Below are 72,089 nucleotides of genomic sequence, written 5' to 3'. Positions count from 1 at the left end.
ATTATTATTATTATTATTATACAGGAGAAGCAGCATGTGGGGTCCTGTTGTTATTATTATTATTATTATTATACAGGAGAAGCAGCATGTGGGGTCCTGTTGTTATTATTATTATTATTATACAGGAGAAGCAGCATGTGGGGTCCTGTTATTATTATTATTATTATTATTATTATTATTATTATACAGGAGGAGCAGCCTGTGGGGTCCTGTTATTATTATTATACAGGAGAAGCAGCATGTGGGGTCCTGTTGTTATTATTATTATTATTATTATTATTATTATTATACAGGAGAAGCAGCATGTGGTGTCCTGTTATTATTATTATTATTATTATTATTATACAGGAGGAGCAGCCTGTGGAATCCAGTCATTATTATTAAACAGGAGGAGCAGCCTGTGGGGTCCTGTTGTTATTATTATTATACAGGAGAAGCAGCATGTGGGGTCCTGTTATTATTATTATTATTATTATTATTATTATTATTATTATTATTATACAGGAGGAGCAGCATGTGGGGTCCTGTTGTTGTTATTATTATTATTATTATTATACAGGAGAAGCAGCATGTGGGGTCCTGTTATTATTATTATTATTATTATTATACAGGAGAAGCAGCATGTGGGGTCCTGTTGTTATTATTATTATTATTATACAGGAGAAGCAGCATGTGGGGTCCTGTTATTATTATTATTATTATTATTATACAGGAGAAGCAGCATGTGGGGTCCTGTTATTATTATTATTATTATTATTATTATTATTATTATACAGGAGGAGCAGCATGTGGGGTCCTGTTGTTGTTATTATTATTATTATACAGGAGAAGCAGCATGTGGGGTCCTGTTATTATTATTATTATTATTATACAGGAGAAGCAGCATGTGGGGTCCTGTTGTTATTATTATTATTATTATACAGGAGAAGCAGCATGTGGGGTCCTGTTGTTATTATTATTATTATTATTATTATTATTATTATACAGGAGAAGCAGCCTGTGGGGTCCTGTTGTTGTTATTATTATTATTATTATTATTATTATTATTAAACAGGAGGAGCAGCCTGTGGGGTCCTGTTATTATTATTATACAGGAGAAGCAGCATGTGGGGTCCTGTTATTATTATTATACAGGAGAAGCAGCATGTGGGGTCCTGTTGTTATTATTATTATTATTATTATTATTATTATTATTATTATTATTATACAGGAGAAGCAGCATGTGGTGTCCTGTTATTATTATTATTATTATTATTATTATTATTATTATTATTATTATTATTATACAGGAGGAGCAGCCTGTGGAATCCAGTCATTATTATTAAACAGGAGGAGCAGCCTGTGGGGTCCTGTTGTTATTATTATTATTATACAGGAGAAGCAGCATGTGGGGTCCTGTTATTATTATTATTATACAGGAGGAGCAGCATGTGGGGTCCTGTTGTTGTTATTATTATTATTATACAGGAGAAGCAGCATGTGGGGTCCTGTTATTATTATTATTATTATTATTATACAGGAGAAGCAGCATGTGGGGTCCTGTTATTATTATTATTATTATTATTATTATACAGGAGAAGCAGCATGTGGGGTCCTGTTATTATTATTATTATTATTATTATTATACAGGAGAAGAAGCATGTGGTGTCCTGTTATTATTATTATTATTATTATTATTATACAGGAGAAGCAGCATGTGGGGTCCTGTTGTTGTTATTATTATTATTATACAGGAGAAGCAGCATGTGGGGTCCTGTTATTATTATTATTATTATTATTATTATTATACAGGAGAAGCAGCATGTGGGGTCCTGTTATTATTATTATTATTATTATTATTATACAGGAGAAGCAGCATGTGGGGTCCTGTTATTATTATTATTATTATACAGGAGAAGCAGCATGTGGGGTCCTGTTATTATTATTATTATTATTATTATTATACAGGAGAAGCAGCATGTGGGGTCCTGTTATTATTATTATTATTATTATTATTATTATTATTATACAGGAGAAGCAGCATGTGGGGTCCTGTTATTATTATTATTATTATTATTATTATTATACAGGAGAAGCAGCATGTGGGGTCCTGTTGTTGTTATTATTATTATTATACAGGAGAAGCAGCATGTGGGGTCCTGTTATTATTATTATTATTATTATTATTATTATTATTATTATTATACAGGAGGAGCAGCATGTGGGGTCCTGTTGTTATTATTATTATTATTATTATACAGGAGAAGCAGCATGTGGGGTCCTGTTATTATTATTATTATTATTATTATTATTATTATTATACAGGAGGAGCAGCATGTGGGGTCCTGTTGTTATTATTATTATTATTATTATTATACAGGAGAAGCAGCATGTGGGGTCCTGTTATTATTATTATTATACAGGAGAAGCAGCATGTGGGGTCCTGTTATTATTATTATTATTATACAGGAGGAGCAGCATGTGGGGTCCTGTTGTTGTTATTATTATTATTATTATACAGGAGAAGCAGCATGTGGGGTCCTGTTATTATTATTATTATTATTATTATTATTATACAGGAGGAGCAGCATGTGGGGTCCTGTTGTTGTTATTATTATTATTATTATTATTATTATTATACAGGAGAAGCAGCATGTGGGGTCCTGTTGTTATTATTATTATTATTATTATACAGGAGAAGCAGCATGTGGGGTCCTGTTGTTATTATTATTATTATTATTATTATACAGGAGAAGCAGCATGTGGGGTCCTGTTGTTATTATTATTATTATTATACAGGAGAAGCAGCCTGTGGGGTCCTGTTATTATTATTATTATACAGGAGAAGCAGCATGTGGGGTCCTGTTATTATTATTATTATTATTATACAGGAGAAGCAGCATGTGGGGTCCTGTTATTATTATTATTATTATTATTATTATTATTATTATACAGGAGAAGCAGCATGTGGGGTCCTGTTGTTATTATTATTATTATTATTATTATTATTATTATTAAACAGGCTGAGCAGCCTGTGGGGTCCTGTTGTTATTATTATTATACAGGAGAAGCAGCATGTGGGGTCCTGTTATTATTATACAGGAGAAGCAGCATGTGGGGTCCTGTTGTTATTATTATTATTATTATTATTATTATTATACAGGAGAAGCAGCATGTGGTGTCCTGTTGTTATTATTATTATTATTATACAGGAGGAGCAGCCTGTGGAATCCAGTCATTATTATTAAACAGGAGGAGCAGCCTGTGGGGTCCTGTTGTTATTATTATTATACAGGAGAAGCAGCATGTGGGGTCCTGTTATTATTATTATTATTATTATTATTATTATTATTATACAGGAGAAGCAGCATGTGGGGTCCTGTTGTTATTATTATTATTATTATTATTATACAGGAGAAGCAGCATGTGGGGTCCTGTTATTATTATTATTATTATTATTATTATTATTATACAGGAGAAGCAGCATGTGGGGTCCTGTTATTATTATTATTATTATTATTATTATTATACAGGAGAAGCAGCATGTGGGGTCCTGTTATTATTATTATTATTATTATTATACAGGAGAAGCAGCATGTGGGGTCCTGTTATTATTATTATTATTATACAGGAGAAGCAGCATGTGGGGTCCTGTTGTTATTATTATTATTATTATTATTATTATACAGGAGGAGCAGCATGTGGGGTCCTGTTGTTGTTATTATTATTATTATACAGGAGAAGCAGCATGTGGGGTCCTGTTATTATTATTATTATTATTATACAGGAGAAGCAGCATGTGGGGTCCTGTTGTTATTATTATTATTATTATACAGGAGAAGCAGCATGTGGGGTCCTGTTGTTATTATTATTATTATTATTATACAGGAGAAGCAGCATGTGGGGTCCTGTTGTTATTATTATTATTATTATTATACAGGAGAAGCAGCCTGTGGGGTCCTGTTATTATTATTATTATTATTATTATTAAACAGGAGGAGCAGCCTGTGGGGTCCTGTTTTTATTATTATTATACAGGAGAAGCAGCATGTGGGGTCCTGTTATTATTATTATACAGGAGAAGCAGCATGTGGGGTCCTGTTGTTATTATTATTATTATTATTATTATTATTATTATTATACAGGAGAAGCAGCATGTGGTGTCCTGTTATTATTATTATTATTATTATTATTATTATTATTATTAAACAGGAGGAGCAGCCTGTGGGGTCCTGTTGTTATTATTATTATACAGGAGAAGCAGCATGTGGGGTCCTGTTATTATTATTATTATTATTATTATACAGGAGGAGCAGCATGTGGGGTCCTGTTGTTGTTATTATTATTATTATACAGGAGAAGCAGCATGTGGGGTCCTGTTATTATTATTATTATTATACAGGAGAAGCAGCATGTGGGGTCCTGTTATTATTATTATTATTATTATACAGGAGAAGCAGCATGTGGGGTCCTGTTATTATTATTATTAGTATTATTATTATTATTATTATTATTATACAGGAGAAGCAGCATGTGGGGTCCTGTTATTATTATTATTATTATTATTATTATTATACAGGAGGAGCAGCATGTGGGGTCCTGTTGTTGTTGTTATTATTATTATTATTATTATACAGGAGAAGCAGCATGTGGGGTCCTGTTGTTATTATTATTATTATTATACAGGAGGAGCAGCCTGTGGGGTCCTGTTATTATTATTATACAGGAGAAGCAGCATGTGGGGTCCTGTTATTATTATTATACAGGAGAAGCAGCATGTGGGGTCCTGTTGTTATTATTATTATTATTATTATTATTATTATTATACAGGAGAAGCAGCATGTGGTGTCCTGTTATTATTATTATTATTATTATTATTATTATTATACAGGAGGAGCAGCCTGTGGAATCCAGTCATTATTATTAAACAGGAGGAGCAGCCTGTGGGGTCCTGTTGTTATTATTATTATACAGGAGAAGCAGCATGTGGGGTCCTGTTATTATTATTATTATACAGGAGGAGCAGCATGTGGGGTCCTGTTGTTGTTATTATTATTATTATACAGGAGAAGCAGCATGTGGGGTCCTGTTATTATTATTATTATTATTATTATTATTATTATACAGGAGAAGCAGCATGTGGGGTCCTGTTATTATTATTATTATTATTATACAGGAGAAGCAGCATGTGGGGTCCTGTTGTTATTATTATTATTATTATTATTATTATTATTATACAGGAGAAGAAGCATGTGGTGTCCTGTTATTATTATTATTATTATTATTATTATTATTATTATTATTATACAGGAGAAGCAGCATGTGGGGTCCTGTTGTTGTTGTTATTATTATTATTATACAGGAGAAGCAGCATGTGGGGTCCTGTTATTATTATTATTATTATACAGGAGAAGCAGCATGTGGGGTCCTGTTATTATTATTATTATTATTATTATTATTATTATACAGGAGAAGCAGCATGTGGGGTCCTGTTATTATTATTATTATTATTATTATTATTATTATACAGGAGAAGCAGCATGTGGGGTCCTGTTATTATTATTATTATTATTATTATTATTATTATTATTATACAGGAGAAGCAGCATGTGGGGTCCTGTTATTATTATTATTATTATTATACAGGAGAAGCAGCATGTGGGGTCCTGTTATTATTATTATTATTATTATTATTATTATTATTATTATTATTATTATTATACAGGAGAAGCAGCATGTGGGGTCCTGTTGTTGTTATTATTATTATTATACAGGAGAAGCAGCATGTGGGGTCCTGTTATTATTATTATTATTATTATTATTATTATTATACAGGAGGAGCAGCATGTGGGGTCCTGTTGTTATTATTATTATTATTATTATTATTATTATACAGGAGAAGCAGCATGTGGGGTCCTGTTATTATTATTATTATTATTATACAGGAGGAGCAGCATGTGGGGTCCTGTTGTTATTATTATTATTATTATACAGGAGAAGCAGCATGTGGGGTCCTGTTATTATTATTATTATTATTATACAGGAGAAGCAGCATGTGGGGTCCTGTTATTATTATTATTATTATTATACAGGAGGAGCAGCATGTGGGGTCCTGTTGTTGTTATTATTATTATTATACAGGAGAAGCAGCATGTGGGGTCCTGTTATTATTATTATTATTATTATACAGGAGGAGCAGCATGTGGGGTCCTGTTGTTATTATTATTATTATTATACAGGAGAAGCAGCATGTGGGGTCCTGTTGTTATTATTATTATTATTATACAGGAGAAGCAGCATGTGGGGTCCTGTTGTTATTATTATTATTATTATTATTATTATTATTATACAGGAGAAGCAGCATGTGGGGTCCTGTTGTTGTTATTATTATTATTATTATACAGGAGAAGCAGCCTGTGGGGTCCTGTTATTATTATTATTATACAGGAGAAGCAGCATGTGGGGTCCTGTTATTATTATTATTATTATTATACAGGAGAAGCAGCATGTGGGGTCCTGTTATTATTATTATTATTATTATTATTATTATTATTATTATTATACAGGAGAAGCAGCATGTGGGGTCCTGTTATTATTATTATTATTATTATTATTATTATTATTATTATACAGGAGAAGCAGCATGTGGGGTCCTGTTATTATTATTATTATACAGGAGAAGCAGCATGTGGGGTCCTGTTATTATTATTATTATTATTATACAGGAGAAGCAGCATGTGGGGTCCTGTTATTATTATTATTATTATTATTATACAGGAGAAGCAGCATGTGGGGTCCTGTTATTATTATTATTATTATACAGGAGAAGCAGCATGTGGGGTCCTGTTATTATTATTATTATTATTATTATTATACAGGAGGAGCAGCATGTGGGGTCCTGTTGTTATTGTTATTATTATTATTATTATTATTATTATACAGGAGAAGCAGCATGTGGGGTCCTGTTATTATTATTATTATTATTATACAGGAGGAGCAGCATGTGGGGTCCTGTTGTTATTATTATTATTATTATACAGGAGAAGCAGCATGTGGGGTCCTGTTATTATTATTATTATTATTATACAGGAGAAGCAGCATGTGGGGTCCTGTTATTATTATTATTATTATTATTATTATACAGGAGAAGCAGCATGTGGGGTCCTGTTATTATTATTATTATTATTATTATTATACAGGAGAAGCAGCATGTGGGGTCCTGTTATTATTATTATTATTATTATTATTATTATACAGGAGAAGCAGCATGTGGGGTCCTGTTATTATTATTATTATACAGGAGAAGCAGCATGTGGGGTCCTGTTATTATTATTATTATTATTATTATACAGGAGAAGCAGCATGTGGGGTCCTGTTATTATTATTATTATTATGCAGGAGAAGCAGCATGTGGGGTCCTGTTGTTATTATTATTATTATTATTATTATTATTATTATTATTATTATACAGGAGAAGCAGCATGTGGGGTCCTGTTATTATTATTATTATTATTATTATTATTATACAGGAGGAGCAGCATGTGGGGTCCTGTTGTTGTTATTATTATTATTATTATTATTATACAGGAGAAGCAGCATGTGGGGTCCTGTTATTATTATTATTATTATTATTATTATTATACAGGAGGAGCAGCATGTGGGGTCCTGTTGTTATTATTATTATTATTATACAGGAGAAGCAGCATGTGGGGTCCTGTTATTATTATTATTATTATTATTATTATACAGGAGAAGCAGCATGTGGGGTCCTGTTATTATTATTATTATTATTATTATTATACAGGAGGAGCAGCATGTGGGGTCCTGTTGTTGTTATTATTATTATTATACAGGAGAAGCAGCATGTGGGGTCCTGTTATTATTATTATTATTATTATACAGGAGGAGCAGCATGTGGGGTCCTGTTGTTATTATTATTATTATTATTATTATACAGGAGAAGCAGCATGTGGGGTCCTGTTGTTATTATTATTATTATTATTATTATACAGGAGAAGCAGCATGTGGGGTCCTGTTGTTATTATTATTATTATTATTATACAGGAGAAGCAGCCTGTGGGGTCCTGTTATTATTATTATTATTATTATTATTATTATACAGGAGGAGCAGCCTGTGGGGTCCTGTTGTTATTATTATTATACAGGAGAAGCAGCATGTGGGGTCCTGTTATTATTGTTATACAGGATGAGCAGCCTGTGGTGTCCTGTTATTATTATTATTATTATTATTATACAGGAGAAGCAGCCTTTGGGGTCCTGTTGTTATTATTATTATACAGGAGGAGCAGCCTGTGGGGTCCTGTTATTATTATTATTATACAGGAGAAGCAGCATGTGGGGTCCTGTTATTATTGTTATACAGGATGAGCAGCCTGTGGTGTCCTGTTATTATTATTATTATTATTATACAGGAGAAGCAGCATGTGGGGTCCTGTTATTATTGTTGTTATTATTATACAGGAGAAGCAGCATATGGGGTCCTGTTGTTATTATTATTATTATTATTATTATACAGGAGAAGCAGCATGTGGGGTCCTGTTATTATTATACAGGAGGAGCAGCCTGTGTAATCCAGTCATTATTATTATACAGGAGGAGCAGCATGTGGGGTCCTGTTATTATTACTATACAGGGAGAGAAGCTTGTATAGTTATTATACAAGGGTAGCAGCCTGTGGTGTCCTGTTGTTGTTGTTGTTGTTGTTGTTGTTATAATAATAATACTACAGGGGGAGCAGACTGGTGTCCTGTTGTTGTTGTTGTTGTTATTATTATTATACAGGAGGAGCAGCCTGTGGTGTCCTGTTGTTATTATTATTATACAGGGGGAGCAGCCTGTGGTTTCATGTTATTATTATACAGGTCCTGTTATTATTTTTTTTATTATTATTATTATTATTATTATTATTATTATTATTATTATGTCAGCTGCAGAGCATTACTACACCACTGGCAGTGTGACAGCTGCAGAGCATTACTACACCACTGGCAGTGTGACAGCTGCAGAGCATTACTACACCACTGGCAGTGTGACAGCTGCAGAGCATTACTACACCACTGGCAGTGTGACAGCTGCAGAGCATTACTACACCACTGGCAGTGTGACAGCTGCAGAGCATTACTACACCACTGGCAGTGTGACAGCTGCAGAGCATTACTACACCACTGGCAGTGTGACAGCTGCAGAGCATTACTACACCACTGGCAGTGTGACAGCTGCAGAGCATTACTACACCACTGGCAGTGTGACAGCTGCAGAGCATTACTACACCACTGGCAGTGTGACAGCTGCAGAGCATTACTACACCACTGGCAGTGTGACAGCTGCAGGCTGAGCCCCTCATTGCCGTCCCCCCCAGCAGTCACGTCACTATAATGGTGTAAGATGTGAAATGCCCGCTAGGAGGGCGCCACACGTATAACGACGGTCATCTGCTGTAGAGATGCCGGGTTGTATTATATAATGCCAGTATCAGAAGAGACTGACGTCACGTATGTAACAAGAGTTTCTGCAGCAGCTGTGCCTGGCATTTACTATTCTATAGGCAACCTATTATTTTGTATGTGTGCCAGCAGCCGGGCTGTTACTGTGCCCCGTGCTGTGTGCGATGCCAACATCTGCTCCCATGCAGCAAGTAGGGGGGGGCAGCATCTAGAAGCAGGCACAGAGAGCGGCACTTACTCCTCCAGGGGGCTTCCTCACTCATCCGCCTCAGGGGGCTCCCAGCAGCTCATCCTTCCTAGGCTGCAGAGGGTGTGGGTAGGAGGCAGGGGGCTGCGGGTCTAGCATGGCAGGAGCCTCTGGTATGGGAGGGCCGGGTTATAGCCTGCAGGCAGCTGGCACTGTACCCCGCTCGTGGCTGCTGCTGGTGACCCCGTCTGAGCCCCATCTCATGTTACTCCATGCGGCTGCTCTCCTGCTGGGTCCTGCCGCCTTTCCCCTGCCTGTCTCCGGCTGCCTTTCCCTTGCCTGTCTCCTGCCGCCTTTCCCTTTCCTGTCTCCTGCCGCCTTTCCCTTGCCTGTCTCCTGCCGCCTTTCCCTTGCCTGTCTCCTGCCGCCTTTCCCTTGCCTGTCTCCTGCAGCCTTTCCCCTGCCTGGCTCCTGCCGCCTTTCCCCTGTCTGTCTCCTGCCGCCTTTCCAAGAGACCCTGTCCCTTCACAGTGTAGCGAACATCAGTTCATTGTGACTCCACCCACAATAGCGCTACACTCTAGATCAGGCCCACTATGCAGTACAGCCTAATGGGGCTGGGTCACAGGAACCTCGGAGACACTGACCAGGACTCTATGGCTGTGGGGAAATAGGAGACTTAATGGCCGCTCTATTCCATATTTACTATGTTACATGTGCAATATGTTTTATGAATTATATTTATTCCAAGGAACTCCAGCTGTCAGAGTCTTTATTACACATCACACATTCTGTATTCTCTCTGATTCACCGAGGATGGACAAGGACAAGAGTCACAGAACTGAGAGGATAATAAAAATCACCCTGGATATCATCTACCTGCTGACTGGGGAGGTAAGTGGATCTGGGAGCGTCACAGTGACCTTATATCTATAGTAATAATACAGGGACATGACTGGGAAGGTGAGTGTATCTGGGAGCATCACAGTTACATCACTTTTATCTATAGTAATAATACAGGGACATGACTGGGGAGGTGAGGGGATCTGGGAGCATCACTCTGACATTATATCTATAGTAATAATACAGGGACATGACTGGGGAGGTGAGTGTATCTGGGAGCGTCGCAGTTACATCACTTATATCTATAGTAATAATACAGTGACATGACTGAGGAGGTGAGAGGATCTGGGAGCATCACTGTGACCTTATATTTCTAGTAATAATACAGGGACATAACTGGGGAGGTGAGGGGATCTTTGAGCATCATTGTGACCTTATATCTGTAGTGATAATACAGGGACATGAATGGGGAGGTGAGGGGATCTGGGAGTGTCACAGTGACATCTCTTAAATCTATAGTAATAAAACAGAGACATGACTGGAGGTGAGGAGATCTGGGAGTGTCACAGTGACATCACTTATATCTATAGTAATAATACAGATATATGACTTGGGAGGTGAGGGGATCTGGGAGTGTCACAGTGACATCACTTATATCTATAGTAATAATAAAGGGACATGACTGGAGGTGAATAAATCTAGGAGCATCACTGTGACCTAATATCTATATTAATAATACGTATATGACTAGAGGTGAGGGGATCTGGGAGTGTCACAGTGACATCACATATCTATAGTAATAATACAGGGACATGACTGGGGAGGTGAGGGGATTTAGAAGCGTCACTGTGAAGTCACTTATATCTATAGTAATAATACAGGGACATGACAGGGGAGGTAAGGGTATCTGGGAGCATCACATTGACCACTTATATCTATAGTAATAATACAGGGACATGACTGAGGAGGTGAGGGGGTCTGGGAGTGTATATATTGATATTTGATGTCTCCTCCATTACACAGGATTACACAGTAGTGAAGAAGACATCCAATGAGTGTGAGATACTCAACAGCCATCCCCGTGTGTCAGGAGGACTAAGTAGAACCCAGAGCCCCATCCCAGTGCCTCCACCTCACTCACTAATACATAAGAGACACAATGACCAGAAGATCCTGGAACTCACCAACAAGATCATTCAGCTAATGACTGGAGAGGTGACTGCTGGGAATGGGGCATTATACAGTGACACCAGGGGACGTGTCCGGGTGATGACTGGAGAGGTGACTGCTGAGAATGGGGCATTATATAGTAATACCAGGGGACGTGTCCGGGTGATGACTGGAGAGGTGACTTCTGGGAATGGGGTATTAAACAGTAACACCAGGGGACGTGTCTGGGTGATGACTGGAGAGGTGACTGCTGGGAATGGGGTATTATACAGTAACACCAGGGGATGTGTCTTGGTGATGACTGGAGAGGTGATTGCTGGGAATGGGGCATTATACAGTAACACCGGGGGACGTGTCTGGGTGATGACTGGAGAGGTGACTGCTGGGAATGGGGCATTATACAGTAACACCAGTGGATGTGTCTGGGTGATGACTGGAGAGGTGACTGCTGGAAATGGGGCATTATACAGTAACACCAGGGGAAGTGCCTGGGTGATGACTGGAGAGGTGACTGCTGGGAATGGGGCATTATACAGTAACACCAGGGGATGTGTCTGGGTGATGTTTGGAGAGGTGACTGCTGGGAATGGGACATTATACAGTAACACCAGGGAACATGTCTGGGTGATGACTGGAGAGGTGACTGCTGGGAATGGGACATTATACAGTAACACCAGGGGATGTGTCTTGGTGATGACTGGAGAGGTGATTGCTGGGAATGGGACATTATACAGTAACACCAGGGGATGTGTCTGGGTGATGACTGGAGATCTGACTGCTGGGAATGGGACATTATACAGTAACACCGGGGGATGTGTCTGGGTGATGACTGGAGAGGTGACTGCTGGGAATGGGGCATTATACAGTAACACCAGGGGATGTGTCTGGGTGATGTTTGGAGAGGTGACTGCTGTGAATGAGGCATTATACAGTAACACCAGGGGATGTGTCTGGGTGATGACTGGAGAGGTGACTGCTGGGAATGGGGCATTATACAGTAACACCAGTGGATGTGTCTGGGTGATGACTGGAGAGGTGACTGCTGGAAATGGGGCATTATACAGTAACACCAGGGGATGTGTCTGGGTGATGACTGGAGAGGTGACTGCTGGGAATGGGACATTATACAGTAACACCAGGGGATGTGTCTGGGTGATGACTGGAGAGGTAACTGCTGGGAATGGGGCATTATACAGTAACACCAGGGGAAGTGCCTGGGTGATGACTGGAGAGGTGACTGCTGTGAATGAGGCATTATACAGTAACACCAGGGGATGTGTCTGGGTGATGACTGGAGAGGTGACTGCTGGGAATGGGGCATTATACAGTAACACCAGGGAATGTGTCTGGGTGATGACTGGAGAGGTGACTGCTGGGAATGGGGCATTATACAGTAACCACAAGGGAACATGTCTGGGTGATGACTGGAGAGGTGACTGCTGGGAATGGGACATTATACAGTAACACCAGGGGATGTGTCTGGGTGATGACTGGAGATCTGACTGCTGGGAATGGGACATTATACAGTAACACCGGGGGATGTGTCTGGGTGATGACTGGAGAGGTGACTGCTGGGAATGGGGCATTATACAGTAACACCAGGGGATGTGTCTGGGTGATGACTGGAGTGGTGACTGCTGGGAATGGGACATTATACAGTAACACCAGGGGATGTGTCTTGGTGATGACTGGAGAGGTGATTGCTGGGAATGGGACATTATACAGTAACACCGGGGGATGTGTCTGGGTGATGACTGGAGAGGTGACTGCTGGGAATGGGGCATTATACAGTAACACCAGGGGATGTGTCTGGGTGATGTTTGGAGAGGTGACTGCTGGGAATGGGACATTATACAGTAACACCAGGGAACATGTCTGGGTGATGACTGGAGAGGTGACTGCTGGGAATGGGACATTATACAGTAACACCAGGGGATGTGTCTGGGTGATGACTGGAGATCTGACTGCTGGGAATGGGACATTATACAGTAACACCGGGGGATGTGTCTGGGTGATGACTGGAGAGGTGACTGCTGGGAATGGGGCATTATACAGTAACACCAGGGGATGTGTCTGGGTGATGACTGGAGTGGTGACTGCTGGGAATGGGACATTATACAGTAACACCAGGGGATGTGTCTTGGTGATGACTGGAGAGGTGATTGCTGGGAATGGGACATTATACAGTAACACCGGGGGATGTGTCTGGGTGAGGACTGGAGAGGTGACTGCTGGGAATGGGACATTATACAGTAACACCAGGGGACGTGTCTGGGTGATGACTGTATCACTGTGGGTGTCAGGTGTCTATAAGGTGTCAGGATGTCACTGTCTATGTCTCCATGCAGGAGGGGGAGTATATAGAGGAACACAGGGGTCTGTACAAGGACGTGATGATGGAGAATCACCGGCCCCTCACATCACTGGGTAAGAGGAGACTGTCATGTATTGTACAGGGGAGAGCAGGTATGGGGGCCCCCTATATACACACATCATCTGATAATCACATGTATACACTGTACTCAGTCACTGTATGTCTCCTACAGATGGATCCAGTAAAAGAGATACCCCAGAGAGATGTCCCCGTCCTCTGTATTCCCAGGATTATACAGAGGAGAATCACAGGATCCCACAGGAGGATCAGGTAGGTGGGATTTAGGGTCTCCCCCATATACCAAAGTGACTGTCACTAAATGTTGTGTATAGGATCTGTGCGTCATTATATTTGTCTTGTTTACATAGGGTGAAGCCCAATTAAATAATATTAAAATAAAAGATACAGAGGGAGAAGAAGAGACGTGTGTGACTGATAATAAGGCAGAAGATACAGAGGGAGAAGAAGAGACGTATGTGACTGATATGAAGGCAGAAGATATAGAGGGAGAAGAAGAGACGTATGTGACTGATATGAAGGCAGAAGATACAGAGGGAGAAGAAGAGACGTATGTGACTGATATGAAGGCAGAAGATATAGAGGGAGAAGAAGAGACGTATGTGATTGATATAAAGGCAGAAGATATAGAGGGAGAAGAAGAGACGTATGTGACTGATATGAAGGCAGAAGTTATAGAGGGAGAAGAAGAGACGTATGTGACTGGTATAAAGGCAGAAGATATAGAGGGAGAAGAAGAGACGTATGTGACTGATATAAAGACAGAAGATACAGAGGGAGAAGAAGAGACGTATGTGACTGATATGAAGGCAGAAGATATAGAGGAAGAGGAAGAGACGTATGTGACTGGTATAAAGGCAGAAGATATAGAGGGAGAAGAAGAGACGTATGTGACTGATATGAAGGCAGAAGATATAGAGGAAGAAGAAGAGACGTATGTGACTGATATAAAGGCAGAAGATATAGAGGGAGAAGAAGAGACGTATGTGACTGATATAAATGCAGAAGATATAGAGGGAGAAGAAGAGACGTATGTGACTGATATAAAGGCAGGAGATATAGAGGGAGAAGAAGAGACGTATGTGACTGATATAAAGGCAGAAGATATAGAGGGAGAAGAAGAGACGTATGTGACTGATATAAAGGCAGAAGATACAGAGGGAGAAGAAGAGACGTATGTGACTGATATAAAGGTAGAAGATACAGAGGGAGAAGAAGAGAAGTATGTGACTGATATAGAGACAGAAGATATAGAGGGAGAAGAAGAGACGTATGTGAGGGGTGATCAGCAGTGTAAGGAGGAGGAGATCCCTACAGATATCAGCACAGGTGAGTAATAAACACTTAATACAGAAGTCACATAGTCTCCTTCTCAGTCACTACAGCAATCTCTTATCCTACACCCTCCTCCGCCATCAGCCCTGTTCTCAGTTGGGTGTTTATAACAGAAGGTTATCCATGACAAATATCACATGGAGAGTAATAAACAGTTTTCTGCAGCGGGGAACACTGTGATTCCACGGGGAATTACTTTGGGGTGTAGAGTTGGAACTTGATCCGAGGCACCAACAGGCTAAAAGCTTTGATTGTTCCCAGGATGCATAGCGCCGCCTCCTGTATAACCCCGCCTCCTGGCACTGGAGCTCAGTGTGTAAGTTGGTGCCTACAGTGCAGGCAGCTAACAGGTGGGGCTGCGCTAGGCAGCCCTGAAAAGAGCTTTCTAAGAAGAAAGAAGACTTCAAGGGCCGCTGCACAGACACTAGATGCTGTGTATGTCATCCTGACATATCATGCTGCGGCTCCCTCACCTCCCCAACGGCTCTGTATACTCCTGCGCCCTGGTTGCCAGGTACTTACAGCGGAGGCGCTCCCGTCCCATCAGGCACACATACCGCCGCTGCTCTTCTGGATCGCATGGCCACAGATGCAGGGAAGAGGTAAGAGAGTCCCCCAGGTGGGACCCACCGAAATCGCAATCAGGCGCGGTCTACAGAGACGGACCGCGCCGCTGGTGTGGACACTGTGGCCGTGCAGGGACCCCACTATATCCACCAGGGCAAGGGGCACGGGTCGGATTTCCTAAGATCCGTTTAGTATAGGCCCCGCAGTACCTGGTGGTGAAGTCCAGCAGAGGGGATAATGCTCTGACCTGTAGCCCCTCCCCCAGGGCGCCATTTAGAGTAAATGTTCCCGCCCCGGAGCTGGATCTCTCTGTCTCTCTCACTCCCTGTAAGAGTTTGGGCGCCATTACAAAGAGCTGGGCTGATTCTGGGACTGCTGGGCAATGTCTCCTCTGTAATGCCGCCTGTCTCATCAGCGCTGTCCATTTACAGGACACTTAAGTATTCTACATGTCATGTAGACAGTGTTAGTTAAGAACAAGTGCATTACTACAGGGATATTTAGTACAAGTACCCTGTGATATACATCCAGTGTTTACTGTGCATTGTTATATCTGTATACATACATAGCTTTATGTAGTATTACTAGTCCAAGTGCAATTTTATTGTTGTGTGTAATAATTTCTGCATTGTACATGTGACTGTGTGTGCTTATAGCTGCTGTGTGGTTTCCCTTCTGTGTATCTCACACATATTGCTATCCCTATATTCTGTACCATGAGGGGGCTAAGTGTGTCAGAGTCATATATATATATATATATATATATATATATATATAGCTTTTCTTGGTCTGGCACTCCTCAGTCCCGCAGGGAATTTGCTCCGGTGCCCTCCTTAAGCAAAGAAGCTCTGGATATGAAGAATGGAAGGCGGCACTCAGGAGGCTTTCACAAACGTGGTAAACGTGCTTTAATGTATATCAACGTTTCGGGAGACGCACTCCCTTCCTCAGGACACAGCAATACAAGTGATCACAGTGATAAAACAAACTTAAATACCTTACCCGTCCCTGGCTCGGCCACCTCCGTCACGGCCAGCGGCGTCCCGATCCACGGAGCCCGCACTTCCGGTTTCGGCAAAACCCGCCCCTTCCGGATGACGTTGCTCCGTTGCCGGGCGACGCAGCCGTGGGGAGGACCCACATGAGCAAAGGACCCGCATTGTCATGGCAACGTGTTACCATAACAACCGAACAACAATACATAGATATACAAAACCGTGCAGATCAGACCACTTGCGTGGATATAAAAATGCATACTCACATAGTTAAAAAACATATCTAATGCCAAAAAGGCACACAGTGCTGTGCACAATGTATGATGTGAAGAACATATTATGCTTCATAAAACTCTGTGATATAAAACTATTCTCACCTAAAAAAATACATACTGACATACTAAAGTGACAAGTTAGAAACATAAAGACACATGCTGCTGCCATTTGTTATATATAATCTTGATAGGTACGTGTGCAGCCACTACCATACAAATCTATAACTATATAAACTCTACCCTCGCTAATCAGCCTGCAATTGGAAGGGGAATCCACTACCTCTCTCACAAGTACGTAGGTCCCCGAATATATAACTATCTGGGACTTGTTAATAATTCCAATGCCCTAACTTAAATGCAATGTCTACTGGGTAAGGGGTAACCCTTCACATGCAGCTAGGAGAATACATCCTCTATTGCCCATACGTAACCTTGCATCTGTGCCCCACCTCAAAGAAAGCAACTCAGGCTTAAATATTCATTTAGACCGCGAGGATGGATCGTGTCCAGCTTATGGATCCATCTCGCTTCCAGTTGCAGCAATTTTTTTGCTCGGTTGCCACCTCGGATGGAATCAGGAACCTGGTCCACTATTTTGTAGCGGACAGAGGCAAGGCTATGGCGCATCTGCGCAAAATGCCGTGCCACCGGTTGTTCACTGCTCCCTGACACTAAAGCTGCCCTGATCGCCGACCTGTGTTGGGCCATCCGCTCTTTAAATAAACATTGGGTCTTGCCCACATAGTAGAGGCTGCAAGGACAGATCAAAACGTAAATTACATACATGGAGCTGCATGTCAATGGTTTGAGGATCTTCAACTTCTTCCCAGTATGTGGGTGTGAGATAGAGTCCCCTATTAACATGTAGCTACATGTAGTGCAGCCCAAACATTTAAAGCAGCCTGCCTTGCGTGTCAAGAAGTGTGTAGTGGGCCGTATCTTTGTGAAGCCCGTCACATCATTCTTAACTACAAGGTCTTTGATGTTAGAGCTGCGGGTGTAACAAGGCATTAATTGGCTGTTCTTTAAACTTACTAAATTGGGATCTGAAGTAATCATCTGCCATAGGTGCTTAATTTTTTTGTTGGTCCTTCTACTGGAAGTGTTAAACTGATTTACCCAGGCAAGGGCACAGGGACTTTAACCTGTAATAGTTCCTGTCTACTGAGGGATAGAGCCCTGGCACGCGCCAGGGCTCTATCCCTCAGTAGACAGGAACTATTACAGGTTAAAGTCCCTGTGCCCTCCGCCTCTAAAATTGCCTGGGTAAATCAGGCAGGGTGGGAGGCCAACTTCTACGGTTCGCCTAGGCATGGTTACGGACCACTTCGGATGCCTGGTTAAGGGAAGTAGTCACTCACAGATACGCTGTCTCTTTCAGGAATGCCCCCCCTCACCCGTTTTGCTTAACAAACCCCTTCGGATCCGGTTAAAGCAAAAACTCTCCAATTGGTGGTACAATCTCTTCTGGACACAGGAGTGATTGTGCTGGTGCCTCTGGATCAGAGAGGCAGGGGGTACTATTCAACGCTGTTCCTAGTTCCGAAACCGAATGGTTCCTCCCGACCCATTCTCAACCTTAAGTCTTTGAACAAATTTGTTAAGGTTTCAAAGTTACGTATGGAAACTCTTCTATCGTTCTGGCTTTGGAGCCCATGGACTATATGGTATCCCTGGACATACAGGATGCTTACCTACATATCCCTATTGCCATCTCGCATCAGCAATACCTGAGGTTTGCTATTTGCAACCTACATTATCAATTCCAGGCCTTACCTTCTGGACTGACCACGGCTCCGCGAATCTTCACCATGGTCATGGCGGTTATGACGGCTCTGCTCCGCCGTCAGGGTATCAGGATCCTCCCATATTTGGATGACTTGTTGATCCTGGCGAACTCCCCGGAGGTTCTCCTCCGTCATCTGGACCTGACGGTTCAATTCCTGCAAGCCCATGGGTGGATCATCAACTGGAAGAAGTCCTCCCTGGTCCCTGCTCAGAGCATGGTGCACCTGGAGGCATTATTTGACATTCACAACCAATGGTTGTTTTTGTCCCAGGTGAAGGTCCTGAAACTTCAGGACAGGATACGATGCTTTCTTTCTCGGCCATGAGTGTCTATACACTATACGATGCAAGTACTAGGCCTCATGGTGTCGGCTTTTGACATGGTGGAGTATGCTCAGTTTCACACTCGCCCTCTGCAGAAGCTAATCCTTGCCAAGTGGGATGGCCTTCCTCACCGGATCAAGTCTCGCATGATCTCTTTGACTCCGGAGGTACGCCTGTCGCTGACATGGTGGCTACAGAACCAACAATTGAGCAGGGTTCGTCCCTTCTGGATCTCCAACTGGGTCCTTCTGATGACTGACGCCAGTCTGTGGGGCTGGGGCATGGTGTTGGAGCAACTCTCTTCAGGGTCAGTGGACCAAGGAGGAATCTCTTCTCCCGATAAATATTCTGGAGTTGCAGACAGTGTTCAATGCTTTGAAACTGGCCCTTCCTCTGGTACAGAACAGGCCTGTTCAAGTACAGTCAGACAACGCCACCATAGTGGCATACATAAATCCTTAAGGTGGCACTCAAAGTCGCATGGCGATGTTGGAAGTGTCAAAAATTATTCTATGAGCGGAACGCCATCTGCCAGCCATATCGGCAGTGTTCATTCCTGGGGGTCCTCAAATGGGACGCAGACTTCCTCAGTCGTCAGGACGTACACACCGGAGAGTGGAGCCTTAATCCTGAAGTTTTTCAACTCCTAGTGGACAAGTGGGGCCTACCAAATGTAGACCTGATGTCGTCTCAACTCAATCACAAGGTTCCGGTCTTCGGACCAAGGACAAGAGATCCTCAAGCAGCGTTTGTGGCAATTCCATGGAACTTTCGGCTGCCATATGTGTTCCCTCCGATGTCATTCCTGCCCATGGTAATCAGGAAGTTCAAGCAAGATGGAGGACTACTACTTCTAATCGCTCCAGCGTGGTCCAGACGGCATTGGTTCTCAGACCTGCAGGGTGTCTCGATAGAGCGTCCTCCTCTGCAAATGCCCAGACCTCCTCGTTCAGGGCCCTTGTGTCTATCAGGATTTGGCCCAACTGACTTTAACAGCGTGGCTCTTGAAGCTTCGGTCCTGAGGTGGTTATTCAAACAATGTTGAAAGCCCATAAACCAGCTTCAGCTCGGATTTATTATAGAGTCTGGAATTCTTACTTCACCTGGTGTGCAGCTAAGAATTATAATGCATACAAGTTCAGTACTGCCAAACTTTTGGCGTTTCTGCAACACAGCATGGACTTAGGCCTTCGTCTGGCCTCCCTCAAGGTTCATATTTCAGCCTTGTCGATAATGGTTTCAGAAAAAAATTGCGTCTCTGCCTGACGTTCATACTTTAACTTAGGGTGTCTTACGGATTCAACCTCCCTATGTCCACCTGTGGCTCCTTGGGATTTGTCTGTCTGTTCTGGATGCCCTACAAGAGTCTCCGTTTGAACCTCTTGAATCTGTGGACCTTAAATGGCTTACACTTAAGGTCATGTTCTTGCTGGCTGTTGCCTCTGCTAGAAGGGTTTCGGACTTAGGTGCCATTATCTTGTTGGTCACCCTTTCTGATTTTTCACAGTGACCTTGCGGTTCTTAGAACTCGCCCTGGTTATCTACCGAAGGTGGTGTCATCTTTCCACCTTAACCAAGATATTGTGGTTCCGGCCTTTATCTCTCCTGGTCTGTCGTCTTTGGATGTGGTACAGGCTCTCTGTGTATATGTGAAGAGAACCGCCTCTCTTCGGAGATCTGATTCTCTTTGTCCTTTTTGGTTTTCACAAATGTGGCTGGCCTGCGAATAAGCAGACCGTGGCCATGTGGATTAGAATGGTGATTGCACAAACTTATGTGCAGGCTGGCCTTCCAGCTCCTGCTACTATCAAGGCCCATTCTACTCAGACTATTGGACCTCCTTATACGGCCCGCCGTGGCACGTCCCTCGAACAATTGTGCAAGACGGCTACGTGGTCCTCAGTGAACACGTTCATCAGGTTCTATGCCTTCGATACTTCCACCTCCCATGATGCTTCCCTTGGATGCCGGGTTCTTGTGCCCACTACAGTGCGTCCCCTCCCATGAGGAACTGCTTTAGGACATCCCCAATGGAATTCCCTGTGGAATACCAGTGTACCCCACTGCAGAAAAGGAGATTTATAGAAAGAACTTACCGTTGTTAAATCTGTTTCTGCAAGGTACACTGGATTCCACAGGGCTCCCACCCTGACACACTCAACTTCTTTTTGTTTGTATGGCGTTAGCCGCTGGTACCTTCTCCTTTCGTGAGAATGTGATGTCTGTGGCTACTAACTGTTTTCTCTTTTACCTGCTACTGGTTTGGACTGATTAACAAAACTAAGCTCCAGTCCCTGGAGGCGGGGATATGGAGGAGGCGGCGCTATGCATCCTGGGAATAGTCAAAGCTTTTAGCCTGTTGGTGCCTCGGATCAAGATCCAACTCTACACCCCAATGTAATACCCTGTGGAATCCAGTGTACCTCACAGAAAGAGATTTAACAACAGTAAGTTCTTACCATAAATCTCCTTATTACAGAAGTCACATATTCTTGCTCAGTCACTACAGCAATATCTTATCCTACACCCTCCTCTGTCAGTACAGACTAATGAGGGAAATATATCTATCCATTGGGGGGAGGCAGGATCCATCAACTCCTATAATACTCCTGCTCCTCCCTCACATCATGTCACTGTGTGTTACCAGCCCAGAGATCTGACCAGTCTCCTCCCCACACTCTCTGGTGTATCTCATACATCAGGAGCCATCAGCCCCTATTATACTCCTACTCTCCCCCTCACATCATGTCCCTGTGTGTTACCAGCCCAGAGATCTGACCAGTCTCCTCTCCACACTCTTCGTTGTATCTAATACATCAGGAGCCTTCAGCCCCTATTATACTCCTGCTCTCCCCTCACATCATGTCACTGTGTGTTAACAGCCCAGAGATTTGACCAGACTCCTTCCCACATTCTCCAGTGTATCTCATACATCAGGAGCCATCAGCCCCTATTATACTTCTGCTCTCCCCCTCACATTATGTCACTGTGTATTACCAGCCCAGAGATCTGACCAGTCTCCTCCCCACACTCTCTGGTGTATCTCATACATCAGGAGCCATCAGCCCCTATTATACTCCTGCTCTCCCCTCACATCATGTCACTGTGTGTTTCCAGCCCAGAGATCTTACCAGTCTCCTCCCCACAATCTCTGGTGTATCTCATACATCAGGAGCCATCAGCCACTATTATACTCCTGCTCTCCCCTCATATCATGTCACTGTGCCCAGAGATCTGATCAGTCTCCTCCCCACACTCTCTGGTGTATCTCATATATCAGGAGTAATCAGCCCCTATTATACTCCTGCTCCCCCCTCACATCATGTCACTGTGTGTTACCAGCCCAGAGATCTGACCAGTCTCCTCCCCACACTCTCTGGTGTATCTCATACATCAGGGGCCATCAGCCTCTATTATACTCCTGCTCTCCCCCTCACATCATGTCGCTGTGTGTTACCAGCCCAGAGATCTGACCAGTCTCCTCTCCACAATCTCTGGTGTATCTCATACATCAGGAGCCATCAGCCACTATTATACTCCTGCTCTCCCCTCATATCATGTCACTGTGCCCAGAGATCTGATCAGTCTCCTCCCCACACTCTCTGGTGTATCTCATATATCAGGAGTCATCAGCCCCTATTATACTCCTGCTCCCCCCTCACATCATGTCACTGTGTGTTACCAGCCCAGAGATCTGACCAGTCTCCTCCCCACACTCTCTGGTGTATCTCATACATCAGGAGCCATCAGCCTCTATTATACTCCTGCTCTCCCCCTCACATCATGTCGCTGTGTGTTACCAGCCCAGAGATCTGACCAGTCTCCTCCCCACAATCTCTGGTGTATCTCATACATCAGGAGCCATCAGCCACTATTATACTCCTGCTCTCCCCTCATATCATGTAACTGTGCCCAGAGATCTGACTAGTCTCCTCCCCACACTCTCTGGTGTATCTCATATATCAGGAGTCATCAACCCCTATTATACTCCTGCTCCCCCCTCACATCATGTCACTGTGTGGTACCTATGTTTTCTCCTGCAGGGTTCACAGCAGTATCCACAGGATATACATTGGGATAAGAGGTAGCGTCAGCGGAATGGCACCAATGATCAAAGCATTCGGCCTCCCAGAATGCAACGGGCACGTACATATAACCCCGCCTCCTGGGTCAGGCTTTCAGTTTTTTGTTGGTGTGGTAGGAGCTGGACCGTGGTCACGGGGTTGCTGATTTTTAGGGCAATCATAAGCTTTTTTCTTTATTTTTTTTTATAGTCTTATTCTTTCTGAGCGATCTTTCTAAAAAACGTCTTATACGTACCTTAGAAAGAGTCGCTCCAACAACTCTCCGCTGGGGCGCAACAACGCTTACCCATGTGTACAGTGCTGTTTCGGCGAGCGTCGGTGTAGTATGTACTAGTCCAGCAGACGTTACCAGGCTGTGGCCGGAGAATAGGGAGAAGGTAAGGCGTTGGTTCCGCTTAGTGGGTTAAGACGCAAGGCACAGCCGCACTGTTTTAGGGAGGACACTACCAAACAGTCACTGACGCGGCTGTCACCTCGGGTGCATCAGTGCTAGCGTTAAGTTATTTTACACAAAACTATGCTATTTTACTCACGACTTAACGAAGCTTTTCAATCGCTCTGATGATCGTAGTGTGATTGACAGGAAGTGGGTGTTTCTGGGTGGAAACTGGACTTTTTTAGGGAGTGTGCTAAAAAACGAAGGCGTGCCAGCAGAAAACGCAGGAGCATACTTGCCTACCTGACCCTCTCCATGAGGGAGAAAATGCTCTGTTCCTGGACTTTCCTGGTAATGTATGATTGACATCACCTGTGGTGAGCTAGGTAATTGATAAGAAAGGTGTTTCACCACAGGTGATGGCAATCATACATTACCAGGAAAGTCCAGGAACAGAGCATTTTCTCCCTCATGGAGAGGGTCAGGTAGGCAAGTATGCGCAGGAGTGGCTGGAGAAACGAGGGAGTGGCTAGGCGAACGCAGGGCGTGTTTGTGATGTCAAACCAGGAACTAAACGGACTGAGGTGATCGCAATGTAGGAGTAGGTCTGGAGCTACTCAGAAACTGTGGGGAAATACTTAATAGCAGATTTGCTAATCTTTCGTTATTAAATCTGCTATGCTAAGATACACTCCCAGAGGGTGGCGGCTTAGCGTGTGCAATGTTGCTAAAAGCAGCTAGCGAGCGAACAACTCGGAATGACCCCCTAAGTCTCTACCTACCATTGGGTATGAGTAGTTGGATAAGTGCCTGATGCATACGAGTCTGTAAACTGTTACTGCTGTTTCTTTCGCTGTTCAACTGAATACGTTAAAAGTCCTATATAAGGTAATGCAGTAATATGTTTCTCTAACGTCCTAGGGGATACTGGGATGGTATTAGTGGCATGGGGTATAGATCGCTCCATTGGAGCCTGGCACTCTAAGAAATGTTCAGTGTGCTGGCTCCTCCCCTTTATGCCCCTCCTAGCAGAATCAGTTTAGAAAAATGTGCCCAAGGAGCTGGGTGCATTCTCTGGAGCTCCAGAGTTTTCTTCAGAGTTTTTTGTTTATTTTCAGCCTGCATTGGCTGGCGCCAGTCTGCCTGCGTCGTGGGACTTAGGGGGGTGGAACCTCTCATAGGGTTAATGGTTTGCATTCCCGCTGACAGGACAGTAGCTCCTGATGCGCTGTATCACATACCCCCAGGGTGTGCGCACATGCCGCCACCCCTAACAGATGCTGAAGGTGCGGTGAGTACTAACACCAGGGTCCCAGTTTACGGGTCCCCAGTTATAATGGCGGTATAAGGGTGTGGCGGGCACCTGGCTGCAGTGCCCGCTGTATATACCTACACTGGCACTAGTGTACACATGGGTTTATCTCCATTTTTACACACACAAATGTTGTACAGCCAGTATAATCTTGTTAGAGGGGCCGCGCGCCATTACGCGGGCGCAGCTTCCCTTAGAGCGAGACCAGCGGCTCACAGGCGCCATTTCCAGCAGCTGCTGATCTCCAGGCTGAATACAGAGTGCTGCTCCTCCTGCTACACATCCCAAAATAGTCAGAACTGAATTTCTGGAGTCAGTACAGCTGACGGAAATCATGCAAGAGACTTTGGTTACACCCAGTAAGAAGATCAGAATTCCTAAAGAATGGAATTCTCTTTATCCTCTCTTGGCTGAGGTTTGTTTGAAAAGGGAGGTTGCTCCCAAAGTAGATACGCATGTCATTTGGTTGGTACGTAAATCTACATTACCTTCAACAGCATTGAATGATGTAATGGATAGAAAAATAGATGGGTTTTATAAAAAACTGTTTTTTCCTTGTCAGGGGCAGTTGTTAGGCCAGCCATGGCTTCAGCCTGGATGGCAAAAGCAGTGCTAGCCTGGGCTGATGCATTAAAATATGATTTGTCATTGGCATCTAAAGAACAAAAGTCCCATTTCTGCTGCGGGGTACACTGGCTCCACAAGGAATCACATCGGGGTGTAGAGTAGGATCTTGGGCCAAGGCACCAACAGGCTCAAAGCTTTTGACTGTTCCCAAGATGCACAGCGCCTCCTCCTCTATAACCCCGCCTCCATGCACAGGGAGCTCAGTTTGTAAGTTGGTGCCCTGCGGTATGCAGGCACTTTACAGGAGGTTGCCTTAAGCAGCCTATTCAGACCTTCATTTTTACAGAAAGGAAGAAGAAATTCCTGTACAAGAAGACTACAGGGCTGCTGCAGGCAAAGTCTCATAGACTTCCCTGCGTGCAGCTCCATCACCCCCAGCAGTGCTTCTTCTTCTAACAGTGAGTCACACACATACCGTCATCTCCCGTATCGCGGGACTCCTGTGCCGCACTTTACCCCGTACAAGCGCGGCCGTAGGAGGCGGGCCGTGCGTGCGCTGGCGTGGACACTGAATACTGGGCAGTCGCTCCACTAGCCACCAGGGTCAACTTATGGGCACAGGTCAGGGGGTCATTTTATTATACCCTCCGTTTTTACACTGCCCGCACGCACCCGGTGGGAATGCAAGCAGGGAGAGCAGGTCGGACCTGAGGCCCCTCCCCCCAGCCCCAGGGCACCATTTCTGCAATGTTCCCGCCCTGGAGCTGCATCTCTCTCCTTCACTCCCGGGCAGCGGCCATTACAGACAGGGCTGAGCTGTTCCTGGGAATGCTGGGGCAAATCCTCCTCTGTGGAACCGCCTGACTGCCAGCGCTGTGCTTCCTACAGGACACTTAGTATTCTACCTGTCACTGGGACTGTGTTAGGTAAGAAAGAGTGCATACAGTCAGGGTGGTGTGGTACAAACACCCTGTGATATACATCCAGTACCTACTGTGCTTTGCTATATCTATTGTTATCACATATAGCCGTACTGAGTATTACTTTGTATTGCTAGTCCAGTGCAGTTTATGGTGTATAATTTCTGCATGGTACGCTTGTGACTATACATGTGTGTGTGCATGTAGCTGCTGCGTGGCTGCCTTATTGCATGGTATTTCACTCAGTGGGCTACTCCTATATTGTTATATCTATTGTTATCACATATAGCCGTACTGAGTATTACTTTGTATTGCTAGTCCAGTGCAGTTTATGGTGTATAATTTCTGCATGGTACGCTTGTGACTATACATGTGTGTGTGCATGTAGCTGCTGCGTGGCTGCCTTATTGCATGGTATTTCACTCAGTGGGCTACTCCTATATTGTTATATCTATTGTTATCACATATAGCCATACTGAGTATTACTGTGTATTGCTAGTCCAGTGCAGTTTATGGTGTATAATGTCTGCATGGTACGTGTGTGACTATATATATGTATGTGTGCATGTAGCTGCTGCGTGGCTGCCTTATTGCATGGTATTTCACTCAGTGGTCTACTCCTATATTGTTATATCTATTGTTATCACATATAGCCATACTGAGTATTACTTTGTATTGCTAGCCCAGTGCAGTTTATGGTGTATAATTTCTGCATGGTACGTGTGTGACTATATATGTGTGTGTGCATGTAGCTGCTGCGTGGCTGCCTTATTGCAGAGTATTTCACTCAGTGGTCTACTCCTATATTGTTATATCTATTGTTATCACATATAGCCATACTGAGTATTACTGTGTATTGCTAGTCCAGTGCAGTTTATGGTGTATAATTTCTGCATGGTACGCGTGTGACTATATATATATGTATGTGTGCATGTAGCTGCTGCGTGGCTGCCTTATTACAGAGTATTTCACTCAGCGGGCTACTCCTATATTGCTATACCTGAGGGACTAAGTGTATCAGATTTCTTTCTGTATAATATAGGATTGTATCACAAGATATACTTACTGTGTATTTTTCCTTGTGATTTATAGTCACCATATCGATTTATATCTCTTGAACTCCCGGTTTGTGCTGTCATAGTCACATCACCGAGTGTTCTTGCTAGGTATAGTGCTGCTACACCTTGTACCAGGTTTCCCGATATTGTGCACGCTCTTATGTCTGCTACACGTGGCAATGACGCTGGGGCTTCTCCCACACTGCGTGGTAGTGAGGCCGTAGACGTAATGGAGGAAATGGTTGTTTCCTCTGCTCTACAAGTAACTACCGTCACCTCCCTGAAGGAACCGACGGATAGACGTGTGGAGTGTTTTTTTTAAAATCACGTATTTTTATTGTTTTGCAAGAGAAAAACAAAAGAAAACATTACAACAAAAAAATGCAAATAAAATTTCAAAATCAAATTTGTGCTTTGCAAGTGGCTCTCCTACACATTAATTGCATTATGTGGATATAGGACACAGTCACATCCACTCCACACAACATATTAAAAAAACAGATAGAGGAAAATTAAAATAAGGATCAAATATCGTGCTAGAATACATAAGAAAAGAATAAAGGGAGGCGAACCGGGCCGTACCCGAAGCAGTACACCGCTGCCATCGACACACATACACATTATTTAAGGCTGGGGGTCAATAGAGTACGGAGAATTCCTCCAAAGAGCCCAAATCCTATCAAATTTCAATAGAGAATTACGTTTAGTGTACATAAAGCGTTCATGGGAAAGTGTGGAGTTTACAAGGGAAACCCATTCAGCAGATGACGGAGGAGCACGAGCCATCCAGGTACGAGCAATACACACCCGGGCCAATGCTAGAGCAATATTCACATAAAGACAGGAGTGAAACGGGAGGCGGTCCCTCAAATCAAGACCGAATATACAAATACGCGGAGTCAACAACGGGATCCGAATACCCGTACGGGCAACAGATATCGTGACATCCTCCCAAAAGGCATACACCCGCGGGCATTGCCAGAGCAAGTGCCAGAACCCAGCAGCCGGAGCAGAGCATTTCGGGCATCTATCAGAGGTCGAGCCTCCAAATGTAAAAAGACGAGAAGAAGTCCAGTAGACCCTATGTAAGATAAAAAGCTGTATTTGCTGGAATCTAGCACCCGCCGAGGCCGCACGCGGGGAGGCCAATATATGATTCCAATCCTCCTCACCAATTTCACCTAAATCATACATCCATTTAGCCTTGAGGATGGGCAGCCCACCGAGTCCAGAGGAGGAGAGAAGTGAGGAGTACGAAGCGGAAACCCTTCCACGAGAAGGCAGAGTATGAATGAATTTATGAACAGGGGATTCAGAGAGTTGTGGAGCAGAGCCCCGGCGCTGTGCCGTCATAGCATGCCGGAGCTGTAAATACCGAAAAAAACACTGTCTAGGGATACCATATGTAACGGACAGATACTCATAACTATGTAGCACCCCATCCTGATAAAGTTGCCCCACTGCAGTCACCTCATGTAAAGTCCAAATTGAACCACCCTCCATTTTAAAGAGCTCTGGGAAATTTTTATTATTCCAAAGTGGAGAGCAGGGGTCCACCGTGGGGTCTCCCAGCAGCTTTTCAGCCGCCAACCATACCCTACGAGCCTGTTGCAACAATGGGGGAAGAGAGGTCAACGGAGTATTAGCTAATAAAAACTGCAACGGAGAAAAGGAGTGGCCAGCCCTGTCTAAAAGAGCCACAGGAAGGCTCCCATAGTCCCCAGGAGTAACCCATTCATAAAGTTGTACAAGTTGGGCAGCCAAATAATATAACCGTATATCCGGCAAGGCCAGACCACCCTCAGCTCTGGGTCTACTAAGTGTTTTACATGCAATACGTGCCCGCTTAGCACCCCAGATAAAGGAAGTAATATATCGGGAAAGCAACGAAAATTGTGAGGCAGGGATATAAACCGGTGAATTCTGCAGTATATAAAGAAACTTGGGTTGAATAATCATTTTGATAATATTTACACGGCCCGTCACAGTTAAAGGGAGTTTCTGCCAGATGCGTGCCTTCACACGCAGATTATCAATCTGGGGGGTCAGATTCAGGGTAACAAAATCTTTAGGGCAGTGGGAGATATGAATACCAAGATATTTAAATTGAGTGCACCATTGGAGGGGAAGATCATAAGAAGGTGGGGGTAAAGTAGAGGGACTTAACGGGAACACCACAGATTTGCTCCAGTTAATACAAATACCTGAAAAAAAAACAAATTCCCGTAGCAATTCCAAAAGGGCAGGCAATGAGGGGGATACATCTTTTAAGAATAAGATCATGTCGTCCGCATACAACCCAATTTTCTCCTCCTGGCCCGCAACCCAGAGCCCCGCTATATTCGCCGCGGCCCTAACTGCGCAGGCCAAGGGTTCCACAGCAAGAGCAAAAAGCAGCGGGGACAGAGGACACCCCTGTCGAGTACCCCTCTGCAACAAAAAAGATTCAGTAGTAAATCCATTAACCACAACTCTCGCAGCTGGGCAGGAATATAAAAGTTTAACCCAGGACAAAAAGGTCGGGCCTACCCCAAATCTGGCAAGGGACTCCCAGAGATAAACCCATTCTACGGAATCAAAAGCACGGGCAGCATCAAGAGAAACCACAATCGCACCGTCCAAATCATCCCCTGCCAACTGCATATACGTAAATAATCGTCTGAGATTGATAGTGGCAGATCTGCCCGGCATGAAGCCAGTTTGATCACAATGTATTAGCTCCAGGACCACGGTATTAAGTCGGAGCGCTAACAGTTTGGCAAGAATTTTAATGTTTTTTGACAATAGGGAGATAGGACGGTATGAGTCTAAAAGAAGGGGATCTTTACCCGGCTTCGGTATTAGTACCACCAGTGCCTCCGCCATAGATGGGGGAAGAATGCCACCCCGTAACAACAACTCAAAAAATAACAGAAGTTTAGGGGCAAAAAAATCCAAATGGGTCTTATACAGTTCGATAGGGAGACCATCAACCCCTGGGGCCTTATTATTGGGAAAAGACATAATGGCATTTTTAATCTCCTCTAATGTAAAGGGGGCATCCAAAAATTGTCGTGACTCAGGACTTAGAGAAGGAACCTCTATTTTATCAAAATAATTACACAATGTTGAGTACGTATACTGCACCTTGGATCTATAAAGATCTGAAAAGTGTGTGTAGAAACTAGAAGCTATAGAAGGGGTGTCAGTGCACACAACACAAGACACACTCCTAATACTATGCACAGTGACGGGGGGCAACTCCTGCCTTGCCAGGTAGGCCAAACACCTTCCCGAACGATCTCCCTGAATATAAAAGTCATGGGCTCTGAAAAGCAAACTCCTCTTAGATTTATCAAGGAGTAGGTCCGTCAACTGCCTATGGACAACCAGCCATTCCACCCGATCCGCAGCGAGGCCACTACGCAAATAGGTCTGTTCAAGCTCCGCACTCCTCCTCTTCAGCTCCCCCTCAAGCCGTCTACTAGACACGTTCAGCTGGGCAACTCTGGATATTAATGACCCCCGAAGAAAAGCCTTATAAGCATCCCATATCAATAAAGCATTATCACAAATAGGGTTATTAGTGAAAAACTCCTCCCAAAGCACAATTAGTTCGGAGGCTGCACCCATTAGGGTCAGCCAGAAAGGATTAAACTTCCAGAATGATGCCCCCCTGGGTATATCAAAACCTATAGACAACAATATAGGGGAGTGATCAGAAATCCCACGTGATAAGTATCTCACCAAGGAAACACAGGGGAGTAGGGAGCGTGTAAGCAGTGCCATATCAATACGGGAAAATACCCCATGCGAGCTTGAGAAACAGGAAAAACAACTATCTGTGGGGTTACGCAAGCGCCAGACATCTACTAGGCCAAGTTCAGAAATCAGACGGGCAAAGGCAGTGGGTCTAGGAGCCACATGTTGGGTAACAGGCCTCCATCTATCAGCAGCCTCATCCAAAACAGCATTAAAGTCACCAATACATATAGCCGGGGCAGAGGGAAATTCCTGCATGAAGGCACAGGTCTTCACCAAAATTCCAGAGTTATAAGGGAAAGGAATATATATAGCTAGCAACACAAAGGCGGAGCCGTGTATAGTGCCAGCTAAGAAAACATAGCATCCCAGTGGATCAACTTGGACCTTAGTACAGACGAAATGCAAACTTTTATGGATTAACAGTGAAACACCCCTGGAATTAGTATGGAAAGTGGAGTGAAACGCCCACCCCACCCAGGGCTTTTTAAGTGAGAGAACTCGACTACCAATAAGATGCGTCTCCATGAGACAGACCAAGCCAGGATTTTGAGACTTAATATACTTTAAAACTAGGGAACGTTTAAACTTATCATTAAGGCCTCTAACATTCCATGAGAAAACGTTCACCATAGTGGCACATAGCGTTCGAGTATGGCAACAGTAAGCCAACCGCACTCCAGCATGGTACCAGTCATCCCCCACACAAAAATAAAATAACCATAATCCAGCACTTTCAGAGCAAAGCAGCACAAAAAAAACACATTAAAAAATACAAAAAACATTGATAAGAAAAATAACAAAACCCAACCGCCCCCTCCCCGCATACCAACCCAAACATAGGTACACCTATTCCCAAACATTAAACTGATTCTAGAAGAGAATCAATAAACTTAAAATAAACTATCTGTGGGGCAACTAAACCCCATAACCTCGAGGACATGAAGTCCCCAGCCTATCGTCAAAAAAAACTTGCCCATGCCAAGCATTCACCAGCCCTGGCAAAAAGAAAACTTTCTCAGAAAAACGCAATATTCAAATAAGAAACACCATATGTAAGTATAAAAGTCCCGCAGTGTGGAGCAGCAGGAGGTTGAGGTTGAAGATCAATCCAGGCAGATGCGTCTCACGGAGTAAAATATCAGGACATAAATGCTAAGAGAAGAGAGAAGCAATGTATACGAGAAAAACATTCACATAAAAGTTTCTCAGGGTGGGGCAGCACGAGGTTGAGGTTGTAGATCAATCCAGGCAGATGCATTCCTGGGTGTATCAAAGAAATGAGTTTGATTGACGGACACCACCCGAAGACGAACAGGATATAGCATAGAATATTGTAGCTGAAGAGTACGAAGCCGCTGTTTAACCTGCGTAAACTGCGCGCGGGACCTCTGGACCTCAGCCGAGAAGTCCTGAAACACAGACACCCTCTGACCTCCATGCTCCAGCGGGCCCTTAATCCTAGCAAGTAGTAGGATGGTATCCCTGTCCTTGTAATGAAGAATTTTAGCGATGAAGGTCCTAGGCGGTGCGCCCGGGGGAAAAGGACGAGTAGGAACACGGTGAGCCCTCTCAATAGCAAACTGTGGAGTAAACGAATCCTTGCCGAATATAGATAGCAGCCAGGATTCCAGGAATTGTTCTGGTTGAGAACCCTCCGCCTTTTCTGGTCGACCCACAAAGCGAACATTGTTCCGTCTAAGACGCCCCTCGATATCCGTCAATTTAAGCTTGCACGCAGACATCTCTGTTTCCAGGGAAGTGAGAAGGGCAGGGACAGGTGTATAGGAGTCTTCCAACGAAGAAATGCGGTTTTCCGTCTCTCCAACTCTATCCCGGAGCTTCTGCATATCCTGGCGTATAAGGGAAATGTCAGTATGAACTTCCGCCACCCTATCCGCGAGCCGCTTCTCAGAATCCGTAATGGCTTGCAGAAGTTGAGACATGGTGACCTCAGCAGCCTCCGCCATGCTGGACGAGGGGTGAGAGGAGGAGGCCGGCGACGATGCAGAAGAAACAGGAGTGCGCTCTATGTGAGCAAATTGCGCTAAACGGGCCGCAGCAGAGGAACGACGTCTTTGGACCATCAGGTTTATAGAACAGGGTCCGACGAATAGGAGGTATGTTATAAATCTCAGGACAGGCGGTAATGTAGAGAGGCAGAAGGAAGGCACGGGTATGTCAGCGTTAATACAGGAACATGCACTGTGATAAGTGTGTCAGCGGTGAGCCACGCAGCACTGGAGCACAGAGGAGGAGGGGGGGGGGGTGTGAGGGGTTAGTAAATGCAGGAGAGAGGCCACCAATCCGCACAACCCCACACCTCTCAGCCACAGGCAACAGGAGAGAACTACAAGTCACAGCAGGGTCACAAAAACTATTCTCTCACACAAATAGCAGGAACAGGTGTGATGTTAGTGCAGGGATTCCTCACACAGTAAAGTCCTGCAGCGATCCAGGCAACCCCCAGGCAGTAGAGGGGAGAGAGAGTGACCCTCCAGACAGGATAAGCAGCCAGGCAGCAAGGGGAGTCCGGGAGGGAGCAAGACCACGCTCCCCGCCAATCCCAAGATGGCGCCCGCCAGCCACCAATCCTCCAGGAGCAGATCCAGCACCAGAGGGGGAGACAGGGCGCAGCTCACCCAGGACAGCAGGTGTCGCGGACCGCGCTCCAGGTGTAGACAGCGTCCGCGGTGCAGTCAGCCAGGGGAACGAGCAGACGGAGATCGCGACCTCCGCCAACCGCAATATGGCGCCCGGCAGGGACACACCAGCAGCGGCTCTACAGCGGGACTCCAGCACAGGAGGGGGCCAGTCTCTCAGGCGCCCACGACGGCGGGATCCAACGGTTCTTCCCCCAGGTAAAGCAGAGCGAAGCAGGGCAGTTGGGGGATATAAGCAGGGCCGTGGACCTGTGCAGGGGAAATTCAAGATGGCGCCGGCCGCATGCAGGCCAGTCCCAGCCAGAGAGGCACAGTACCTTGAAAAGCCACCAACACTGAAGCAGGGCATAAGATCACCCTTCAGCACGGCTCAGAATGGTCAGGAGCCCTTCAGAGAGCACAGTAGGGCACAGGGCAGCAGGATAGTATACAGGAGTATGTAGGCTGGGGAGCTAGGAGATCACGTCCTACTCCATATCCAGCTAGGCCACGCCCCTGGAGTGTTTTTTAAAAGCGATTTATACCCTAATGGGGGCTGTGCATAGGCCAACCATTGCAGCAACTTGGGCTGCTGAAGCTGTTGAGGCGTGGGCTTAGGAGTTTGAGGCGGATCTGCCTTCCAATGCGTCTGAGCATGCTCGACAATGTCTCTTGTATATTACCACGGCTTCTCTGTACCTTAAGTAGGCAGCCTCCGATGCCGGGGTGCTCGAGACCAAGGCTGCTACTACGTCTGTCTTGGCAAGACGTATCCTTTGGTTGAGATTCTGGTCGGTGGATGTGGATTCCAAGAAAACCCTAGAGGTGCTTCCTTTCAAGGGAGACATTCTCCTTCCGCACAGAAGGCTAAAAGTACTTTCCCTCGGTCCTTTCGTACTCCAGGTAAAGCAAAAGGTCAGGCGTACCCAAAGCAAGCTCGTGCTTCCAGACCTACCAAGCCCAGACCGAAGCGTGCCTGGGCCGCCCATCAGCCTGCTTCCATAACTGACAAGCCTGCCACATGACGGGGCGTGCCTCCCACTGGGGGATCCCAAGGTGGGGGGCCTACTTCTAGGTTTTGCCCATGAATGGTTGCAGACCACTTCGGATAACTGGGTAAGGGAAGTCGTCACTCGAGGTTACGCCATACCTTTCAAGAATCGTCCCCCTCATCGATTTTGTTTGACAGATGTGCCTCTGGATCCGGCAAAAGCATACACTTGGCATTTGGTGGTGCACTCCCTCCTGTCCACCGGAGTGGTGGTACAGGTTCCTCTAGCTCAAAGAGGCAATGGGTACTATTCAATGCTGTTCCTAGTCCCGAAAACACGGCCCATTCTCAATCTGAAGTCCTTGAACAAGCATGTGCGGGTCTCCCAACTTTCGTATGGAAACTCTGCGCTCTATTGTTCTGGCCTTGGAGCCTGGGGACTTTATGGTCTCCCTGGACATACAGGATGCCTTCCTGCATATTCCTATTGCGGTATCTCATCAGCAGTACCTGAGGTTTGCGGTGGGCAACCTACATTACCAATTTCGGGCGTTACCCTTTGGTTTGACAACGGCTCCCCGAGTTTTCACCAAAGTTATGGCGGTCATGACAGCTTCACTCCGCCGTCAAGGGGTCAGGATCCTGCCGTATCTGGATGAATTGTTGATCCTGGCGAATTCCCCAGATCTTCTTCTCCTGTGTCATCTCGATCTGACGGTCCAGTGCATGAAAGCCCACGGGTGGCTGATCAACTGGAAGAAATCCTCCCTGGTTCCAGCTCGGAGCATGGTACACCTGGGAGCGTTATTGGACACTCACAACCAGCAGTTGTTCCTGTCTAAGGAGAAAGTCCTAAAACTTCAGGACAGGATTCAATGCTTCCTATCTCGTCCGCAAGTGTTGATTCATTCGGCAATGCAAGTGCTAGGTCTCATGGTGTCGGCTTTCGACATGGTGGAGTATGCTCAATTCCATTCTCGCCCTCTGCAGAAGTTGATTCTGTCCAAGTGGGATGGCCTGCCTCACCGGATCAGGTTTCACATGATCTCCTTGTCTCCGGGGGTCCTCCTGTCACTGAGCTGGTGGCCCCAGGACCAACGGTTATGCAGGGGCCGTCCCTTCTGGATATCCAACTGGGTCCTGCTGACGACGGATGCCAGTCTAAGAGGTTGGGGAGTAGTGTTGGAACAGCACTCTCTTCAGGGTCGGTGGACCAAGGAGGAGTCTCTACTCCCGATAAATATTCTGGAACTGCGGGCAGTGTTCAATGCGTTGACAATGGCCCAGCATCTCATACTGAACAGACCTGTTCAAGTAGAATCGGACAATCAGGGCGGCACTCGAAGCCACATGGCATTGAGGGAAGTATCACAGATTCTTCAGTGGGTGAAACATCATCTGCCAGCCATATCGGCAGTGTTCATTCTGAGGGTCCTAAACTGGGAAGCGGACTTTCTCATTCATCAGGACGTACATGCCAGAGAGCGGAGCCTCCATCCACAAGTGTTTCAACTCCTCGTGGACAAGTGGGGCCTTCCAGATGTGGACCTGATGGCATCTCGACACAATCACAAGGTTCCAGTCTTCGGAGCAAGTACAAGGGATCCTCAAGCTGCGTTCATGGACGTTCTGGCAATACCATGGAACTTTCAGCTACCTTATGTGTTCCCTCCGGTGTCACTCCTGCCCAGAGTAATACGGAAGTTCAAGCAAGAAGGCGGAAACCTACTTCTGGTTGCGCTAGCGTGGCCCAGATGGCACTGGTTCTCCGAACTACTGGGACTCACGTGGGATCGTCCCCTTCTTCTTCCACAACGACCGGACCTCCTCGTTCAGGGCCCTTGTGTTTACCAGGATTTGGCCAGTCTGGCATTGACAGCGTAGCTCTTGAAGCTTCCGTCCTGAGTGCCAAGGGTTTTTCTGAGGTGGTCGTTCAAACTGTGTTGAAGGCCCGTAAGCCGGCTTCTGCTCGGATCTACCATAGGGTCTGTAATGCTTACTTCACTTGGCGTGCGTCTCATAATCATGACATTTCGAAGTTCAGTACGGCCAAACTATTGGCCTTTCTACAACAGGGCCTGGACTTAGGCCTGCGTCTGGCCTCCCTCAAGGTTCACATCTCTGCCAACCCTCAAGGTTCACATCTCTGCTTTGTTCCTTTGGTTTCAGAGAAAGATAGCTACCCTACCTGATGTCCATACATTCACTCAGGGTTTGCTGCGGATTCAGCCTCCATATGTGCCACCTGTGGCCCCTTGGGACTTGTCGGTGGTTTTGGAGGCCTTACAAGAGTCTCCGTTTGAGCCTCTTGCCTCTGCTGACCTTAAGTGGCTGTCCCTTAAGGTCCTCTTCTTGCTGGCGATTGTTTCAGATAGAAGGGTATCGGACTTGGGTGCCTTATCCTGTAAGTCTCCCTATTTCATTTTTCACCGTGAACGGCCAGTTCTTAGAATGCGGCCAGGTTATTTGCCTATGGTGGTGTCTTCCTTCCACCTTAACCAGGAGATTGTGGTTCCGGCTTTTAATTCTCCTGAGTTGTCTTCCAAAGAGCGGTCTTTGGATGTGGTACCGGCTCTCTGTATCAATGTGAAGAGAACTGCCTCTTTTAGGAAATATGATTCTCTTTTTGTGTTGTTTGGTTTTCACAAACGTGGCTGGCCTGTTTCCAAGCAGACTTTGGCCAGGTGGATTAGAATGGTGATTGCACATGGTTATGTACAGGCTGGTCATCCGGTTCCTGCTACCATTAAAGCCCATTCTACTTGGTCGGTAGGACCTTCTTGAGCGGCCCACCATGGTGCGACCCTTGAACAGTTGTGCAAGGCGGCAACGTAGTCCTCTGGGAACACGTTTATAAGGTTCTATGCCTTCGATTCTACCGCCTCCCAGGATGCTTCCTTTGGACACCGGGTTGTTGTGCCCGATACAGTGCTTCCCCTCCCATAAGGAACTGCTTTAGGACATCCCCGATGTTAATCCTTGTGGAGCCCAGTGTACCCCGCAGCAGAAAACGAGATTTATGGTAAGAACTTACTGTTGTTAAATCTGTTTCTGCGAGGTACACTGGGCTCCACAAGGCGTCCACCCTGACACACTTAGCTTCTTTGGGTTGGTATTGGCATAGCCACTGACACCCTTTCCTGTGGTGAGTGTGTAGTGTACTTGGCTACGAGCGATTGTCGTCTCTGATACCTGCTACTGCATTGGGCTGGTTAATGAAACTGAGCTCCTGTGCACGGAGGCGGGGTTATAGAGGAGGTGGCGCAGTGCATCTTGGGAACAGTCAAAAGCTTTGAGCCTGTTGGTACCCCGGATCAAGATCCTAGTCTACACCCGATGTTATCCTTGTGGAGCCCAGTGTACCGCGCAGAAAGAGATTTAACAACGGTAAGTTCTTACCATAAATATCTTTATTTTTTGGTTATTTAGATAGAACGTCTGTCTGATATTAAGGCAGAAGATATAGAGGAAGAAGAAGAGACATATGTGACTGATATAAAGGCAGAAGATATAGAGGGAGAAGAAGAGACGTATGTGACTGATATGAAGGGAGAAGAAGAGACGTATGTGACTGATATGAAGGGAGAAGATATAGAGGGAGAAGAAGAGACGTATGTGACTGATATAAAGGCAGAAGATATAGAGGGAGAAGAAGAGACGTATGTGACTGATATAAAGGCAGAAGATACAGAGGGAGAAGAAGAGACGTATGTGAGGGGTGATCAGCAGTGTAAGGAGGAGGAGATCCCTACAGATATCAGCACAGGTGAGTAATAAACACTTATTACAGAAGTCACATATTCTCATTGCTCAGTCACTACAGCAATCTCTTATCCTACACCCTCCTCCGCCATCAGCCCTGTTCTCAGTTGGGTGTTTATAACACAAGGCTATCCATGACAAATATCACATGTAGAGAGTTATTACACACAACACTGTAATGTTATTAAAAATAACAAGCAGAAGTTTATTATTAGTGATTATATATAAATGTGTATATATGTATGTATGTATATAATATAATTAGTATTGTTTTTTGTGGAGCACCTAATTTATATGCATTTTGTTAGATGATGCAGGTATGAAAAAATTTCCTGCTATACGGTAGACCTGAGCTCACCAAATACAATTCGCATAAGATTCAGAAATAAAATGAAATTTGAATCTTGAACTTCAAGTAAAACAGATTAAAATCTTATAACAAGTACATATGTGTATAATCATAAGACAAGCGTTTTGCACTTGTGTTCACCCTTGCATGGGCGAGCTTGTTCTTATCTACTCCAATTCACTCTAAATCCAAATTGCGTGTCTTCCAACGCGTTTTCTCAATAGTGACTTCTTCAGGGGTGTTTTCTGTTAAAGGCTTTATTCTCAAATATCAGTGTAGACTTGAAATAATTGTGTAACCTTCAGACGGTAATTGTGGACTTGTTCATGATGAACACATTCCTAATTACTTGTGAATAATAGTTCCTGCTCTGTGCAGTTCTGAGGTTATGACTTTAGGGAATGTAATGGTCAGATCAAATATTGCTCAATCTAAGGTCTCCCAGTAGCCTTACTACATACATAAATGTGTCTTGCATTACTATTTTAACTAACAATAATAAACAGTGGAGTTTTAGTTCATGTATTGCTCAATGCATTTAAGCCTGCAGCCCCCGACAAGGGACCCACTATACTGCAGGTCCTACTCTATGGCTCAAAATAATTACCATAAAAACAGCTATAGCATTAGTGTTAACCTTTAGGTTTGCTCTCAGCGGCGGAACAGTGGCTGAAAGGCTTGGATTGGTTTTCAGAGCACCAGTCTGACGTGTCACCACATCTCACGTGGCCCTCCAATTCACCAGATCTGGGACTGTAGGACTGTTTGGCTGGGTCCGGCATTGTACTGTTGGTGCAGTTCCTGATGTGTTTGGAACGATTGGTGGTTGCTAGGCGCCCTAAATGCCTGTGGTCCTGATTTGTCATGATCTGCTTTCGCCCACTGTTCCGCCACTGAGATTCTTGGTGTCCATACTTCTTCCACTGTAGATGGATACTACTCACTGTCTACAAGGGATCACCAACAAACAAATGCCGGTCTCGGCCAAAACCAATGGCTCCCTTTTGCCAGTCGCATCACGTGCACGACCCATGGTTCCATCTGAAAAAGAAACAATATCTCAACAAATTTGCATTGTATCAATATCTCAGGCATTCACAATGATCATCCAGTAGTTGTAGTGTCACCATCTACACGCATGTGCACGTCAGTTTTTTGTTTGGTGCGGCAGGAGCCAGACCATGGTCAGAGGGCTGCTGTTTTTTAGCAGCCATAAGTTTTCTTATTTCTCATACGTCCTAGAGGATGCTGGGGTCACTTCAGAACCATGGGGTATAGACGGATCCGCAGGAGACATGGGCACTTTAAGACTTTTCCAGAGTGTGAACTGGCTCCTGCCTCTATGCCCCTCCTCCAGACCTCAGTTTAGAATCTGTGCCCAGGCAGACTGGATGCACTCCAGGGGAGCTCTACTGAGTTTCTCGGGAAAAGACTTAGGTTAGGTTTTTTATTTTCAGGGAGCACTGCTGGCAACAGTCTCCCTGCTTCGTGGGACCTAGGGGAGGAAGTAGGAACCAACTTCTGTGAGTTTCATGGCTCTGCTTCTAAGCTGACAGGACACCATTAGCTCCTGAGGGGTACTGAACGCTAGCTGCGGCTATGTGCTCACTCCCACAGCCTGCCGTCACCCCCCTTACAGCGCCAGAAGTCAGAAGACAGGGGAGTAAGAGGAAAAGACTCTTCAACATCGGGACGGCTAGAAAGGAACTGCGCAGCGGGCGGGAACGCTGTGTGCCATGCTTCCACACACACAGGTACTGCAGGGTGCAGGGTGTGGGGGGAGGTGGGGTGCGCTGGGCAGCATGAACCCTTATAGGACTGGCAGATTAGGGGCATAAGTTGCTGCGGCACAGTCCTAACCCCGCCAGTATAAACATGAGTCTAAGTCTGAGTGAAGGCGCGCCATTATGGGGGCGGGGCTTCTTCCTCAGACAGACAGCACACTGCTCAGCGCCATTTTCACTCCCTCCAAGCTGCAGAGAAGACCGCTGGTCCTCCTTCACTGCTGAAACAAGTATCAGAGTGTAAAACGGGGGGGGGGGCGCAGTGAAATTTGGTGCTATGTACATTGTGTAATTATAAAAGCGCTGCAGCTCTGTAGACATTTTGTGTTTCACAGACAATTTATTACTGGCGCTGAGTTGTGAGCTGGCAATTCCTTCTGTATCCTTCTGACAGATTTTACTGTGGGTCTGTCCCCTATAAGCCCCGGAGTGTCTGTGGTGTGGTGTACACGTGTGTGGCATGTATGAGGCAGGGAGTTCTTCCCCGGAGGAAACCATTATGGGGACACAGAGTGGTAATGTGGTGGCGCTACCGGCACACCATGAGCCTGAATGGGTGAAAGAATTACGTGATAGTGTGAGTCATATCAGTAAGAGATTGGATAAGTCTGAGTCTCATGCAGAAACTTGGAGAAAGCCTGTGGAAGATGTGATTTGTCAAAACTCTGTGTTTTCATCCACAGGGGATCCCTCTGGGTCCCATAAGAGGTCATTTGCTCAGGTTATACAGACTGACACCGACACAGACGCTGATTCTTATGTGGACACTGGTGATTCCAGGGCAATAGATCCAAAATTAGCTAAAAACATTCAGTACATGATTGTGGCTATAAAGGAGGTGTTAGAGGTTACGGAGATCCCTTCTTTCAAAGATAGAAAAGTAGATCCAAAGTGCGCAATAAATGTTACAGTGGGCAGCCGTCACACAAAAAAAGGGAACACCATATCCCTATGGTACAATGCAAACAAAAAAAGATTTTTTGTGTGTGCATAGGCGCCTTTGTAACAAAGATGAGAGTAGTGTAAAATAACAGTTTTATTGACACAATATTGACATAAAAACATAGACAGGATCACAGAATGAACATATATATTGCACTAGTCCCAAATAAGATTTCTCACCCTCTATATGAATTTGCGGTGGGCAGATGGCTTTCTCAGCAAAAAAGCAATCAGTTCCCAGTGTGGTTCAGATGGCACCACCGCAAAAAGCTTTTGTCTTTAGAAGGCTGAGTAGGGAATCCAATCAGTGCATTCACAATAGGGTATCCATATCGTCCAACCGACGCGTTTCGGAGCATACAACTCCTTTTTCAAGCTTGGATGATATGGATCACAACAAAATGGATATTTATACCCTTACTAATTGATACAATCTTTCAATTATTCTCATTTCTCATTTCCGGATTCGCCGACCGGAAGTGACGCATGCGCTTCATCCATCACTTCCGTTTGCGTCCCAATATCGCTATATCTTTATAGTGTATATAAAATATATAAAATATAATGTCCCCAGCATTTCTGAATAACACATCCACCTGATACTTATTTCATAGCAAAATTCACGGTTGCGGGAGCGAAAACAAAACCTTCTTCCGTTTTCGCTGACCGGAAGTGACGCATGCGTTCCACCGCTGCGTTCCATATGGCGGCCATTTTAGAATTTCTTTGTATATCCGTGCTGGAGACATCTAAACTTCTATCTCAAAAGTTCTTAATAAAACATCCCCTATATTCAATATATTAACATATATCTACCAAAAGTGTCCCAAAAGGAAACTCAGCAATTAAAAAGGGAAAGGCTTCCAACTTCTCTTGCCGGATGTGACGTATGCGTTCCACCGCTGCGTTCCACATGACGGCCATTTGTAAATTCCACTTTTGATTCATTTAAAAGGTGTTATACAGGAAAAAGGTTGAATCCACTGCCATATCTCCTCACCAAAACTTAGCCGTACTATATATTCCGGACCAGTCCATCCCTAATACCGGGAGATAGGCATCCCAACATTCCAAATAAATCTTCATTCTAATGTAAGACTCAGAAAGAGAGAGAGAAAAAAAAAACATTAAAAAGAGTCCCACATAAAATAGTTAAAATTACTCTAAAAACCATTTTAACTCAAAATCAAAATTATGTCCTTCAGGTTGTAAAGTATTTAAATTGTAAATCCACTTCATTTCACTCTGCGCAAGTTTTCTTTCTGTATTTTTATACTTCCAATTTCCCTTAATTAGTTGAATCCCAAGGAATCTTTTTATTCCCTTTTCACATTTGTTATGAACCACTGAAAAGTGTTCAGACAACGGATGGGTGCTAAGACCCTTCTTAATATTATAAATGTGTTCTGCTGTTCTTGTTTTAAGGCTTCTAGTAGTTTTGCCTATATATAATTTGCCGCAGTTACATTCTATAAGATAAATTACATTGCGTGAGTGGCAAGTAATAAATTCTCTTATTTTATACTTCTTGCCTTTTATTTCAAATTCAGTAATTTTTCTTTCTATTCCCTTTTTTGTAGTGGATTTACACATCAGACATGTTCCGCATCGATGAAATCCAACATTACGTTCACTCGCTCCTTTCTCGTTTTTTAGGGCACTTTGTACTAAAATATTTTTAAGAGAGGGTGCTTTTTTATATATGAATCTAGGTTGCTCGGGTAGGATATCACACAAGATAGGGTCATCCTTTAGGATTTTCCAATTTTTTCTGATGATACCTTCCACTTTCTTATGATGGGCTCCATATTTCGTAATATAGGCCCATTCATACCTAGTGTTCTTTGTTATAGGTTTAGTTTTTTCTTTTAACAACTCCTTTCTATCAATAATTTGTACTTTTTGCTGTGCAGTATCCAAAAGATTTTTTTGGATATCCTTTTTGTTGGAATCGTGCAGTCATTTAGTTTGTTTGTTCAAGTAAAGTGCTTTCATCAGTGCAATTTCTTTTCAGTCTTTTAAACTGCCCCAATGGAATATTCTCCAACCTCCTCTTATGATGTTCACTCGATATTTCAATATAGGAGTTGGAATCCGTTGGTTTTCCATGAGTTTTAGTACATATTAATCCATCCTCTATATAAATAATCAAATCTAAAAAAACTAGAAAATCTGCACTTTTATTGAAAGTCAATTCAATATTAAAATGGTTTTGATTTAAAACTTCACAAAATGAATTAAGAGAGTCTCCCCCCCCCTTGCCAGATAAAAAACACATCATCAATGAACCGCCACCAGCATACCAGGCCTGCCCCCATGATGGATGTATCAATAGTAGTTAATTCCCAATAAGACATAAATAAATTAGCATAACTGGGGGCAAACCTGGTGCCCATGGCGGTTCCCCTTATTTGAAGATAATAAGACCCATTAAAATAAAAATAATTGTTCTTAAGAATAAAATCAATGGACTCTAAAATAAAATCTTTAAGATCCTCTGAGTACTCACTAGTATTTAAAAAATGGGTAACAGCTTCTTTCCCCTTCTCCCATTCAATGATTGTGTACAGACTAGTGACATCAGCACTAATTAAAGTGCAGTTTTCATTTTAGGGGATAGCTTCTAATTTTCTTAAAACATCCCCTGTATCCTTTAGGAAAGAAGTGGTTTTACAAACTAAAGGCTGTAGGAAGAAATCTACCATTGCGGAAAGATTAGAGGTAATGCTATTCACCCCCGCAATAATAGGTCTCCCTGGTGGTTTAGTGGGATGCTTATGCACTTTTGGGAGAACATAAATAGTAGGAATAGCAGGGTCCTGTATACACACAAAATCCATTTCGTTCTTAGTCAAAATACCTTTTTCATGAGCTTTATTTGTTAATTCAAGGAGTTTCTTGGTAATATTTTGGGTGGGGTCGCTCCTTAATTTTTTATATGTTTGTTGGTCTCCCAGTTGTCTATTGATCTCTTGTAGATAATCCTCTTTATTCAAAATTACAACCCCACCCCCCTTATCTGCCGGTTTTATGATGATATCCTCATTATTCCTTAGAGACTCAAGGGCAGAAAATTCCTTCCTAGTAAGGTTCCTCTTTTTAACATTAGTGAGTTTTTTGAGATCCTTAGTAACCATGGAATTAAAACAGTCTATGTTACCATTTTTGACGTGTTTAGGGTAGAATTTGGATTTTGGTTTAAAAGGGGTAAGAGCGTTTGTGGTAGAGGTTTCCTGATTCATATCACCTTTTTGTTTAAAAAACTTTTTTATACTGACCTTCCGAACAAACTTCTGGAGGTCTAGATACATCTCAAAAGAATTAATCTGAGATGTGGGAGCGAATTTTAATCCCTTTTCTAAAACTAATTGTTCATCTTCTGTCAGAGAATGGTCACTTAGGTTGAAGACTTTACCCTTTCCTTCTACCTCTCCTCCCAATTCGACTTGGATTTTGTTTTTCTTCTTTTGATGGATTTTTTTATAGGTTTTTTTACCTCCTCTTTTCCCCCTACGGGGATTATTGACCACATCAGGGGCAACTATTTCCTTCTTGGTGTCCAAGGACCCCAGTTTAAAAAAGAAGGGGAGTTTATTCCTTGTTCTGTACGTTGGGGATCTCTCCTTAGTGGATTGAACCTGTTTCTAATAGGTACATTAAAATCCCTTTCTCTGTCTTCAAATCTTGGGTTTCTCCTCCATGTAGATTGATTCCTTTCTCTATACCCATAAAAATTACCCCTTTACCTCAGCAGAAGGTTTACCTCTATAAAGAAAAGAAAACTAATGTAACGTTTCCTCCTCATGAACTGAACACTCTCTTTGAGGGTGTCTGGGCAAACCCTGAAAAGAAGTGACAGATCCCCAAAATAATTCAGGCTTCTTATCCTTTCCCGGTAGAGGACAGGACAAAGTGGGAGTCACCCCCCGTTTTAGACAGGGCCCTGTCACGGTTAACATAAAAGGTGATTCTCCCTGCACCTGGGACGGCTGCTCTCAAGGAGCCGGCAGAACGCAAGTTGGAGACTACATTAAAGTCTATTTATGTGGCCAGTGGGACACTACTCATGGCCTTCCATTGCCTGTGTGTGGGTGAGTAGTGCTATTGAAAAGTGGTCAGATAAATTGTCTTTTGAAATTGACAAAATAGATAGAGACGAGGTTCTCTTTACGTTGAGTCATATAAAAGACGCTGCAGCATACATGCGTGAAGCTATGAGAGATATTGGGCTCTTGGGATCAAGAGCATCTACCATGGCAGTCTCGGCACGGAGGGCGTTGTGGATTCGCCAGTGGAATGCTGACGCAGATTCCAAAAGAAATATGGAGTCTCTCCCGTATAATGGAGAAGCCTTGTTTGGTGATGGGCTTGATGCTTTAGTTTCTGCAGCTACCGCAGGTAAATCAACTTTTTTGCCTTATGCTCCTATGGCAATGAAACCTCATCACTTTCAGATGCAGTCCTTTCGGCCCAATAGATACAAAAAGGCTAAAGGTTCCCCTTTCTTGGCAGGTAGAGGAAGGGGACGAGGAAAAAGGTCCTCAGCGCGCCCAGGATCACAGGAGCAGAAATCACCTGCTTCTGCCAAGTCTACAACATGACGCTGGGGCTCCCTTGCGGGAGTCCGCTAGGGTGGGGGCACGTCTTCAGATTTTCAGTCAGTTCTGGGTTCATTCTGGCCTAGACCCGTGGGTCTTACAAATTGTGTCCCACAGGTACAAATTGGAGTTTCAAGACGTTCACCTGCGCCGCTTTTTCAAATCAATCTTACCAGTTTCTCTCCCCAACAGGGAGGTGGTAACTGCAGCAATACAAAAATTGTGCCAGGATCAAGTCATTGTCCTGGTTCCCCTCTCACAACAGGGAGAAGGTTTTTATTCAAGCCTCTTCGTAGTTCCGAAGCCGTACTGCTCGGTCAGACCAATCCTGAACCTAACATCTCTGAATCTATACCTGAAAAGGTTCAAATTCAAGATAGAATCTCTGAGAGCAGTGATCTCCAGTCTGGAGGAAGGGAATTTCATGGTATCCGTAGACATAAAAGATGCCTACTTACATGTTCCCATTTATCCTCCGCATCAAGCTTATCTGAGATTTGCGGTACAGGATTGTCATTACCAATTTCAGACGTTGCCGTTTGGACTCTCCACGGCACCGAGGGTCTTCACCAAGGTGATGGCGGAGATGAAGGTCCTCCTTCGTCAGAAAAGAGTCCTTCTAATTCCTTACCTGGACAATCTCCTAATAAAAGCGAGGTCCAGGGAACGGTTGGTGCAGAACATTGCACTCTCCCCGATAGTGCTTCAACAATACAGTTGGATCATAAACATTCCAAAATCACAATTGGAACCTACAACAAAGTTATCCTTTCTGGGAATGATTCTGGACACAGAAGTACAGAAGGTATTTCTTCCAGTGGAAAAGGCTCTGGAAATCCAGAAAATGGTCAAACAAATTTTGAAACCGACAAGAGTGTCAATTCATCAATGCATTTGGTTGTTGGGAAAGATGGTAGCGGCCTTCGAGGCCTTGCAGTTTGGCCGATTCCATACCAGGGTATTCCAGTGGGATCTGTTGGACAAGTGGTCCGGATCCCATCAACACATGCACCAGAGGATAATCCTGTCATCAAAAGCCAGAATTTTGCTCCTGTGGTGGCTATACAGTGCTCACCTACTGCAGGGTCACAGGTTCGGGATTCAGGACTGGGTCCTGGTAACCACGGATGCAAGTCTCCGAGGCTGGGGGGCAGTCACACGGAGTAAGCTTCCAAGGAAGATGGTCAAGTCAGGAATCTTGTCTTCACATAAACGTTCTGTAGTTGAGAGCCATTTACAACGGCCTTCTACAAGCGGAGCATCTTCTTCAAGATCTACCCATACAGATCCAGTCCGACAATGTCACAGCAGTGGTGTACATAAACCGTCAGGGCAGAATGAAAAGCAGAGCGGCGATGGCAGAGGCGACAAGAATCCTCCTCTGGGCGGAAAAACATGCAAGCGCTCTGTCTGCAATTTTTCATTCCGGGAGTGGACAACTGGGAAGCAGACTTCCTCAGCAGACATGATCTCCATCCAGGAGAATGGGGCCTCCACCAACACATCTTCGCAGAGGTGGCAGATCTTTGGTGAGTCCCTCAAGTAGACATGATGGCATCTCGTCTCAACAAGAAGCTTCAGAGATATTGTCACGATCCGGGTATCTGGACGCCATTACTTACCCTTCAGATGCCTCCTAAGGCGGGCTCAGCGTTCCAGGACCGGATTCCGCTGTTCCTGAGTTTCCACATACAGAGTGGTCTTTTCATCAGCCGCGGCCTCCGCTGTGCCCGCGTGGTTAAATGTGCATCTATCAGCCTGGCGTCTCCTGTCTCCGGTGGCCGGCGCCGCCATTACTGTTTCCCAGACCACATGGATTACAAACCAAACTTCCCTCCAAGTGTCTGCATGGGCGCAGCCATCTTGGATTCTGTCATCTGATCATTTCCACCAATCTGCTGTCTGTGTTGTTGATTTGCATAATTGCCTAGCCAACCCCTTCCTTGCTGCAGGTATAAGTAAGCTGTACCTGAGCAAGGAAGACGTCAGTGCTTTGGTTGTCAAACCTAGTTCCTGTTTGTCTCTCTTCTATGATTGTCTTCCAGGTTCCAGCTCCTGTCTCAAGACTTCCACCATAGAGACCCGCACCAGCATTCCACCTGCGGTGTAGCCTGACTCTCCAATCCATTGTGGATTCATCTGTTTCCAGCTACAACACTACCTGCTTCCAGCCTCAGCTTCCAGCAGAGTACAGCTTCCCTTAAAGGGCCGGTGTCCTTTCTACACTTTACCACTCTCCACCGGAATTATTATTTCTCCGCTCTCAAGTTCTACATTTCAGTTCACATTTCATCGCTCCCAAAGTTCATTTATTATTTAACTGGTTCCAGCCAGTATCCACTCCGTGCTAACAACAGTCTGGTTCCAGCCAGTATCCACAGCAGCTGTTTTACCTTCAGCAACCCAGCTCTTCCTGGAACACCAGCTGGTATAATCCTGGGTTATCTCCATTGCTACAGCCGGGCCTGGTAAGGACTTTCCATCTAGAAGATCATAAGAACTATCTCACACTACCAGTGCCCTGTGGCTCCTGCCATGCTGTAGTACTCAGGAACTGTATTTATTCTTTGCTGACTTTTACGTTTTCTTTTATTGCTGCTGTGATGCGGAGTTGTCATAATAAACATCATTGACTTTTATCTAAGTTGTCGTGGTCACGCCTTCGGGCAGTTATTATTCATGTTACTTACATGTCCAGGGGTCTGATACAACCTCCCAGGTTCCGGTACATCTCAGCCCCTACAACTGAGGCTGCCTCCCGTCAGCTCAGGCCCTCAGTTGTGACAGTAAGCACTGACCTAATGAATCCAGCCGGAGACCAGGATCAAGCGGCCAGGCCGATGCAAGAACTGGCAGCCCGACTAGAACATCAGGAGGCTGCACAGGGCCACATCATCCGCTGTCTCCAGGATCTCTCTACTCGGCTGGATGGGATTCAGACAACTCTCCGTGGATCAGGCGCGTCTGGTGCGTCAACCACAGTGACTCCAGCTATAACCCCACCCACCTTACCCATTTCTGCTCCACGTCTTCATCTTCCAACGCCAGCAAAATTTGACGGATCTCCAAGATTCTGCAGGGGATTTCTCAACCAGTGTGAGATTCAGTTTGAGCTACAACCTGGCAATTTTCCCTTTGACCGTACAAAAATTGCCTACATTATTTCTCTTCTCAGTGGCTCAGCCCTTGATTGGGCATCACCGTTATGGGAGAGGTCCGACACCCTGCTATCTTCTTACACTGCATTTGTGTCAACATTCAGGCGCATCTTCGACGAGCCAGGCCGGGTAACTTCAGCTTCGTCTGAGATTCTCCGTTTACGCCAGGAATCACGTACTGTAGGACAATATCTTATACAGTTCCAGATCCTGGCATCCGAACTGGCATGGAACGACGAGGCCCTGTATGCTGCATTCTGGCATGGTTTATCCGAGCGTATTAAAGATGAGTTAGCTACCAGAGACTTACCCTCCAAGTTAGATGAGCTAATCTCACTTTGTACGAAAGTTGACTTGCGTTTCAGAGAGAGAGCAACTGAGCGTGGAAGATCATCTGCTCCAAAATCTTCTACTCCTCCTCCTCGCCAACTGTCACCAACTACAGATGAACCCATGCAAATTGGCCGTTCCCGTTTAACTCCTGCTGAGCGCCGAAGACGTCTCTCCGAGTTTCTCTGTCTGTATTGTGCAGCTCCGTCTCACACCATTAATGCCTGTCCCAAACGTCCGGGAAACTCCAAATCCTAGCTCGCCAAGGAGAGGGCCGGCTAGGAGTAATGATCTCCTCTCCATCTCCTCAAGATTGTAACCTCCCAGTCTCGCTTCAAGTTGCTCAACGTTATCAGAACGTCATTGCCCTCCTGGATTCCGGAGCAGCTGGGAACTTTATTACTGAAGCCTATGTTAAACGGTGGTCCCTACCCACCGAGAGACTTCCTTCGTCCTTTTCCTTAACTGCTGTGGATGGCAGTAAAATTTTTGATACAGTTATTTCTCTAAGGACTCTACCAGTTCGTCTGAGAGTGGGAGTTCTTCATTCCGAACTTATTTCATTTTTAGTGATTCCAAGAGCCACACATCCTGTGGTCCTGGGCCTTCCATGGCTCCGTCTTCACAATCCTACAATTGATTGGACGACTACGCAAATCCTGGCATGGGGTTCCTCCTGTACTAAGACATGTTTGTTTAAAGTGTTGCCTGTCTGTTCTTCCTCCCCCAGGTCGTCTGATGTTCCACCTCCTCCATATCAAGATTTCACGGATGTGTTCAGTAAAGCTTCTGCTGATATCCTTCCTCCTCATAGAGAATGGGACTGCCCGATTGATCTCGTTCCAGGGAAGGTTCCACCTCGAGGCCGAACTTATCCGTTGTCTCTCCCCGAGACACATTCTATGGAGGAATACATTAAAGAGAACCTAGCAAAGGGGTTCATTCGACCTTCTTTTTCTCCAGCCGGCGCAGGCTTCTTTTTTGTAAAGAAGAAAGATGGTGGTCTGCGGCCGTGCATCGACTACAGAGGTTTGAACGACATTACCATCAAGAACCGCTATCCTTTACCCCTGATTACTGAGCTCTTTGACAGAGTTAGCGGAGCTACCATCTTTACAAAGCTGGACCTGAGAGGTGCATACAATCTCATCCGGATCCGTGAGGGTGACGAGTGGAAGACCGCATTTAACACCCGTGACGGACATTATGAGTACCTCGTCATGCCCTTCGGATTGAGCAATGCTCCAGCTGTCTTCCAGCATTTCGTCAATGAGATCTTCAGAGACATTCTATACCGTCATGTCGTGGTCTATCTAGATGATATCCTCATTTTTGCCAACGATTTAGAGGAACATCGTTTCTGGGTAAAGCAGGTTCTGTCCCGTCTCCGTGTCAATCATCTCTACTGCAAATTAGAGAAATGCGTCTTTGAAGTCAAGTCCATTCCGTTTCTAGGGTACATTGTGTCCGGTTCCGGACTAGAGATGGATCCTGAGAAACTACAAGCAATCCAGAATTGGCCGGTACCCTTAACCCTCAAAGGGGTCCAGAGGTTCTTAGGGTTCGCCAATTATTACCGAAAGTTTATACGAGACTTTTCCACCATTGTGGCGCCTATTACTGCTTTCACCAAGAAGGGTGCTAACCCGTCCAAGTGGTCTGAAGAAGCCATGCAAGCTTTTCATCTTTTAAAACAGAGGTTCATCTCTGCACCTGTCCTGAAACAGCCTGACATCGACTCTCCTTTCATCTTAGAGGTGGATGCCTCCTCCGTTGGAGTAGGAGCGGTGTTATCTCAGAGGGCTAAAGATGGTCATTTACATCCTTGCAGTTTCTTCTCACGGAAGTTCTCCCCAGCGGAGCGCAACTATGCCATTGGCGACCAGGAGTTGCTAGCCATCAAGCTCGCTCTAGAGGAGTGGAGATATTTGTTGGAGGGAGCTTCTCATTCAATCACCATCCTTACAGACCACAAGAACCTTCTATATCTAAAAGGCGCACAATGTCTCAACCCTCGTCAGGCCAGATGGGCACTTTTCTTTTCCAGGTTCGACTTTAAACTCCAGTTCTGTCCGGGCTCTCAGAATCGCAAGGCCGATGCCCTTTCCCGCTCATGGGAGCAAGAAAATGAGTCAGAGTCTTCAGACAAGCATCCTATTATAAATCCGTTGGCATTCTCCACGGTAGGGATGGACTCTACGCCCCCATCAGGGAAAAGTTTTGTGAAGCCGACACTAAGGAAGAAGCTCATGCATTGGGCCCATGCTTCCCGTTTTGCCGGACATACAGGTATCCAAAAAACCCTGGAGTTTATCTCTAGGTCCTATTGGTGGCCAACTCTGAAAAAGGACGTTTTGGAGTTTATTGCATCTTGCCCAAAGTGTGCTCAACATAAAGTATCCCGCCAGTCGCCTGCGGGGCAACTGGTTCCACTATCTGTTCCCCGTCGACCATGGACCCATTTGTCGATGGATTTTATTACAGATTTGCCCATGTGCAACAAGTTCAATACCATCTGGGTGGTAGTTGACCGGTTCACCAAGATGGCACACTTCATTCCTCTCACCGGTCTTCCGTCAGCTTCCAAGTTGGCTCAAGTATTCATACAAGAGATCTTCCGACTCCACGGTCTTCCAGAAGAAATTATCTCAGATCGAGGAGTTCAATTCACAGCCAAATTCTGGCGAAGTTTATGTCAAGTCCTCCAAGTCAAGTTAAAGTTTTCCACGGCTTACCATCCTCAGACCAATGGTCAAACTGAGAGGGTGAATCAGGACTTGGAGGCCTTCCTCCGCATCTATGTGTCCTCCTCTCAAGATGACTGGGTTCAATTACTTCCCTGGGCCGAGTTCTGTCATAACAACCAGTATCATTCTTCATCTTCTTCAACACCATTCTTCACCAACTTTGGATTCCACCCTAAAGTCCCTGAGTTCCAACCGCTTCCAGCAACTTCTGTTCCCGCAGTGGATATCACCTTGCATCAGTTTGCCAATATCTGGAAGAGCGTACGATCAGCTCTGCTCAAGGCATCGTTCAGGTACAAGAAGTTTGCGGATAAGAAGCGTCGAGCAGTTCCTGCTCTCAAGGTGGGTGATTGGGTATGGTTATCCACGAAGAATTTGAGGTTAAGAGTTCCCAGTATGAAGTTTGCACCTCGCTACATCGGTCCTTTCAAAATTGATCAAGTCATCAATCCTGTTGCTTACAGACTCCAGTTACCTCCCTTCTTAAAAATACCCAGGACATTCCATGTTTCCCTGTTGAAACCGCTAATCTTGAATCGGTTTCATTCCTCACTTCCACCAACTCCGAAAGTCCAAACTCAACGAGGCGTTGAGTATGAAGTGGCCAAGATCCTGGACTCACGTCACCGTTACGGTCAACTTCAGTATCTCATTGACTGGAAGGGCTATGGTCCTGAAGAACGCTCTTGGACCAATGCCTCTGACGTCCATGCTCCTGCCTTGGTCCGAAATTTCCACGCAAAGTTTCCTTTAAAGCCTAAGAAGTGTCCTGGGGCCACTCCTAAAGGGGGGGGTGCTGTCACGATCCGGGTATCTGGACGCCATTACTTACCCTTCAGATGCCTCCTAAGGCGGGCTCAGCGTTCCAGGACCGGATTCCGCTGTTCCTGAGTTTCCACATACAGAGTGGTCTTTTCATCAGCCGCGGCCTCCGCTGTGCCCGCGTGGTTAAATGTGCATCTATCAGCCTGGCGTCTCCTGTCTCCGGTGGCCGGCGCCGCCATTACTGTTTCCCAGACCACATGGATTACAAACCAAACTTCCCTCCAAGTGTCTGCATGGGCGCAGCCATCTTGGATTCTGTCATCTGATCATTTCCACCAATCTGCTGTCTGTGTTGTTGATTTGCATAATTGCCTAGCCAACCCCTTCCTTGCTGCAGGTATAAGTAAGCTGTACCTGAGCAAGGAAGACGTCAGTGCTTTGGTTGTCAAACCTAGTTCCTGTTTGTCTCTCTTCTATGATTGTCTTCCAGGTTCCAGCTCCTGTCTCAAGACTTCCACCATAGAGACCCGCACCAGCATTCCACCTGCGGTGTAGCCTGACTCTCCAATCCATTGTGGATTCATCTGTTTCCAGCTACAACACTACCTGCTTCCAGCCTCAGCTTCCAGCAGAGTACAGCTTCCCTTAAAGGGCCGGTGTCCTTTCTACACTTTACCACTCTCCACCGGAATTATTATTTCTCCGCTCTCAAGTTCTACATTTCAGTTCACATTTCATCGCTCCCAAAGTTCATTTATTATTTAACTGGTTCCAGCCAGTATCCACTCCGTGCTAACAACAGTCTGGTTCCAGCCAGTATCCACAGCAGCTGTTTTACCTTCAGCAACCCAGCTCTTCCTGGAACACCAGCTGGTATAATCCTGGGTTATCTCCATTGCTACAGCCGGGCCTGGTAAGGACTTTCCATCTAGAAGATCATAAGAACTATCTCACACTACCAGTGCCCTGTGGCTCCTGCCATGCTGTAGTACTCAGGAACTGTATTTATTCTTTGCTGACTTTTACGTTTTCTTTTATTGCTGCTGTGATGCGGAGTTGTCATAATAAACATCATTGACTTTTATCTAAGTTGTCGTGGTCACGCCTTCGGGCAGTTATTATTCATGTTACTTACATGTCCAGGGGTCTGATACAACCTCCCAGGTTCCGGTACATCTCAGCCCCTACAACTGAGGCTGCCTCCCGTCAGCTCAGGCCCTCAGTTGTGACAGATATTATTCCAGGTCGAGAGACCCTCAAGCAATAGCAGTGGATGCACTGGTGACACAGTGGGTGTTTCATTCGGTGTATGTCTTCCCTCCACTTCCACTGATTCCAAAAGTTCTCAAGATTGTAAGAAGAACAAGGGTTCGGGCGATCCTCATTGTCCCAGACTGGCCAAGGAGAGCTTGGTATCCAGAGCTTCAAGAGTTACTCACAAAAGATCCTCGACCTCTTCCTCTTCGCGAGGACCTGCTGCAGCAGGGGCCGTGCGTGTATCAAGTTTTACCGCGGCTACGTTTGACGGCATGGCTGTTGAACGCCAGATCCTAGCCCGAAAGGGGATTCCAGAAGAAGTCATTCCCACTTTCATTCGGGCCAGGAAAAGAGTAACGTCTAAACATTACCACCGTATTTGAAGAAAATATGTATCTTGGAGTCAATCCAAGAAGGCTCCAACGGAAGAGTTTGACTTGGGACGTTTTTCTCCATTTTCTACAGGCGGGTGTGGATGCGGGTTACAAGTCATGAACCTTTTGTCTTTCAGAATTCACTCAGACTTCTCTCCTAGTCGTTGTGTATGATTGAGGTCTCATTAAAACTGAATTCCTCTTTCTTCAGTGTATCGTTCTCGGTCATTGACCTCATTGCCTACCCCTCTACATCTTCGAGCCTAAGTCTTCAATCCATGAGTAAGAACTACATTCAGCCACCTCGTTTCCTTCCTTTGCCGATAGCTGCTCCTTCAGTCAATTATCAGTCATCAGATCCCCAACTCAAGCCAAGCGTGACATGGAAGAAGGGGAATTCCTGGTTTTGCTGGATATTAAGGATGCGTATCTTCACATCCCAATATGGCCGCCTCTTCAGGCTTACCTCTTGTTTGCACTGCAGGACAGTCACTACCAGGTCCAGGCCTTGCCTTTCGGTCTATCAACTGCACTGAGGGTGTTATCAGGGGTGATGGCAGAGATGTTGCTACAACTCCGCAAGCAGGAAGTGAACATTGGGGGTAATTCTGAGTTGATTGCAGCAAGATTTTTTGTAGCAGTTGGGCAAAACCATGTGCACTGCAGGGTAGGCAGATATAACATGTGCAGAGAGAGTTAGATTTTGGTGTGGTGTGTTCAATCTGCAATCTAATTTGCAGTGTAAAAATTAAGCAGCCAGTATTTACCTTGCACAGAAACAAAATAACCCACCCAAATCTAACTCTCTCTGCACATGTTATATCTGCCTCCCCTGCAGTGCAAATGGTTTTGCCCAACTGCTAAAAAATGTCCTGCTGCGATCAACTTGGAATTACCCCCCATTGTTCCATAGTTGGACAATCTCATAATAGCTATATTCAGAGTATAGTTGATGGAAAAGATCACCCTTCAAACACAACTACTCACGGATCACGGGTGGATTCTCAATCTGCAGAAATCCCACCTAGAACCTACGCAGAGGCTTCAGTTCCTGGTAATGATATTGGACACGGTGTCTCAGAAGGTGTTCCTTCCTATGGACAAGGCAAAGATAATTCAGACGATGGTATGTTCCATTTTGAAGCTGAACAAAATCTCGGTACATCTTTGCATAAGCTTACTGGGAAAGATAATGGCCTCCTACGACGTTTTTCGGTAAGGAAGACTCCATGCATGACCATTCCAGCTGGATCTGCTGGACAAATGGTCTGGGTCACATCTGCACATACGCCAGATGATATGCCTTTCACCAAATGCCAGGATTTCCCTCTTTTGGTGGTTGCTGATCTCCCTCCTGGAGGGTCGACACTTCAGAATCCAGGATTGGATTCTGTTGACAACAGATGCAAGCCTCCATGGTTGGGGTGCAGTGAACCTAGGGGTTCTGTTCCAATGAAGGTTGTCTGATCAAGAGGTTTCCCTTCCGATAAAAGTTTTGGAACTCAGGGCGATTTACAATGCCCTTCTCCTGACCTCTTTTATATCCTTCAAGTATCAGGCCATACAGGTATGGTTGGAAAACGCACCAACTGTGGCATACATAAACCAACAAGGAGGTCCAAACAGCAGAACTGCAGTGAGGGAGGTGTCACAGATACTCCTCTGGATGGAGCGGAATCCCAAGGCCATTTCCGCTATATTAATTCTGGGAGTAGACAAATTGGGGAGCAGACTTCCTCAGTAGACACGATCTGCACCTGGGGGAATGGGGCCTCTACCCGCAACAATTGTTTCAGCAGATATTTCATCGGTGGGGCTACCCGCAAATCGACTTGTTGGTTTCTCAGCTTACCAAGAAGCTTCTGCGTTACTGTTCTGGGACGAGGGATCCACAGGCCACAGCAGTGGACGCTCTGGCGACACCGTGGATTTACCGGTTGGTGTACTTGTTTCCTCCAGGTCCTGTAATTCCAAGAGTTCTCAAAGGACTTAAAGGGACAGGGTTCAGGCAATTCTGATTGCCCCAGACTGGCCCCGCAGGGCCTGGTATGTAGACATTCTAGCCTTATTACTCATAGGCCCCTGGCCTCTGCTAATTCAGGATGATTATCTTACACAAGGGCCGTTAGTCTATCCAGACTTACCACGGCTACGTTTGATGCAATGGAAGTATATTGGGAGGATTTTTGCCAGGAAAGAGATACCGGGCAAGGTTATGTCGACTATGCTCCAAGCCGGCCAGATGGTCGCATCAAAACATTACCATTGCATATGGAAGAAATGTGTCTCTTGGTGTGAGGGTCAACAGTATTCTGCTGTGGATTTTCATCTGGGACATTTCTTGCACTTCCTGCAGGCTGTTGTGGATGTGGGCCTACGTTTAGGCTCCATAAAAGTTCAAATCTCAGCCTTGTCTTTTTTTTCTTTCAGGGAAGTAGATTATAGTGGTACTATAGAAATAGAAGGTAGTTTCACTTCCAGGCAATTGCTAAAATTTAGTGTAGTGACCCCGGTCCAGCTGTCAGGCCACGCACCAGGATCCATAATGGCAGTCATCTCCCTCCCCAATATCACCGCTGGGCTCCGGTGTCTGTGGGCAGCCCATTCTGTCCCCAGCAGTAGCGGGAGCTACGCACCTGTGTTTTCTGGAGAGCAAGTACTCCCGTCTGAGCCAAAAGCGCCTTCAAGTCAGGTATCCGGAGCGTGCAGGAAAGACTGAGTGCACATAGCCCCAGAATACAGCCCGTGGCTTCATAGGTATCACTAGGCTGCGGCAGTGAACAGTGCCCGGAGTGAGCGGAGCAAGTGGTTTTAGGGCAGTGAGAGCTATCAGGTAGGGTAGATAAGAAGCCACTTAGTGAGGAGAGCTCCAGAAAGCACGTCTGGATGGACCACGCTCGTCTTATTTATTATTTTATATACTAACAGGGGTGACAGGTGTGGTACATCCCTGCAAAGGCAGATCCAATCTCTTTCTCATCAGACTCTGCTGTCTTCCCTGCACTCTCACTCAGATGTTCACTGCTGCCAGTAGCACACGTATGAGAAGCAGAAGTATGGTGGCTGCTGTATAGATTCTGATACCTAATTCTCTGTATCATACTTACCGTACACACATCATCCTTATTACTATTGAGAGAATAGAGGTAAGACACTGATGATGGGGATGTAAAAATAGGATTTGAATTACCTACCAGTATATCCTTTTCTCGTAGTCTGTTGGGGATGCTGGGGTCCATTTAGTAGCATGGGGTCTAGACGGGTTCTTTGGGACCCACTGGCACTTTAAGAGTTTAACAGTGTAGGCTGGCCCCTACCTCTATGCCCCTCCTACCAGACTCAGTCTAGAAACTGTGCCCGAGGAGACGGACATACTTCAAGAGAAGGAAATACACAGATAGTGGTGAGATACACACCAGCTCACGCATAACAAAAAGGAAAGCCAAACTAACCAACTTGGAACAACAATACTGAACCAATTAACACTGCAGTAATACGAAGCACATGGGGGGCACCCAACATCCTCTACGGACTACGAGAATAGGATTTATCGGTAGGTAATTAAAATCCTATTTTCTCTTACGTCCTAGAGGATGCTGGGATCTATTTAGTATCATGGGGATGTACGAAAGCTCCCAGTACAGGAGTGAGAGTGCTGAGGTTCCTGCAGAACTGATTGACCAAACTTGAGGTCCTCAGAGGCCAAAGTATAGAACTTGTAAAACCTAGCAAACGTGTTCGACCCTGACCAAGTAGCTGCTCGGCAAAGCTGAATAGCCGGGACACCCTGGGCAGCTGCCCAGGAAGAACCCAGTTTATGGGTAGAGTGGGCCTGAACAGATTTTGGAATTGGCAATCCTGCCGTGGAATAAGCATGCTGGATAGTAAGCCTGATCCAGCGTGAAATTGTCTGCTTAGAAGCAGGACACCCAATGTTGTTGGGATCATAAAGTACAAATAGTGCGTCCGACTTCCTGTGATGAGTAGTTCTCTTCACATAGATTTTCAAAGCCCGCACGACATCCACGGACTTTGAGGTAATTGAGGTGTCAGTAGCCACTGGCCCCACAATAGGTTGGTTGATATGAAAAGCCGACACAACCGTAGGGAGAAATTGCTGACGCATTCTGAGCTCAGCTCTATCCTCATTGAAAATCAAGTAAGGGCTCTTGTGCGAAAATGCCCCCAATTCTGACAGGTGTCTGGCAGAAGCCAAGGCCAACAACGTGACTGCCTTCCAAGTAAGAAACTTTACGTCCACCTCCTCTAAAGGTTCGAACCAATCCGATTGCAGGAACTGCAGCACCACATTAAGATCCCGAGGCACCTTAAGAGGCACAAAGGGTGGTTAAATGTGCAGAATTCCTTTCAAGAAAGTTTGAACCTCAGGGATAGCAGCCAATTGTTTCTGGAAGAAAATAGACAATGCCGAAATCTGGAACTTGATGGAGCACAAACGTAGGCCAACATCCACACCCGCTTGCAGAAAGAGGAGAAAATGTCCCAGTTGAAACTCCACCGTAGGAAACTTCTTGGATTCACACCAAAACACATACTTTTTCCAAATCCGATGGTAATGCTTAGACGTTACCCCCTTCCTAGCTTGGATCAGAGTAGGGAAAACTTTATTCGGAATGCCCTTCCGAGCTAAGATCTGGCATTCAACCTCCATGCCGTCCAACGGAGCCGCGGTAAGTCGTGATAGGCAAATGGCCCCTGCAGTAGAAGGTCCTCGCGAAGAGGAAGAGGCCTCGGAAGATCCGCGTGCTAAGCCTTCCTTGGCCAGTCAAGAGCAATGAGGATCACCGATACTGTTTATCTTTTTATTAGTTTTAGAATCCTTGGGATGAGTGGAAGTGGAGGGAACACATATACTGACTGGAACACCCACGGAGTCACCAGGGTGTCCACAGCCACTACCTGTGGGTTTCGTGACCTGGAACAGTACCTCCGAAGCATCTTGTTGAGGCGAGAGGCCATCATGTCTATCTGAGGTACACCCCATCTGCGTGTTACCTCTGTGAATACTTCTGGGTGGAGGCCCCATTGTCCTGGAAGGAGATCGTGTCTGCTGAAGAATGAACGCCTACAGTGCCAGCGCGTGTCGTTCTACCCAGAGGAGGATTCTTGTACCTCTGACATTGCAGCCCTGCTCTTCGTTCCACCCTGCCTGTTTATGTAGGACACCTCTGTGATGTTGACCGACTGAACCTGCATGACTCGATATTGCAGAAGATGAGCCACTTTTAGAAGGCCATTGTATATGGCTCTTAGTTCCAGAATGTTTATTGGAAGGACCAGTTCCCGGCTTGACCACTTTCCTTGGAAGTTTTCCCCCTGGGTGACTGCTCCCCAAGCTTTGAGGCTTGCATCCGTGGTTAGAAGAATCCAATTCTGAATCCTGAACCTGCGGCCCTCAAGCAGGTGAGAAGTTTGCAGCCACCAGAGTAGTGAAATTCTGGCATTCGGTGACAGGCATATCCATTGGTGCATGTGAAGATGCAATCCAGACCAGTTGTCCAGGAGATCCAGCTGGATGAAGCGTGCATGGAATCTTCCGTATTGTAGAGCCTCGTAGGAGAATACCATCTTCCCCAGAAGGCAAATGCACCGATAAACCGATACCCGGGGAGGTTTCAAGACATCCCGGACCATTGATTGGATCACCAAAGCTTTCTCCGCCGGTAGAAACACCCTCTGCACTTCCGTGTTGAGTATCATCCCCAGGAAGGTCAGTCTCCTTGTCGGTTCCAAATGTGACTTTGGAAGGTTCAGGATCCACCCATGATCCCAGAGTAGTTGAGTTGAGAGCGCAATACTCTGCAACAGCTTCTCCTTGGAAGATGCCTCTATCAGCAGATCATCCAGATATGGAATTATGTTCACTCCCTGCGTAAGAGTAGCATCATCTCCGCCATGACCATGGTGAACACCCTCGGTGCTGTGGAGAGGCCAGATGGCAATGTTTGGAACGGATAGTGACAGTCCTGTAGTGCAAACCGTAGATAGGCCTGGTGAGGTGGCCAGATCGGAATGTGAAGGTACGCATCCTTGATATCCAGGGATACTAGGAATTCCCCCTCCTCCAGACCTGAGATCACCGCTCTCAGAGACTACATCTTGAATTGGAAAACCCTTAAGTAGGGGTTCAACGCCTTCAGGTTCAATATAGGCCTTACCGAACCATTTGGTTTTGGTACCACAAACAAGTTTGAGTAATCCTTGATTTTTGGGTGAGGTGGAACTGGAACAATAACATTTGTTCGTACCAGTTTTTTAATGGCTTCCTGTAGAATAGCACTTTCTGTCTGCGAACCTGGTAAGCCTGATTTGAAGAATCTGTGAGGTGGGAGTACCTGAAACTCCAGTCTGTACCCCTGGGTAACAATATCCATCACCCAGGGGTCTAGGCATGATGACGCCCAGACGTGACTGAAATCTTTTAGTCTCGCTCTCACCTGTCTGATCTCCAGGCTGAGAGGTCCACCATCATACTGAATATTTGGTGGAAGCAGAACCTGGATTCTGTCCCTGGGAACCTGCTGGTGCAGGTTTTTTTGGATCTTCCCCGACCTCCTCTAAAGAAGGTGGGAGGGGGTTTGGATTTTTTAAATTTTGAGGTCCAAAAGGACTGCAGTGTAGGTGTAGGATAATATTTTCTACCTGGGGCTGCTGCAGAGGGAAGAAATGTTGTCTTACCCGCAGTCGCCGTGGAAATCCACAAATCCAATGCGTCCCCAAATAGTGCCTGACCTTGAATGGCAGGTTCTCCACACTTTTTTTGGATACTGCATCTGCAGTCCTTTGGCGTATCCTGAGTCCTCTGCGTGCCGAGACAGCCATGGAAGTAGCAGGCCAATGTCCTTCATGGCCTCCACCATGAAACCTGCAGAATCCTGTATGTGCCGAAAAAACAAGTCAATGTCACTCCTATCCATAGTATCTAAGTTCTCTAGTAAGGTGCCTGACCACTTTGCTATGGCTTTAGAAATCCATGCACAAGCAATAGTGGGCCTTAAAGCCATGCTTTTAGCAGTGTATAGTGATTTGAGCGTAGTCTTAATCTTGCGGTCTGCCGGCTACTTTATGGCGGTTGAACCAGGGACAGGTAAAACCACCTTTTTAGACAGCCTAGATACAGAAGTGTCTACTATAGGTGGGTTTTCCTACTTCTTCCTATCCTCTTCAGGGAAAGGGAAAGCAATGAGAATTCTTTTAGAGATCTGGAACTTTTTCTCTGGGTTTTCCCAGGATTTTTCAAACAAGGAGTTTAACTCCTTAGAATCAGGAAAGGTCAGCGAGGATTTCTTATTTACTATAATCTAAGATTCCTCTACTTGTTCCGGAACCTTCCCAGAAATATGCAAAACATCCCTAATGGCTTCAATCATTAGCTGCACCCCTTTAGCAAGGGATGCACCGCCCCCTGCATATCCCCATCACCGTCCCCTGTATCAGAGTCGGTATCAGTGACAGCTTGCATTATCTGGGCAAGTGTACGTTTTTTAGGGTATGTAGGTGGGGTTTTAGATGAAGTAGTGGGAGCTGAATACTTCAAACCCACTACAGATTGTCTCAAAAACCTGCGTCTCTTTCTCAGTATGTGACATCCTTGTTGAAATCTGGGATATCATTCCCCTTAAAGAATCCACCCATGGGGGTTTGGATTCAGAAGGCTGAGACAACACATTGCAGTCCGGAGTACATGGAATAGACTCCACAGGAGAAGATACACACTCTGCAGCATAGGACACAGAGTCCTTAGACATGGCAATGTGGATATACACTTACACACACACACAGGAAAATGTCAGACACAGTTTCCCCCAGAGTACCTTCAGAGAGTCATAGAGTATAAGGAGCCAGCCACACAGCGCCCCTGTAGACAGTTATTATGATAAAAGCCTGGCGCTGACTGACTGACCTTAATAGGGAGGGCAGCGCTCCCTGTCAGTGTCCTAGTTCCTATGATCTGCAGAGAGAAAATGGCGCTGGTGAGTGCTGGATCCACTCTGAGAGGAAGCCCCGCCCCTTGTAATGGCGCGCGGCTTCCCGCACTAATTGTTTATACTGGCCTGAGGATTTTAGTGATAACAGGAGGATTAGCCCCTGTTAGCTGCGTGACCAGTGTAGAGTTTATCCGTGCTGGCTCAGGACGCCCCTCAAAGCGCCTACACTGTGTGTTGCTGAGCCTTCCTGGAGCACAGCCTGTCAGAGCTGCGCTCCCACCCTTGTGCCGCCATACCCGCCGGCGACCCGCAAACCGGGTCACCGACGCTGTACTCAACACTTTCTTCTGGCTTTGTTAGGGGGTGGCAGCCGTACTGCGGGAGTGAGTAGTCGCCCGTGGGCTTGTGATCAGCACCCTCAGGAGCTCAGTGTCCTGTCAGTGGAGTAGAGAACCATTAACTCTTCAAGACGTTGGTTCCGTCCCCCTCCCTAAGTCCCACGAAGCAGGGATTCTGTTGCCAGCAGCCTTCCTGTAACCTAACTAACTCTAGAAAATAAAAAACTAAGAAAACTCCTAGGAGCTCCCCTAGCTGTGACCGGCTCCTCCGGGCACATTTTCTAAACTGAGTCTGGTAGGAGGGGCATAGAGGGAGGGGCCAGCCTATACTATTAAACTCTTAAAGTGCCAGTGGCTCCCAAAGGACCCGTCTATACCCCATGGTACTAAATGGACCCCAGCATCCTCTAGGACGTAAAATAAAGTAGATTATAACCTAGCAGATGATGATGATGATGATTACAGGGTATCATATGTTGTATTGCAGGTAATATACCTTGTTTCACACCTACTCTGCTGTAGCAATATACCTTATATAAGGGTGAGTAACACATGTACAGGCTTACCAGCGTATGAGCACACACATAAAGGAATGCTACCTTACCAATGCTTCCAGGAGTAACGTTAGGAGACATTTCTCTGATCCATCAGCTCATATGACTGATGTTATTGTTCATCGAGAATCTCCAATTCATACGATATGTTCCCCATCCATTGTTTTACATTGGTGCTGACATAGGACTTGGCGAGTGACTACATCTCCATTTATACTTCATGGTTAGTTACCAGTACAAGAGAGAGATATTTCTAAGTCTTATTATAATATTACATTTGTTATTGTGAGTGTTCTCAGGAGGGTGGACACAATGATAGTCTGAGACACAATATTATAAAGCCTTCATTAAAAGTTATGTTTTATTATACACACACATTTACAATTAAGTGTCCCAGAGAGTCGTCTTCTCCTATTGTTTACAAGATTAATATTGTTACAGAAAATGTCACATTTCCATAATGTATTTTATTTCCAGCAGATGGACACACAAGCAGGAATATCTCAGAAGGACATCTAATGTTATCCCCGGATTGTGACATAAAAGATGACGACAGTAGACAGGATTCTCCAGGAGATAACCCCATTACCCCAATTATACATCCAGCTCTATCAGCTGATCCCCCTGATCCTGGGAAATGTTCTCCTGATCACTCTGATATTGGTGCATCTGTTCCAGCTCTGACAGTAGATACAGTGTTTCCGTGTTCTATAGATGCCAAATGTTTTACACAGAACACAAAGCCTATTAACCCACACACAGGTAAGGCAGGTGAAAGGCCAATAATATGTTCTGAGTGTGGGAAATGTTTTACATACATATCAGATCTTGTTATACATCAGAGAAGTCACACAGGTGAGAGGTCATTTCCATGTTCTGAGTGTGGGAAATGTTTTGCATGGAAAACACGTCTTGTTACACATCATAGAAGTCACACAGGTGAGAAGCCATTTCCATGTTCTGAGTGTGGGAAATGTTTTGCACACAAATCAGCTCTTGTTAGACATAACAGAAATCTCACAGGTGAGAAGCCATTTTCTTGCTCTGAGTGTGGAAAATGTTTTGTACGTAAATCACATTTTGTTATACATTACAGAAGTCACACAGGTGAGAAGCCATTTTCTTGCTCTGAATGCGGGAAATGTTTTACACAGAAATCAGATCTTATTGCACATCAACGAACTCACACAGGTGAGAAGCCATTTCCATGTTCTGAGTGTGGGAAATGTTTTACACAGAAATCAGATCTTATTACACATCAGCGAACTCACACAGGTGAGAAGCCATTTCCATGTTCTGAGTGTGGAAAATGTTTTACACAGAAATCAGATCTTATTACACATCAGCGAATTCACACAGGTGAGAAGCCATTTCCATGTTCTGAGTGTGGGAAATGTTTTGCACACAAATCAGCTCTTGTTAGACATAACCGAAATCACACAGGTGAGAAGCCATTTTCTTGCTCTGAGTGTGGGAAATGTTTTGTACGTAAATCACATCTTGTTATACATTACAGAAGTCACACAGGTGAGAAGCCATTTTCTTGCTCTGAATGCGGGAAATGTTTTACACAGAAATCAGATCTTGTTAGACATCACAGAAGTCACACAGGTGAGAAGCCATTTCTATACTCTGAGAAATAAATCAGCTCTTGTTACACACAATAGACATCACTCAGGTGAGGAACCATTTTAATCTTCTGGAGTATACTTATCATTGCCATGCGTTGTTCTTCAAGGTTCTTATCCTATCTCCTATGCTTTTTGCAATATACATGTTACCACTGAGTGAAATAATCAGATGTCTTGCCCTCATCTACCACTGCTATGCAGATGACCTGTCTTTTGCTCTGGGTACTGAGAACTCAGTACCAATCCTAAATGGTTGTCTAGCTGAGCTCCAGGTGTGGGTGATGCCAGTTGGCTGTGACTCAGTCCTGGTGAAACATGTCCTTATGATAGAAGCTCACCAACAAAGGGCAGGGCTACAGCTCAGCTTTGCTACCAGCCAGACTTACACTTGGGGGTTCAGGGTTACATAATGCTGATCATGGGCGGACTCTTTGTGTCCTGGATGGTGGAGTGACACTTAGACATCAGGTATCAGCCACAATCAGATCCTCATCTGAGGAACATAGCCAGACTCCAGCACTTATTTCCCTCAGAAGATCTTCCTACAGTCATACATTCACTTGTATCATCACACATAGACTACTGCAATGTCCTCTACCTGGATCTCCCAGCAATAGAATTGCACCGCTTGTAGCTTTTACAGAATGCAGCAGCCAGGCTGTTATCTAACCAGCCCGTTCCTGCCACATAACACCCATTCTCTGCTCCCTTCACCAGCTGCCTGTAAGATGGTGACTATTACATAATCTTACTGACTTTCCCAGCCCGAAATGACCAGGGTCCATGGTACCAGAAGCAGCTTCTGCCTCCTTACTGCCCGGTTACTACCATCTGCAGATGAAGGACTGTTACCAGCAGTATCAAGAAACCCCAAGCAGTGCTGAGATGTCAGAGGTGGAGACAGGGTGGTGGCACTAGTGCTACAGTGGGGGCTGCCGGAGGCACTGTCTGTGAGAATCTTGTCCTCAAGCAGCGCTAAGGTGTCAGACGGGGAGACAGGGTGGTGGCAGTAGTGGGGGAGACAGGATGGTGGCAAAAGTGGGGGGAGACAGGGCGGTGGCAGTACTGGGGGGGAGACAGGGTGGTGGCAGTAGTTGGGGAGACAGGGTGGTGGCAGAAGTGGGGGGAGACAGGGCGGTGGCAGTACTGGGGGGGAGACAGGGTGGTGGCAATAGTGGTTAGGAGACAGGGCGGGTGGCAGTAGTGGGGGGAGACGGGGGTGGCAGTAGTGGGGAGAGATGGGGCGGTGGCAGTGGGGGGAGACAGGGTGGTGGCAGTAGTGGTTAGGAGACAGGGCGGATGGCAGTAGTGGGGGGAAGACAGGGTGGTGGCAATAGTGGTTAGGAGACAGGGCGGGTGGCAGTAGTGGGGGGAGACAGGGCGGGTGGCAGTAGTGGGGGGAGACGGGGGTGGCAGTAGTGGGGAGAGATGGGGCGGTGGCAGTGGGGGGAGACAGAGTGGTGGCAGTAGTGGTTAGGAGACAAGGCGGATGGCAGTAGTGGGGGGGAGACAGGGTGGTAGCAGTAGTGGGGAGAGACAGGGCAGGTGGCAGTAGTGGGGAGACAGGGTGGGTGGCAGTAGTGGGGGGAGACAGGGCAGGTGGCAGTAGTGGGGGAAGATGGCGGTAGCAATAGCGGGGGAGACAGGGCGGATGGCCGCAGTACAGTGTCAGGGGCTGCTGGAGGTAGTAAAGAGGTGTAAGGGTCCCACACAGAACCAGTTGATAATTAGACTTAATGATGATTCTGCTTCCTTATTTCTAATTAATCCCTTGTATGTGTTACTGTTATTTGCTGTGTCAGCCTTTATGTGTGTTCTGTGTAATAATCCTGAAAGTAGTGCTGCTACCAATCTCATATCATTTGTAGTAACTTGGAAAAGATGAGATATGAGGTGCACTCTGGAAGCTTATAGGGGGTTAATCAGAGATGATCGCAGATGTGACATCACGCAGCCCCTGGAAAATGGTCCTGGCCCGCCTGTGTTTACCCCTCAGGGATGCGGCTGCAATGTGTGTGTCCGCGCAGCCGCTGCGCATGTGCATTTTGCCACCTCCAGCAAACTGCTGCGGGCCGCTATTGCGGCTGGGTCTGAATGACCCCCATAGGCTGTTGTGCAGAGTAAGGTATTTTTTATGTTTAAAATATAGAGAAATCTGTGTATTAAAGATATGAAATAATGTTTTCCGTTAAGTCTTTTTATGTGTCTGTGTATTATTTCCAGATAATTGTCGCTATGATGACAGAAACAATTTCCTGTTAATGTGTCACTTGTATTGTTACTTTTGTGTCCAGCGAGTGGGCTCGGAAATCTTATCCTTTTCCTCGCAGCCCCAGTTGCTGGAGAAAATAAAGGAGGAGCTGTTGACGGTTCACGTTCCACTTGAGTTGACAATTTTCTTTCCACCTCTGCAGACTTGTGTCCGGAAAGAGAGATACAACGTAGGCTTTAAACCTAGAATCGAGCACGGTGGCCAAAATGTAGTGCTCTGATTTCAACAGATTGACCACCCTTGAATCCTGGCAAAGCGAATGAAGGGCTCCATCCACAAGTATTTCCAGGGAAGACGTAGGTCTGAGGGACTATGCACAGGCCCAAATGATAATTGTTTTATGATCCTTCTATGTATGAACCAACCGATAGAGGAAATAATCCGAAATAATACCAAAGATTAGCTAATCTGGTTGGAGGTGCGCCATTAAGCAAATTGCAATGAATGGTTAGGGGGTTTAGAAAAAAACGCGCATGGGCTTATATCTAAAGAAGCCTTAATGTGTGGCGCACTCTTTTTTTTTCTTTATGTTTCATGAATAAATTAAAACATAACTTTCATTATTTTTATTTAAGATAGATTTTTCAATAGGCATGACATAAGGCAATTGATTGTAAGCCTGGAAAGACAAAAAATTAATGAAAGATATAAAATAATTTATATTCCAGCACTACCTATGTATGGGTATATGGGTAGAGCAATAATTGATATAAGCAAGTGAAATATAAAAGGGATTTAAACACAGGTTTTATTTATCAAATTTATGAGATCCTTTCATAACGGGATTGTGATCTCAGAAAAAAACCTGTTTTACAGCTACAGTACTGAGTATATCTGCTCTGTATGTGTATGTCACATGGTGTAGCAGTATTATGGATAATGTGTTAAGGCCCATACACATTAGACGATGTCGCTCTGTGAGCGACATCGTCTAATGTTTCCCCCTCCCGGGACGGACGGCCGGCGGCCGACTATGCACACTGAGCGATATGACAGCTCATATCGCTCAGTGACGTCACGCCCCCGCCAGCCCAGCATGAAGGTCGTGGACGACAGTCCACATCCTTCATACATGCCCTACCGACAGCGATGATCATTGCCGACCCGCGGGGCCGCGCATCGTTCGTCGCTGGCGGCATACACACTTAACGATAAAATGAGCAACGTCGCTCGGGAGGGAAAATGAGCAACGTCGCTCATTTAATCGTTAAGTGTGTACGGACCTTTAGTGACACAGCCGGTACTGAGTATAACTGCTCTGTATGTGTATGTCACATGGTGTAGCAGTAATATGGATAATTTAGCGTTAGTGACACAGCCGGTACTGAGTATAACTGCTTGTGTATGTCACATGGTGTAGCAGTAATATGGGTAATGTAGCGTTAGTGACACAGCCGGAATTGGGTATAACTGCTCTGTATGTGTATGTCACAAGGTGTAGCAGTAATATGAATAATGTAGCGTTAGTGACACAGCCGGTACTGAGTATAACTGCTCTGTATGTGTATGTCACATGGCGTAGCAGTAATATGGATAATGTAGCATTAGTGACACAGCCGGTACTGAGTATAACTGCTCTGTATGTGTATGTCACATGGTGTAGCAGTAATATGGATAATGTAGTGTTAGTGACACAGCTGGTACTGAGTATAACTGCTGTGTATGTGTATGTCACATGGCGTAGCAGTAATATGGATAATGTAGCGTTAGTGACACAGCCGGTACTGAGTATAACTGCTCTGTATGTGTATGTCACATGGTGTAGCAGTAATATGGATAATGTAGCGTTAGTGACACAGCCGGTACTGAGTATTACGGCTCTGTATGTGTATGTCACATGGTGTAGCAGTAATATGGATAATGTAGCGTTAGTGACACAGCCGGTACTGAGTATAACTGCTCTGTATGTGTATGTCATATGGTGTAGCAGTAATATGGATAATGTAGCGTTAGTGACACAGCCGGTACTGAGTATAACTGCTCTGTATGTGTATGTCACATGGCGTAGCAGTAATATGGATAATGTAGTGTTAGTGACACAGCCGGTACTGAGTATAACTGCTCTGTATGTTTATGTCACATGGTGTAGCAGTAATATGGATAATGTAGTTTTAGTGACACAGCCGGTACTGAGTATAACTGCTCTGTAAGTGTATGTCGCATGGTGTAGCAGTAATATGGATAATGTAGTGTTAGTGACACAGCCGGTACTGAGTATAACAGCTCTGTATGTGTATGTCACATGGCGTAGCAGTAATATGGATAATGTAGCGTTAGTGACACAGCCGGTACTGAGTATAACTGCTCTGTATGTGTATGTCACATGGTGTAGCAGTAATATGGATAATGTAGCGTTAGTGACACAGCCGGTACTGAGTATTACGGCTCTGTATGTGTATGTCACATGGTGTAGCAGTAATATGGATAATGTAGCGTTAGTGACACAGCCGGTACTGAGTATAACTGCTCTGTATGTGTATGTCATATGGTGTAGCAGTAATATGGATAATGTAGCGTTAGTGACACAGCCGGTACTGAGTATAACTGCTCTGTATGTGTATGTCACATGGCATAGCAGTAATATGGATAATGTAGTGTTAGTGACACAGCCGGTACTGAGTATAACTGCTCTGTATGTTTATGTCACATGGTGTAGCAGTAATATGGATAATGTAGTTTTAGTGACACAGCCGGTACTGAGTATAACTGCTCTGTAAGTGTATGTCGCATGGTGTAGCAGTAATATGGATAATGTAGTGTTAGTGACACAGCCGGTACTGAGTATAACAGCTCTGTATGTGTATGTCACATGGCGTAGCAGTAATATGGATAATGTAGCGTTAGTGACACAGCCGGTACTGAGTATAACTGCTCTGTATGTGTATGTCACATGGTGTAGCAGTAATATGGATAATGTAGCGTTAGTGACACAGCCGGTACTGAGTATTACGGCTCTGTATGTGTATGTCACATGGTGTAGCAGTAATATGGATAATGTAGCGTTAGTGACACAGCCGGTACTGAGTATAACTGCTCTGTATGTGTATGTCATATGGTGTAGCAGTAATATGGATAATGTAGCGTTAGTGACACAGCCGGTACTGAGTATACTGCTCTGTATGTGTATGTCACATGGTGTAGCAGTAATATGGATAATGTAGCATTAGTGACACAGCCGGTACTGAGTATAACTGCTCTGTATGTGTATGTCACATGGCGTAGCAGTAATATGGATAATGTAGCGTTAGTGACACAGCCGGTACTGAGTATAACTGCTCTGTATGTGTAGGTCACATGGCGTAGCAGTAATATGGATAATGTAGTGTTAGTGACACAGCCGGTACTGAGTATAACAGCTCTGTATGTGTATGTCACATGGCGTAGCAGTAATATGGATAATGTAGTGTTAGTGACACAGCCGGTACTGAGTATAACTGCTCTGTATGTGTATGTCACATGGTGTAGCAGTAATATGGATAATGTAGCGTTAGTGACACAGCCGGTACTGAGTATAACTGCTCTGTATGTGTATGTCACATGGCGTAGCAGTAATATGGATAATGTAGCGTTAGTGACACAGCCGGTACTAAGTATAACTGCTCTGTATGTGTAGGTCACATGGCGTAGCAGTAATATGGATAATGTAGTGTTAGTGACACAGCCGGTACTGAGTATAACTGCTCTGTATGTGTATGTCACATGGCGTAGCAGTAATATGGATAATGTAGTGTTAGTGACACAGCCGGTACTGAGTATAACTGCTCTGTATGTTTATGTCACATGGTGTAGCAGTAATATGGATAATGTAGTGTTAGTGACACAGCCGGTACTGAGTATAACTGCTCTGTAAGTGTATGTCACATGGTGTAGCAGTAATATGGATAATGTAGTGTTAGTGACACAGCCGGTACTGAGTATAACTGCTCTGTATGTGTATGTCACATGGCGTAGCAGTAATATGGATAATGTAGCTTTAGTGACACAGCTGGTACTGAGTATAACTGCTCTGTATGTGTATGTCGCATGGCGTAGCAGTAATATGGATAATGTAGTGTTAGTGACACAGCCGGTACTGAGTATAACTGCTCTGTAAGTGTATGTCACATGGTGTAGCAGTAATATGGATAATGTAGTGTTAGTGACACAGCCGGTACTGAGTATAACTGCTCTGTATGTGTATGTCACATGGTGTAGCAGTAATATGGATAATGTAGCGTTAGTGACACAGCCGGTACTGAGTATAACTGCTCTGTATGTGTATGTCACAT

General features: G+C 45.1%; 1 protein-coding gene across 1 annotated transcript; it reads left to right on the top strand.

Moving 5' to 3' along the window:
* The first annotated feature begins 33,383 nt into the window (after positions 1-33,383).
* LOC134983408 (oocyte zinc finger protein XlCOF22-like) lies at positions 33,384-66,560 on the top strand. Its single transcript, XM_063949099.1, has 5 exons — positions 33,384-33,468; positions 41,590-41,860; positions 44,506-44,569; positions 44,905-45,055; positions 64,399-66,560. Exons 1-5 carry the CDS (start codon positions 33,384-33,386, stop codon positions 65,559-65,561), a joined length of 1,734 nt encoding a protein of 577 aa, XP_063805169.1. The 3' UTR covers positions 65,562-66,560.
* The last annotated feature ends 5,529 nt before the right edge of the window (positions 66,561-72,089 follow it).

This window comes from Pseudophryne corroboree (assembly GCF_028390025.1).
Source record: "Pseudophryne corroboree isolate aPseCor3 chromosome 3 unlocalized genomic scaffold, aPseCor3.hap2 SUPER_3_unloc_14, whole genome shotgun sequence".
Classification (NCBI taxonomy): domain Eukaryota; kingdom Metazoa; phylum Chordata; class Amphibia; order Anura; family Myobatrachidae; genus Pseudophryne; species Pseudophryne corroboree.
Note: the sequence above shows the minus strand (reverse complement) of the source record. Positions and strands in the feature narration are given on the sequence as shown.

What these genes read in the sequence shown, in the direction of transcription:
- LOC134983408 (XM_063949099.1), top strand. Translation starts at nt 33,384, where the DNA reads ATGCAGAAGAAACAGGAGTGCGCTCTATGTGAGCAAATTGCGCTAAAC. An exon ending in CGACGTCTTTGGACCATCAG is followed by an intron (nt 33,469 to 41,589) that starts GTTTATAGAACA and finishes TTTCATCCACAG; the next exon opens with GGGATCCCTCTGGGTCCCAT. An exon ending in GGGAACACCATATCCCTATG is followed by an intron (nt 41,861 to 44,505) that starts GTACAATGCAAA and finishes TGTATCCTTTAG; the next exon opens with GAAAGAAGTGGTTTTACAAA.